Source organism: Anabrus simplex, chromosome 2 (genome assembly GCF_040414725.1).
Source record: "Anabrus simplex isolate iqAnaSimp1 chromosome 2, ASM4041472v1, whole genome shotgun sequence".
NCBI lineage: Eukaryota > Metazoa > Arthropoda > Insecta > Orthoptera > Tettigoniidae > Anabrus > Anabrus simplex.
The window spans coordinates 598,896,039-598,968,127 of record NC_090266.1 but is presented as its reverse complement, the minus strand read 5'-3'; the positions used below and the strand labels follow the sequence as shown (position 1 = coordinate 598,968,127).

The window sequence follows — 72,089 nt, the reverse complement described above, 5'->3', positions numbered from 1 at the left end:
CACTATCCTTACACATCTCCATTCTCTCCGTTTAACTTACCTTATACAAGGCATTTGTCATAATAATCCACTTATTACAGAAGCCCTCCCCTTATATCCTCTTGCTCATGTTATTCTCCATGCCACTCGAACCCCTCCCCATGCTCATCTTTTCCCCACCCCTTATTAATTTCCAACCACTCCCCTCCCCACAGCACTATATAGTTTTGTACTTTTTTCTGCTCATGTTGTAATTTCTGTATGTTCCTGGCTGGGGTGGTACATCACCTTCCACCGACATATATCTACGGCACCGCAAGTGCCATCTGTGAATCGTGTGCTCCAAGTGCAGTGTTTAGTGCTCAAGCTCTTTCTCGCAGTGCTGTTTCTCACCTCGTTCTTTCCCTTATTTCAATTCAGTTTCGGATAAGTGTCTTTAATGGTGCTGATTATGTTTCCCATACGTGTTTTCTCTTTTCATTTTACTACGTGTTTATTTTGTACATGTACTGACTTATTACTCTGTCTAGTTGAATTTTCTTGCATTATATATCTGTTCCTTCTTGGGCTGCAAACGTTTTTCTTATATTTTTTGTAAACGCAACAGTTGCATAGTTTCCAGCTACTGTATTATCCCTACGATTGTCTGTAATTATTATATGGCGTCATCACTGTTCTTTTATTTTCTGCGCCTCAAGAAACAGACTCTATAAACTATTTTTTTGCTATAGGCTCTATTGAATGTTCTTTTGCTGATCAGTGTTAATAGTTGTATATCTTGTTTATTCATTATGTGTGCTGTATTGCGTGCCAAAGTCTAGGCGCAAGAGACTTTCAGTGTGCACTTTCTGTGTTTGATTATGCAACTCCCACAAAGACTTTAACTATAGTCAGAGAAGAGACAATTATTTCATTTCCTATTGTTCTATGTATATACTGTACATGCTGTATTGTTTTTGCTTAATGAACGGGGTGTTTTCAGGGGGAAAATATGGCGGGTTGGATACGGGCGCGCTCTGGGGGTTCACTTGGGGTTCGCGGTGGGCTCTGCGCCGCATTACACTATTCCTCCCTCTCCTTTCAGGTATGCACAACGCATACTGCACCATATAACAATTCTCAATAATTTTTCCATTTATATGGCCTAAGAGCCGATCGTTCGGCTGATGGCCCGCCTAACCTTTCTGGGTTGGGAGTTGAAATGACTTTTTGATTCGATTTTTTTTAAATTTTGTGCACAGCAGTTGTCTGAAAAAACATGGAAAGTCTTTATAGATAGATCAAGCACATGATCAAAATAGAATGAAATCACTTCATTTGATCCTTTCTTTGCTGTGCATTCATCATGCATATAAAAATTGGCAGTTTCATGTTTCGCTGCATAAATACAAAAGTTATACATCCAGATCTGACGAGAATAAAAGGCATCGGTGGATGGCACTTTAGGCAATAACATATTTTGCTGAAAGTCAAAAAAGGGTGTGTCTGTATATTTATTTGTTTCACCTTCTTTTGTTTTTTCTTTTATGTCTGTATGAAACACATCTGCTTTCGTTTTATGTACCTTTTTACAGCTTTTAATAACTCCTTTTCCTCTTCCAATTTTGCCCCGGTAATCTGATTTTCTAACATGTCACACGTCTTACATGTGTCTGTTCGGGCACGACCAAATGAATAATTAAAGTTGTATCGGAAATATATGTGATAAAAATCGTAATTCACGACTGGCTGAGTTTCCTGTCCCTTTTCCTGCAGTTGGTACATTTCAGGTTCATGCATTTTAAATTACATCTTGTACATCTGTGATGCATTTAATAATGGAGAGAGATAATACCTGGTGCTTTTTTCCTGCTGCAATGTGAAGACTGCCTTGGGAAGCTCATGATGTGGCTGTCAATTTGCTGGAATAGCGTTGGCTTTGTTATTATGTTTTCTTCTGCCATCACTTGGAGGAGTTACATTGGTAGCAATATGGCTGGCAATCCTTTCGACTATCTTCTTGCCGACACCAAACAGCAAACAAAACCCCATCTTGGAAAGCTCAGTTTCACTTGAACCATCTATAACCTAAACATTGAAGACGAATGTTAATAGCTAATTATTATGTAAACTTACTTGAGTAAAGAGCACATTTGGTACAAAATTGTATTTAATTGCACCAAAACATTGAAGGCATAGGTACTTACTTTGTATTTGTAACACCACATTTCGCTCCGCGTCTTGCTACAGGTAGCACATTTACCAGCCCACTAAGGAAAGATTCTTGCTGCTTTTGATCTCACAGTTTATTAAAAGATTTTAAAAATGGCATTTTCTGATCATCACCAAGACTACTCAGACAGTTCTTCTTACATTTACAGTTGGTAGCTTGTTTTCTTCCTGGCATTAACGTTCCTTTGTATCCAATATACGCTTTGCCAAGAGCACGTCTCACCGGGCGAGTTGGCCGTGCGCGTAGAGGCGCGCGGCTGTGAACTTGCATCCGGGAGATAGTAGGTTCGAACCCCACTATCGGCAGCCCTGAAAATGGTTTTCCGTGGTTTCCCATTTTCACACCAGGCAAATGCTGGGGCTGTACCTTAATTAAGGCCAGGCCGCTTCCTTCCAACTCCTAAGCCTTTTCTATCCCATCGTCGCCATAAGACCTATCTGTGTCGGTGCGACGTAAAGCCCCTAGCAAAAAAAAGAGCACGTCTCAATTTAGCAATTTTTTTTCCGAGCACTTGGATTCCTCTTCCTTTTCCTACTCTTCTGGTTGCACACTTTCCTGAATTAATTACATCACTTTCCGTTTCTGATGGAACATATTCACTTCCAGAATCCTCTAAATCAGTAAAATTATCACTACTTCGCGCCATCTTTCTATCAACTGATGTAAACAGGCGCGTTCATCACATCACCAGACATGTGCTTCTATCTTGAAGAAGTTACTAAAGTTATGCTCGGTGCAAAGTAGGGATATCTCCAGTATTTATCCCTTTCTTCCACTGAAGTGATGTAAGGGATAAGAGTCTACAGCTCATAGAAGCCGGTATATGAGTATGAGATATCCCGTTCTTCCACTGAAAGAAGCGCAATTTATTCCTTTATGCAGCACTGAAAAGTGTTTAACGGAAAAAATGTGGAGTTATCCCCTTCTTGCACCGAGGTCTTCAATTGTCGTTACATTGACTGTTCTATACAACCTGTAGTATAAATTGTTTTCCCTGAAAGTGAAAATACTCGTATGAAATTTTGAAACCTTTTTCGAATGTTTAATGTTTAACAGTTCCCATTCATACATGTGCGCCAAGTATCTTGAAGCCGCACAATCAAGAAACTCAGCTTTTTTTCTCTGAACGCGGTATACGAGGTGGTCTTGTCTCACTCGTGGAAAGGCATGCAAAGGCTAATAACCCCTACATGAGTGCATTTGAACCGAATCGACCTACATCTTACTTGGCATACTTTGATTGTAATAATCTCCATGGTTATGTCATGGAAAAATCACTTACCTACAGAAACGTTCCCTGGTTAACAGAAGATGAAATTCCTAATTTTAATTTAGAACAAGCTGCAGCTGACATTCATCGTGCATACGTGTTAGAAGTTGATTTACATTATCCTCACGAGATGCATGATTATCATTCTGACCTTCCATTTTGTATAGAAAAATTAACCCCTCCACATTCACAGTCTGGGAATAAAAGTTTACTAGCAACATTGAGTCCGAAACAACGCCATGTGTTGCACACTGAAAACTTGGTGCAGTGTTTACGTCATGTCTTTCAACTACAATGCATTCATCGTGCAATTTCATTTGACCAAAAACCTCGGTTAAAACCATATATGGAATTGAATGTGCAACGCATACAGCTTGTCACAACTGAATTTGAAGTTTTTTCAAATTAATAAATAACTGTTGGCCTGTTGCTATGGTAAATCAATGGAAGATATTCGGAAACATAGAAGTATTCACCTAGTCAACAGTTGAGATGGTCGTTATGGCGCTCAAAAGTACGTTGCAATGCAAAATTCTAATTCTGTAAAAGTTATTGATGAAGATCTAGTCAGCACTGAGATTAATAAAACAGAAATTATGTATAACAAACCCATCTATTTAGGAATGATGATCCTAGATTTTTCGAAACTATTTATGTATCAGTTTTATTACGGGTTTCGTAAACTAAGTTTTAGTGGTGTTAAACTTTTGTATATGGATACTGTCCCCGCCGATTTTGTGCCTTCCATATAAATAATTATTTGCCTGTTAATAGCCAGTGTCTTTGTTACGAGAAGGGTTATTTTCAAGTTATTTGTTGCGGCAAACTCTTATCTCATTCAGCCAGGGGTACGACGAGCTGAATTGTTTTATTCTTCTTTATTTTCACCCTCTTCGGGAGAGTGTGTGTGTGATCACGTGATATGCTGGCCCAGCTCAAGGCCAAACTGTGTCTGCGGAGTTTACGCGACGTGAAACATTCTAGAAACAAGTAAACCAATTACAAAAAGCAATTACGTAGTACAAACGTATATAGTAATTTTTCCAACAGCTACACCTCCAACCGCAAGGATATTTAAACCCGTGATACTACCTAAACCTCCCCTTATTCTTCGAAAACTTTACCGAGAGCCAAGTTAAGTTTCGTGTGCACTTACAATATTCATTCTGATCTGGCACGAACACTTTATAATTTTAGTTGTCAGTTTCAGCTCATACTAACTTCGTGTGGAGAAGAGATCTTCAGACCCAGGATAGCTAAAACATCAGTTCTTCAATGTCATCTGCTAATTCAAGAGGACTAATCCATTCAACGTGGGAATCGACATCTACAATGAAGATGTGCAACTAAACATGTAAGCGTCGCCAGCGTCGACGGAAGAACATGAGGGACCTCCGAGGAGCCTAGCAGACCGCAACCGGGAATCGAGTTTCATCGGCAAGATTTAAGTACCATTTTGTAATATTTTCTGTCCATGTATGTAGAAAATTTAATGATCTTCCTCATTAAAGTAGTATTAGTTTTGAGTAAATTTGTGATATTTTCATACTTCATTCTTACCCAGGAGCAGGTAGCTTTGAGTGTGAACATGTGTGTATTGGATTCTATTAGCCTAGATGTACAGTAGTTTGTATTCTAAAAATGTTGCTACCTCAGTGCAATTCATAAAAATAAGGCTTTAATAATGATTGCCCTCTCGAATAAATGATAATGTAAAATAATCATTTCTAAATCTTGTGAAACACTGTGGGATAAATTTTAGGTTGTATTTCATTCATTGCATTGCAACGCTATATTGCAGATTGTGTCATCTTTTAGAGATATTTAATTCAGATGTCGAGGGTAAACATAAAAATTAATGTTAGTAATAATAATTTAAAATCGGGTTAAATGAAAATGTAATGGTCTTGAGTGATAAATAATGTTAGAATTATTCATGTAGAATACGTGAAGTTGTGCTCAACTATAGTTGTATTTACCTGGAAAATGGTAAGCCTGCGGGCAATTATATGAACTTTAGAAGCATTAGTGATGGGTTACAATGAATTGCGATAAAGGGGAGCACGTCTTGAGATGTGTTTCAACATTAGGAATAATAATAATAATGTATGGACACTCAATGACCACGTGTTAGAGTATAGTCAATATTAACCCAGGAGATGTGCATAGTTATTGTTTCTATCCAGTCTTCTGAATAATACAATTAATTTTGTGTATATCGCCGTTTTAATAATAGAGCAATGTTCAATTAAGTGATAATTCGTGTTCAATCACAAGTCACGCTAGATGTTGAATGTGTAGAACTTAACAGAAGGTCATTAGCGAACACAACTCAGTTTCTTTCCCATAATAACCATTGATAAAAATAAAGCCTAGGATTCGAAGATATTTTATCGATACTGTAAATTTCGAGTACCTTGTGTGCATGGAATGAATGTGATTGTAGTTAAAAGTGTTTTCAGTGCGAATTACTTTGAAATGCGGTTCTTAATCTGACCACGTGTTCATCGCGGTGGAGCAGATTATTCCGGCGTTGTTAGTGTTCTTGTTCATTCATTGTGGAGTGTTGTTTAATTCTCAAAGCTTATATTATTGACAGATTTAATCCAGTGTTAAACATGATTTTGAGTGATTTGAATAAAACAGATAAATTTTCTGAACAAGCAAGTAAAAGCAAAGAAAGCAAATTTAAAGTATGTAAATTACTTCAACGCTAAATATTTTTATAATGCAGTAAGCGACTCTACACATTCACAGAATAATTTTCTGAAGATATTTACGATTCATATTTGCTAATTAATAGTCAGAACTTGTATTAGTGAGGAACTATCCTCATTTATGGTAGAGTCGAGTGTTTAAATGTAAACTTTTTAACAGGTTAGGTTTAGGAGAACATGGTCATTAAACACGCACATTAAGTGGTCTTTTAAAAATGTTGTTCTTGTTTAAAATGATGCAGCTGCTATAATACTTTAAGATATAATACTCTAAGATATCACAGATTGCTTTTGGATATTTTCAGGATGGAGTTCATCCATTTACTTTCATTTTTGCGTAACCAAGGAAGAAGGCTAACTTTTTAATTTTTTTATTTTACAGAATTGTCCAGATATGACAACGTCAATCCAGCAAATGGAATTTATTTACGTATTTATCCAACAATCGTAAAAATTCGTGAGTTTATAACGCAACGTCCAGCAAGAGAAAATTTTAGTTACAATTTATTATACGTCCATATCTAAAAATAAATGTCAAGCCAGTTTCTTTAATTATTTCTTTTGTATTGTCGTCAGCTCTTGTCCTTTAAATGCCTCTAAAATTGAGGTACCAAGCAAACGAGCGGTCCACCTTGGGATCTCTCGTATGCTCGCTGAGCTGACCGGCTAAATAGGGATAGAGGTATGTATAGACCTACAGATACAGATAATTTGATCCATTTCATAAATCAGACAAATGTTTACTCTGTAATGCGAAATCATTCTAGTTATTTTAACACCTCTAATTATGATTCAAACAATATACAGTATTTCGAATACTCCAATGAACAAGAAGCTCAATGGATTGATGAAAGATGGGTGTAGCGGCGATGTAATGACAGAGTTTGTAGGTTTATCACATAAATTGTATGCTTTTGCTACTGAAAATTCAAATGGACACTGTAAAGCAAACAGTGTTCTGAAATGTGTTACAAAATTTTTGAATGTTGCTTCAAGATGCTCATAACTATCGCAGCACCTCTTGCTTACATCCACACGTACGCATCCGTGCGAGAAATCATAGTGTATTCACTGTTCAACAAAACAAAGCATTGTTAGTGATGGATAAAAGATTGTGGAATGGTATACACAGCTTACCTATTGGCAGTTGTATGAAGTTCTAGTAACCACTAGGAAGGCTGTATTCACAATCTTGTATTCATAATCCAGAGTTTATTCAAATGCTTTTTACGCCAGAGTTTATTCAAATATTTTGTTCACCAGAGTTTATTCAAATGTTTTGTAGAACGGATCCTTTATCCGGATAATTGTAGGCTTTTGTACAATAAATGTTTTGCCGACTCTTTCTCGAGCTTTATTTCATTTTTCACGTCCTGTAAATAGAATTTGAGTGCCCTGTAAGCTCATCTCAACACAATGAATATAATCTCTACCCCTTCCATCTCTTCCACCTCACTGTCGCACTTTGTGTTTCTAATGCTAATCGTTTTACTTCACATCTCCACACTCTCTCAGAGTTGTGTTCGCATCACTTCATGCGTGATACTCTCTGTCGTTTATGTTAAGAACCAATTACCCACCATCCGATTTCCTCCAGCTCCACACATCGTTCCCACCTATTTCACCGTGTTCCCTCCAACATGCTGGCCTTAAAAGAAGCAGTCATGTTTGGTTTCAACGCAGTCTGCTTCCGAGCAAACTGTCGACTGCACTGGTCTTAGGAAAGAAGTGGGTTGGTCTTGGCCCTCATCCAAGAGGTCGACACTCCTCTCCTATAGTAATAGCCACGTAACGAAATACCCCAGAAAGTAAATATCGCCGCCCGATGCTCTTCTTTTCTCTATTTTGTAATGGCTGATCACTGCTGCCAACCTGCCTGGTTACATATTAAAATCACCAGACATAACCAAACAAACTAACCTCAATGTAAACATCGATAATAAATGTTTCCCTACCCTAGTAAATGATAAAAGTTAAGATGAAATAAATCAAGATATTCATAATTAAGTCGGTTTCCACGCTCAATGAGAAATTTAGGAAATAAACACCCTTTCTCACTCAAATTAATGTTACATATATCTGTCTTTATTTTGATATGCAGTAGGCGTACTATAACCATATTCTTGAAAATAGGGGCGTGTTAAACGATGCAATTTGTTTAATAAGTCTTTGCAGTGTGATTTTCTAAAGTCCAATGACTTCCCTTTCTTTTGCGCGAACATTTCCTTCTCTCTTCAATACCGGTAACCCGTAGCCTAAGGAGAGAGATTGGGCATATTTTCAGCCTGCAGGCTGGTTATATCTTCACGGTTATCAGGAAACATATAGGAATACTAATGTGCCAAGCTACGTGAACGGAAATTAGGTCAGCTTCAAGCTCACTGCAGAATTGAATATTAGTTCTACTATCTACTTCTATCGTTTTCACATACACCGAGGTGCCAGTATTTCGTCCCGCAAGAGTTCTTTATGTACCAGTAGATCTAGACATGAGGCTGGAGTATTTGAGCACTTTCAAATACCGCCGAACTCGAATCCGCCAACATGAGCTAGTCATACATTCTCTCCTTCACTCGCTTAAAATAATGTTAAACATTTCCTGCCTTTATTCTGATTCTGATGTATGCATTACTATAACTGCATTCTTAAAGAAAGGGGGGAGGGAATATAGATTGAATAATTCATTGCGGTTTCTGCAAGTTCAAGGACTTACCACATAAGACATATGTCCTTCCTTTTAATAATAATGCTAACAGCTTTACATCCCACTAAGAACTTTTACGGTTTTCGGCATTTGGCATTTTAAACATATTTTCAGCTTACAAGTTGGTGTATCTCAAGCTTACAACATTACCAGATTTTTACATATATATTGGCTTAAATCACATGAAGACAGGTTGTGATGCAAGAATTGGATAGGAAAGAGGGCTAGGATTTAAGATGTAAATAAGCGTACAGACACAGCACTAGCCTGAAATGAAAATGACGGGCAAAAAAAAACTTCAGACCTGCCAACTGTGGGGTTCGAATACATCACCATCTCCTGAAACCAAGCTAACAGCAATGTGATCAAACTGCACAGCCAGTTCACTCAGTTTCCTATGACGCGTAATAGGCCTACCACATGGGCGACCCACTTACCTGTATATGGATCTTCAATTCTTCAATTATACATGTATGCAAAAACATTATGCACCTTAGTAAGAGGTACTTCCCTAGTTGGTTCTCTGATTGGTGCACGTATAACAAATATGTTTGGGAAGAAATACTTTTATTTTATATTTATTTATATCATAAAGAAGTCATGTTGTCATAGCAAAACGAATACGCAACGAAGAAATGAATCCGAAGAGATAAGCATTATTTACTGCATTAAATATTAGTTTATTTACATGTTAAGCGATATGTAGTAGTAATAACAATAACAACAACAAACGTGTGCAATAAGGAAAAAGGAAATAAATACAAGTAAATATAAATATAATTTACAACATTTAGAGCCATTCCATGGTCACTGAATTACAAAGCAGGGGTATGAATAAACAAACATAATAAACATGAATACTAATATTTAAAAAGCAAAAAGCAAAGTCATCTCCGTACAAACCATGAAAGCCATTGGAAAGGGGGAAGGTGAAGGCTTCCACTATCCATGACGTTGGCACTTGGTGGGGTGGGGTGGAGTGGTTAGCTCAACGCATGACCGCCTTTGCCCCCAATAGTTAACTGGTACTCATTTATCATACGCAAAACATTCCTTCCAAATTACGTTAAACCTCTGTCACTCATTATTATTATTATTATTATTAATAAATTGCAAATGGGAAATACCCCGGTGGCAACGGTCACTTACAGTAATGTGATAATAAAGTTAACATAATTACCCAACTACAACAAAGAAACAAACAAAGAAACAAACAACAAGAGTACAAGAAGCAGATATATGGAAGGAAAATATAACAAGAATTACTGCTAGTTTAATATTCTAAATCGAGCAACATCATATACAAATTCACACACAACTTAAGTATTTACAGTGCTTAACAATTTGGCTTACAATATTATAGGTTGACCTTACTACTAGCTTAACATTATAAGTGATAATAAAGTGAAGTTAAACCGTAATTACCCTACAACAACAACAACAACAACATTACAACAAGCAAGAAATACTACTAATTAAACTTTCTAAATCCAGTGTCATTATATACATATTCACACACAACTTAAGTATTTCCAGTACTTAACACTACAAATTACAATACTATAGATTGAACTTACTACTAGCTTAACACTACAAGTGATAATAAAGTTAAATCATACTACCCAACAACTACAACAACTCAAGTACAAAAAGGAATTCCATGGAAAAAAATATTACAAGAAATACTACTAGTCATTCTAAATCCAGCATCATGTACAGTTTCATACACAATTTAATTATTTCCAATACATCCGTATGCTGGTTTCTGGCCCTAATTTTATGCTTATGATAATTTCTCGATAAGTATGAGGGAGGTTAGATAGATAGATAGATAAAGAATGGGTGAACCCTGCCTTCGCAGGGCTCCACACGTAGGTCTGTGAAGACCCTTTGTGTCCCTTAAACGGGTTTGCCTAGTCCAGACCTAGTGCTCCTATAAAGGATACCAGTGCCCGGATGTTGGCATTCCTGATGTCTTCCAGGCTCACGAAATGTGAGCCAAGGTATCGATGTCTAGTGCTTGCAAGAGCCTCACACTGACATAACACATGCGCGGAGGTCTCCTCCTCCCTACCGCATCTTCTACACATCGGATCCTGACTGATTTTCATGATGTGTAGGTGTCTCTTTAAGGTATTGTGGCCTGTCAACAGTCCAACTACCATTCGCATTCTGGTCCTATTCAAATTTATCAGGACCTTTTTATAACTTTGGCTAGGCCCTTTGATAAGTTCACGTGCCTGCCTTGCTATAGTTAACCTCTTCCAAATGTCTTAAGTGAGACTGGTTTGTCCACTGGGATATTACCAGTTTCACGCTTCGGAGTGACACTCCCAGGAAGGGCTCTGGTCCTATAAAAGGACCTTTTGAGCCTTGTTTCGCTAGTTTGTCAGCTTCTTCATTTCCACTGATACCTGTGTGCCCAGGGACCCGTAATAGGGTAACTGAGCTAAATTCACACAGCTGATCTAACATCCTTTGGCATTCCCATACCATTTTTGATGTTGTTTTAACTGCACATAGTGCTTTTAACGCTTCCTGGCTATCGCTGCAAATAGTGATACAATGAGGGAGGTTATAACCTATTCCTAATACAACTCCAAGCAGCCCTTCCCGTATAGCTCTTATAAAGACCACACAGGCGAGCTCTAGTTCTTCTAGATTCAAGACTTTCCCAATTAATGGTATTCCTTCTATTCCCAGTTACGAAACGCATCGCTCTTCTTTGAACTTTCTCTAGGGAATTTATTAAACCAACATGCAGATCCATATTCGAGAATGGGTCTTACAACGTATTTATAAGGTTTATTTAAACCTACTAGGGTGGTGAGCACATAAATAAGAATTCAATGAAAGTATTTTCCTTCTGGACCTTCATGCCAGACAGATTTTTTTTTTAAACAAATTTTTTTTCACTATAATATGATTTATCTATAGAGCAAAACCGCTATGCAGTGTGCGTATCATAGCAATCGAGATGGAATTGGTAATGTACTATGTATCTGTAGAGCCTATATACGACTTTTTACAATTACTTCTAAAGTGAATTTCAGCTGTGTGACAACGCTGAAAAGACTATGGACTTAGAGATTGGCATTCCTGAAGAGGGTTTTCTACACTTTCCCATTTTCACACATTGATTCAAGAGTCTGTATTGACTTGTGACATAACCACTGTATTCTTCCGAAAACCACTGATAGGGACAGGTTTGGTTGTGATCCACCGAAAACAAATTATAATGACCGGTTAGGTAGTGATCCATCGAAAACCACTGATTGTCGCAGGGTTAGGTTAGGTTTGACAGGATTTGTAATTGAGCGACTGTTGTCATTGAAAAAACTGTCGTGACGACTGAAGGCAATAAACATAAAACTGAATCCATTGGTCTACAAAGTTTTCATTCAGTAGATACGCTAGGAACTGGCGAACCAAAACCGTACATACAAAGTTTACAGGAATCAACAAAACAGGATATTAATTCGTGGTACTCATTGTTCTTTAAAGAGAAGAAATATCCTGTCAACAATAGCTGCAGTGAACATGCTTTTTCACTATTATTGTCTGGCCCCATGGCTAAATGGTTAGCGTGCTGGCCTTTGGTCACAGGGTGTGGGTTTGATTCTCGACAGGGTGGGGAATTTGAACCACCGTTGGTTAATTTCTCTGGCACGGGGGCTGGGTGTATGTCGTCTTCATCAACATTTCACTATTATTGTGTAAAATAGAAACTTACTAGTTTTGACAAGTACAGTATGTTCAACAGCGACTCCTGAATGATGACGCGCAGGATGTCCAACCTCACTAATCTATGTTCCAGACTATTTCTACTTAAAAGATTGTATTTGTCCTTTAATGTGATTTTGCAATTTTTGCTGAATATTTATGTGGCTGAAATGAAGGTGGATAAGCTACATGGTCTCCTTTATATAGGAAGAATGTATCGTGGAAATTAACTCAATTTCGGTTTCATGTACATTACAGTTTCTCTAAGATATATTGATAGTAATTCAGTCATGTACGACGACGATGTATTTCATGGTAAAGACAGCTGCCTCTGTGGATCAGTGGTAGAGTGACGGCCTCCGAATCCCAATATAGCGGGTTCAAACCCGGCAGAGGTAGTCGGATTTTTGAAGGGCAGAAAAAAGTCCATTCGACACTTCATGTCGTACGATGTCGGCATGTAAAAGATCTCTGGTGACGCATTTGGTGTTTACCCGACAAAATTCATTAAATCTCAGCCACAGACGCCCAAGAGAGTTTCGGTTTACTCGGTCTGCCATCTAGTGGGCCTAGAGTATAACGGAACGTCAAAATTGACGAGCAGACAGCCAGATGGCGTCAACTTGAAATGTCTGCACATGGTAGCTGAGGCCATACGATTATTATTATTATTATTATTATTGTTATTATGGTAAAGACAAATTACTTTGCAATGCTATCTATCTTAATGGTAATGTACTATGTACCTCTACTATTGTAGGCTACTGAGTGCTTGATTCGAAGCAGTGTATCGATTCATTCAGTGTCCGAGTGAATCGATTCACAGGAACGGCAAGCTCATGGCACACAAATCATGCACAATCACGGCTCAGTGAGCCACACGACACACACGGCTCCTTATAGGCACACTGGACACTGGCGGGGAGTCGAGCTTTCGCTGCAGTGAGCCACAGTGAATCATGGCACACTGAAAGAATCGTACGCAGTCATGGATCAGTGAGACACAACACACACATGGTTCATTATCGGTACACTGGACATTGGCGGGGAGCCGAACTTCCTCTGAAGCAATACATACAGAGTCATGGTACACTGAAAAAATCGTATGCTATAATGGACTCTCGAGCTCAGCTCATTTGAAAATAATACCTATTCGCATCCACTGTCCTCTTCTTACAGGGAGTTTTAAACAATACATGGATTTATTTGCAGTGTTAAAAAGATAGAACACAATTCCAAAGTACCTAGGTTGTAAGTAGGTAGTCAATTAGGTTATTCTAATTACTGTATTAGTTTAATCAATCAGTATCTTTATAACTAGTTGATGTTCGACAATTACTTAAACTCAGCTCTCTAGCCTCCACACCTGGCTGAGTGGCTCAAACGGTCGAGGCGCTGGCCTTCTGAACCCAACTTGGCAGGGCCGAGCTCAGTGCGGTGGTATTTGAAGGTGCTCAGCCTCATGTCAGTAGATTTACTGACACATAAAAGAGCTCCTGCAGGACTAAATTCCAGCACCTCGACGTCTCAAAAAAAAACCTAAAAGTTGATAGTGGGACATAAAGCCAATAACATTATTATTTAGCCTACCCTATGACTATGAGTCATGCTCATGACCACTCGAAATTGTCTGTTTTATATTTGGAAGAACCACTCGGTATTCTCTTAGTTTGTATGTCGCATCATTGCACAATACTTCAATAATCGAATCACGAGGTTACCGATGTACGTGGACAGTGAGTATGTAAGTAGACTGATGCAATAGATTAAATAAATGATGTTTAATCAGAAAACCAGTGGGCTACTGTACATCTCCTGTAGCCTATACAAAATATGACGATTTTAAAAAAGCCTCTGCTGATAGAAAAAGACATTTTCAAAGATGACCGAGTTAGCTGGCCGTGCGTTTAGGGTCGCGTAGCTATGAGCTTGCATTCGGGGAATGGTGGGTTCAAATTCTACCGTCGGCAGCCGTTAAAATGGTTTTCGGTGGTTTCCCATTTTCACACCAGACACATGCTTGTGCTGTACCTTAATTAAGACCACGGCCGCTTCCTTCCCACTTCTAGCCCTTTCCTATCTCTTCTATCCTCTTTGTCGCCATAAGACCTATCTGTGTTGGTGCGACGTAAAGCAAATTGATTTATATTTAATATGTGGGCTACTTATTGTGTACACAGGTATTTTTATATGTAATTCTCTCTATATATATACAGTATACGTGAGTTGTGACTTTCAGAGAACTGTGGAAAACCATTAGATAGTGTATAAAATTTAAGTTATGTCAGTATTTTAACAGGCGTACAATGTTTACATCGTGTATTGGTGACAGAGTGCTGTCTCCCTCTCTCTCTCCCCCCCCCTTGCCCGCTCCTCATCACATTGCGCCACAGCAGTTCTAGATAATTCCACTCCGATTGGACACTGATCCCCACCTGCACATCTATACCGCCCTGTAACTTGTAGATACACAATTCCCACAATTTTGAAATGTAACTTCGTTATATCAGAAAGGACGGGGCAATCAGAAATGTATTATTTCCCAGCAAAGTTATAACATTCTTAATCTCATGGAATGGCTCTTACAATGGTACAGCTAACTCCTCGGCTTCTCTTCTTTCTTCTTCTTCTTCTTCTTCTTCATCTTCATCTTCCTCCTCCGATTCACTGCTTCCATGATGAATGACTAGTTCCTCCACTTCAGGAAGACCTCTCACCTCATTATTGTAGAACTCGACAATCTTCTTCTCAGTGTGTTTTACTTCATTTCTCCACATCTCTGCTGTCACCTATAAGATATATTGAAGTATCACAACCTGACAAATATATTATAAACTCCACTTGCATATATCCAATAAATAACATTTCCACTTGGCCTACCTGATCAAGAGATTCTTTCCACACAGCTGTAGCTCTGTCCAATCCGTGACCAGGTCTTGAAGCCACTGTTTTGTTATAATACTGTTTTGCCACAGACCATACAAATTCGATGGCATTGAAAAATGAGTGGTATGGAGGAAGTCGTAAGACAGTATGGCCTTCACTGTGCAGCATCTCGTCAACAATGTACCTGGTTTTAAAGAAACAGAGAAATATTGTTATGCATACATGAAAGTCAAATACATGAGTGTAAACAACATTATCTAAACTTATGTTTACGTGCTTCTGTACCTCTTTAAGTGACTTCGATTCATATTACACAACCTTTGCAGCTCATCTTTTGTGGCATTTTCTGGTGGAGAAACTCCATTCTGCCTTAACCATGACTGTAAATTAAAGGAAAAATAAAAATTAATTTCTGTAACATCATTAAACATCATTCAGTAGAAGGAAATATTCAATTAAGTATAATTACCACTAATTGATCCTTCCTCCATTTCGTTGTTGGTTGATGCTCAACAAGCTTACAGTGATATGGTGCATTATCCATTACAATAACACAGGGTCCTATATTTCTTAATCCTACGATTAATTGCGTCTTCACCCACATCTGAAATTTCTCGCTGTTCATAGCACCATGGTAATCCTGATTTCTCTTCAAGTTTGTAGCAAATATCAAATCAGCACCTGTAAGAATTTTAAGTTTTAGTATGAAGTTATTTGTTCTAAAAAAAGTATAGGCCTATTAATAAAAAATGTGATTTCTGTTGAATGATACAAAAAGCTGTCTGATTTTAAGTAAAACCAACTACTGTGTAGCAAAGTCACCTGATGATGAAGTCAATTAATTACTACTTACACTACTTTATCGTAACATCTCTCATGAATGTATCTCCATTAGTAGGCCTATATCTGGATTAGAAGTCCACGATCACTTGCATAAAAGATATAAGTATAAACACCCATTTCAATACCTTAGAACAAATGTAATTGCTGCGAACACTGAACCTATATCAGGCAGTAAGAAATAAGAAGCTTGGAAGGTGTTCAACAGTCAGGTATCAAGCACTGATTCAGGTGGAGATTGTCGAATGCAGAATAAACATAATAAATAGGCCTACAATACAAGTAATTTACTGATACAAATATCCAGTAATATTATATGAAAATACACTGAGTAAGTTTTGATTGAAATACCTCTCTAAGGTTAATCATTGGCCTAAAGTGAATACCTGCAAGTCTTTTTAATAACAGTGGAGAAGTCAAAATCAAAAACCACGTACAGAGCTCAATGAGCGGTAAGTTATAATGCCACTTCCGACCTAGTGCCAGTCAATTTCAATCAATCAGTCACCACTGATCTGCACTTAGGACAGAAGATGTAGTTTCAGGGATAGGCCTAGTATTTTCTTCAATAATTGCAAAGAATTTGGAAATTTATTGAACATCTCCCTTGGTAAATTATTCCAATCCCTAACTCCCTTCTTAAAAAAAACAAATATTTGCCCCACTTTTCATCAACTTTAGCACTGTACTGTGATCTTACCTACTTTTAAAATACCACTGAAACGTATTCGTCTACCAATGTCATTCCACACCACCTATCCACCGACAGCTTGGAATATACCACTTAGTCCAGCAACTTGTCTCCTTTCACCCAAGTCTTCCCAGCCCAAACCCGACAAAATTTTTGTAACGCTACTCTTTTGTCAGAAATCACCCACAACAAATCGTGCTTCTGTCTTTTGAACTTTTCCAATTCTCAAACCAAGTAATCCCAGTGAGGGTCTCATACACAGGAACTGTACTTAAGTTGGGGTCTTATCAGAGACTTATGTGCCCCCCCTGCATCCGTACTACAAACCCTAAATACCCTCATAACTATGTAAAGAGAGATCACCTCACTACAATAAAATGAAGTAAAATAAATTAAGAACATACCAGGTACAAAGCCATCCTTCGTTCCAGCATGAACAATAACCAGTCTTCCTCCCTCAGACACAGGTCGACGAATTACTCCTTGAACATCATGTCCAGATTTGTGTGGTTTATTCCAGGAGTATGTGGGTGACCCTGAAAGACAAATGCACAATTGAAACCAAAGACACCTGATGAAGATAAATTATTCCAAGATTTTTTAAATATAAAATGTAATATATAACATATATATTCACCATTCATAAAAATCCAAGTCTCATCCAAGAAAACAACAGGTTTTGGTTTCTCACTGTCCTTATTACGCATGTATTCCCTCAGAAAACAAGATCTCTTAAAACAAATGTCTTCATTTTCTCTAACATACGCATAGGGATCACCTTTACTCCACACAAACCCAATGGCCTTCAAAATTCTTCTTAATGATGTTTCGGAGCCCTTGTACAAATAAGTGTCATAATTTGCTTTCATGTGGTCGAAAACCTTTCTTACAGTTACGACTTCTCCTGTGGGAAGAAAAAAGAGAGTTACAAGGGACTCAAAAGAGCTGTATGACAATACATGCACAAAACATTTCTGGGAGCTTATCTCACCTGCGTGCCAATTTCTATAAATAATGTTGCAATAGATTCCTTATGAAGTCACCTTACCTTTATGTAATTTATCATAAATAAACCTTGCTATCGCTTCCTTAGAAAAACTGTCTATGCCGGTCACTGGATGTTCACGCTTTCGGCGTTTACCTGGTGTAGAAAATTCAACTCCCTTCTTGAAATTTCCTATTACTTTTCGGACTAAACCGAAACTACACTGTAAGAATACACACACAGAAATATATTACATACACATATACCATAAGTCAACATGAATACACAAAGGTTAAGTCTACGAACCGTATCGAAGTCGACACAAGACATGGTACCGGTATAGGCCTAGGCCTACATGATCAGGTTAGGTTAGGTTAGGTTCAGAATGAAATACTGCTCCTTTTCAACTGATTGTCATTATGCCAGAAACTTATCATAGAAACAAGATAAAAACGAACACTTACCCCAGTTAATAATGAAACTCTTGCCATTAGCTTCGTATCACTACGACTGATACCTTCTTCGTCGTCTTCCTGTTTCAATTGCTCGTAGCAATGTACAAGCATTTCTTGACCTGAAGCTTGTAAAGGACGTAACCTTGGTTTCCTTTTCGGAGGAGTTTTTGCAGATTTTTCTTCCTTCTTAGACATCCCAATCGAATTCTGTTCGTATAAGTATGGGACGAAATAGGAACGTAATTAATAAAATGATGTGCTCATCATTTCACACAAACTATGTTATTAAATGCATTATCCGAACATGCCACAATTCTACTTACCTGGTATTAGCCAAATAGATTTACAATCCCACAGAAAAAGAAAATATGCTTTAAATATTCTCGCAAATGTATCGCTAGTGACTTTAGAGGCAATGCGGTGGCAACACACAATTCACGCTAGAACAGTGACTGAACGTTGCCAACGTGCCAGATTAACGGTAACAGTAAGACGTCGTATCGGCAAGTAGGGTCCCTAAACTGTATGGTTACCGACACTGAAAAAGACCCAACAGCAAGAAAAGTCACTATAAACCAATACCTTAATATTACAGGGGAGAAAGGGTAAGGTTGCACCCTTAGTGTACGTCCTTACACGGAGAGGACTAGTAATAGCCACGTAACGAAATACCCCAGAAAGTAAATATCGCCGCCCGATGCTCTTCTTTTCTCTATTTTGTAATGGCTGATCACTGCTGCCAACCTGCCTGGTTACATATTAAAATCACCAGACATAACCAAACAAACTAACCTCAATGTAAACATCGATAATAAATGTTTCCCTACCCTAGTAAATGATAAAAGTTAAGATGAAATAAATCAAGATATTCATAATTAAGTCGGTTTCCACGCTCAATGAGAAATTTAGGAAATAAACACCCTTTCTCACTCAAATTAATGTTACATATATCTGTCTTTATTTTGATATGCAGTAGGCGTACTATAACCATATTCTTGAAAATAGGGGCGTGTTAAACGATGCAATTTGTTTAATAAGTCTTTGCAGTGTGATTTTCTAAAGTCCAATGACTTCCCTTTCTTTTGCGCGAACATTTCCTTCTCTCTTCAATACCGGTAACCCGTAGCCTAAGGAGAGAGATTGGGCATATTTTCAGCCTGCAGGCTGGTTATATCTTCACGGTTATCAGGAAACATATAGGAATACTAATGTGCCAAGCTACGTGAACGGAAATTAGGTCAGCTTCAAGCTCACTGCAGAATTGAATATTAGTTCTACTATCTACTTCTATCGTTTTCACATACACCGAGGTGCCAGTATTTCGTCCCGCAAGAGTTCTTTATGTACCAGTAGATCTAGACATGAGGCTGGAGTATTTGAGCACTTTCAAATACCGCCGAACTCGAATCCGCCAACATGAGCTAGTCATACATTCTCTCCTTCACTCGCTTAAAATAATGTTAAACATTTCCTGCCTTTATTCTGATTCTGATGTATGCATTACTATAACTGCATTCTTAAAGAAAGGGGGGAGGGAATATAGATTGAATAATTCATTGCGGTTTCTGCAAGTTCAAGGACTTACCACATAAGACATATGTCCTTCCTTTTAATAATAATGCTAACAGCTTTACATCCCACTAAGAACTTTTACGGTTTTCGGCATTTGGCATTTTAAACATATTTTCAGCTTACAAGTTGGTGTATCTCAAGCTTACAACATTACCAGATTTTTACATATATATTGGCTTAAATCACATGAAGACAGGTTGTGATGCAAGAATTGGATAGGAAAGAGGGCTAGGATTTAAGATGTAAATAAGCGTACAGACACAGCACTAGCCTGAAATGAAAATGACGGGCAAAAAAAAACTTCAGACCTGCCAACTGTGGGGTTCGAATACATCACCATCTCCTGAAACCAAGCTAACAGCAATGTGATCAAACTGCACAGCCAGTTCACTCAGTTTCCTATGACGCGTAATAGGCCTACCACATGGGCGACCCACTTACCTGTATATGGATCTTCAATTCTTCAATTATACATGTATGCAAAAACATTATGCACCTTAGTAAGAGGTACTTCCCTAGTTGGTTCTCTGATTGGTGCACGTATAACAAATATGTTTGGGAAGAAATACTTTTATTTTATATTTATTTATATCATAAAGAAGTCATGTTGTCATAGCAAAACGAATACGCAACGAAGAAATGAATCCGAAGAGATAAGCATTATTTACTGCATTAAATATTAGTTTATTTACATGTTAAGCGATATGTAGTAGTAATAACAATAACAACAACAAACGTGTGCAATAAGGAAAAAGGAAATAAATACAAGTAAATATAAATATAATTTACAACATTTAGAGCCATTCCATGGTCACTGAATTACAAAGCAGGGGTATGAATAAACAAACATAATAAACATGAATACTAATATTTAAAAAGCAAAAAGCAAAGTCATCTCCGTACAAACCATGAAAGCCATTGGAAAGGGGGAAGGTGAAGGCTTCCACTATCCATGACGTTGGCACTTGGTGGGGTGGGGTGGAGTGGTTAGCTCAACGCATGACCGCCTTTGCCCCCAATAGTTAACTGGTACTCATTTATCATACGCAAAACATTCCTTCCAAATTACGTTAAACCTCTGTCACTCATTATTATTATTATTATTATTAATAAATTGCAAATGGGAAATACCCCGGTGGCAACGGTCACTTACAGTAATGTGATAATAAAGTTAACATAATTACCCAACTACAACAAAGAAACAAACAAAGAAACAAACAACAAGAGTACAAGAAGCAGATATATGGAAGGAAAATATAACAAGAATTACTGCTAGTTTAATATTCTAAATCGAGCAACATCATATACAAATTCACACACAACTTAAGTATTTACAGTGCTTAACAATTTGGCTTACAATATTATAGGTTGACCTTACTACTAGCTTAACATTATAAGTGATAATAAAGTGAAGTTAAACCGTAATTACCCTACAACAACAACAACAACAACATTACAACAAGCAAGAAATACTACTAATTAAACTTTCTAAATCCAGTGTCATTATATACATATTCACACACAACTTAAGTATTTCCAGTACTTAACACTACAAATTACAATACTATAGATTGAACTTACTACTAGCTTAACACTACAAGTGATAATAAAGTTAAATCATACTACCCAACAACTACAACAACTCAAGTACAAAAAGGAATTCCATGGAAAAAAATATTACAAGAAATACTACTAGTCATTCTAAATCCAGCATCATGTACAGTTTCATACACAATTTAATTATTTCCAATACATCCGTATGCTGGTTTCTGGCCCTAATTTTATGCTTATGATAATTTCTCGATAAGTATGAGGGAGGTTAGATAGATAGATAGATAAAGAATGGGTGAACCCTGCCTTCGCAGGGCTCCACACGTAGGTCTGTGAAGACCCTTTGTGTCCCTTAAACGGGTTTGCCTAGTCCAGACCTAGTGCTCCTATAAAGGATACCAGTGCCCGGATGTTGGCATTCCTGATGTCTTCCAGGCTCACGAAATGTGAGCCAAGGTATCGATGTCTAGTGCTTGCAAGAGCCTCACACTGACATAACACATGCGCGGAGGTCTCCTCCTCCCTACCGCATCTTCTACACATCGGATCCTGACTGATTTTCATGATGTGTAGGTGTCTCTTTAAGGTATTGTGGCCTGTCAACAGTCCAACTACCATTCGCATTCTGGTCCTATTCAAATTTATCAGGACCTTTTTATAACTTTGGCTAGGCCCTTTGATAAGTTCACGTGCCTGCCTTGCTATAGTTAACCTCTTCCAAATGTCTTAAGTGAGACTGGTTTGTCCACTGGGATATTACCAGTTTCACGCTTCGGAGTGACACTCCCAGGAAGGGCTCTGGTCCTATAAAAGGACCTTTTGAGCCTTGTTTCGCTAGTTTGTCAGCTTCTTCATTTCCACTGATACCTGTGTGCCCAGGGACCCGTAATAGGGTAACTGAGCTAAATTCACACAGCTGATCTAACATCCTTTGGCATTCCCATACCATTTTTGATGTTGTTTTAACTGCACATAGTGCTTTTAACGCTTCCTGGCTATCGCTGCAAATAGTGATACAATGAGGGAGGTTATAACCTATTCCTAATACAACTCCAAGCAGCCCTTCCCGTATAGCTCTTATAAAGACCACACAGGCGAGCTCTAGTTCTTCTAGATTCAAGACTTTCCCAATTAATGGTATTCCTTCTATTCCCAGTTACGAAACGCATCGCTCTTCTTTGAACTTTCTCTAGGGAATTTATTAAACCAACATGCAGCTCCATATTCGAGAATGGGTCTTACAACGTATTTATAAGGTTTATTTAAACCTACTAGGGTGGTGAGCACATAAATAAGAATTCAATGAAAGTATTTTCCTTCTGGACCTTCATGCCAGACAGATTTTTTTTTTAAACAAATTTTTTTTCACTATAATATGATTTATCTATAGAGCAAAACCGCTATGCAGTGTGCGTATCATAGCAATCGAGATGGAATTGGTAATGTACTATGTATCTGTAGAGCCTATATACGACTTTTTACAATTACTTCTAAAGTGAATTTCAGCTGTGTGACAACGCTGAAAAGACTATGGACTTAGAGATTGGCATTCCTGAAGAGGGTTTTCTACACTTTCCCATTTTCACACATTGATTCAAGAGTCTGTATTGACTTGTGACAAAACCACTGTATTCTTCCGAAAACCACTGATAGGGACAGGTTTGGTTGTGATCCACCGAAAACAAATTATAATGACCGGTTAGGTAGTGATCCATCGAAAACCACTGATTGTCGCAGGGTTAGGTTAGGTTTGACAGGATTTGTAATTGAGCGACTGTTGTCATTGAAAAAACTGTCGTGACGACTGAAGGCAATAAACATAAAACTGAATCCATTGGTCTACAAAGTTTTCATTCAGTAGATACGCTAGGAACTGGCGAACCAAAACCGTACATACAAAGTTTACAGGAATCAACAAAACAGGATATTAATTAGTGGTACTCATTGTTCTTTAAAGAGAAGAAATATCCTGTCAACAATAGCTGCAGTGAACATGCTTTTTCACTATTATTGTCTGGCCCCATGGCTAAATGGTTAGCGTGCTGGCCTTTGGTCACAGGGTGTGGGTTTGATTCTCGACAGGGTGGGGAATTTGAACCACCGTTGGTTAATTTCTCTGGCACGGGGGCTGGGTGTATGTCGTCTTCATCAACATTTCACTATTATTGTGTAAAATAGAAACTTACTAGTTTTGACAAGTACAGTATGTTCAACAGCGACTCCTGAATGATGACGCGCAGGATGTCCAACCTCACTAATCTATGTTCCAGACTATTTCTACTTAAAAAATTGTATTTGTCCTTTAATGTGATTTTGCAATTTTTGCTGAATATTTATGTGGCTGAAATGAAGGTGGATAAGCTACATGGTCTCCTTTATATAGGAAGAATGTATCGTGGAAATTAACTCAATTTCGGTTTCATGTACATTACAGTTTCTCTAAGATATATTGATAGTAATTCAGTCATGTACGACGACGATGTATTTCATGGTAAAGACAGCTGCCTCTGTGGATCAGTGGTAGAGTGACGGCCTCCGAATCCCAATATAGCGGGTTCAAACCCGGCAGAGGTAGTCGGATTTTTGAAGGGCAGAAAAAAGTCCATTCGACACTTCATGTCGTACGATGTCGGCATGTAAAAGATCTCTGGTGACGCATTTGGTGTTTACCCGACAAAATTCATTAAATCTCAGCCACAGACGCCCAAGAGAGTTTCGGTTTACTCGGTCTGCCATCTAGTGGGCCTAGAGTATAACGGAACGTCAAAATTGACGAGCAGACAGCCAGATGGCGTCAACTTGAAATGTCTGCACATGGTAGCTGAGGCCATACGATTATTATTATTATTATTATTATTGTTATTATGGTAAAGACAAATTACTTTGCAATGCTATCTATCTTAATGGTAATGTACTATGTACCTCTACTATTGTAGGCTACTGAGTGCTTGATTCGAAGCAGTGTATCGATTCATTCAGTGTCCGAGTGAATCGATTCACAGGAACGGCAAGCTCATGGCACACAAATCATGCACAATCACGGCTCAGTGAGCCACACGACACACACGGCTCCTTATAGGCACACTGGACACTGGCGGGGAGTCGAGCTTTCGCTGCAGTGAGCCACAGTGAATCATGGCACACTGAAAGAATCGTACGCAGTCATGGATCAGTGAGACACAACACACACATGGTTCATTATCGGTACACTGGACATTGGCGGGGAGCCGAACTTCCTCTGAAGCAATACATACAGAGTCATGGTACACTGAAAAAATCGTATGCTATAATGGACTCTCGAGCTCAGCTCATTTGAAAATAATACCTATTCGCATCCACTGTCCTCTTCTTACAGGGAGTTTTAAACAATACATGGATTTATTTGCAGTGTTAAAAAGATAGAACACAATTCCAAAGTACCTAGGTTGTAAGTAGGTAGTCAATTAGGTTATTCTAATTACTGTATTAGTTTAATCAATCAGTATCTTTATAACTAGTTGATGTTCGACAATTACTTAAACTCAGCTCTCTAGCCTCCACACCTGGCTGAGTGGCTCAAACGGTCGAGGCGCTGGCCTTCTGAACCCAACTTGGCAGGGCCGAGCTCAGTGCGGTGGTATTTGAAGGTGCTCAGCCTCATGTCAGTAGATTTACTGACACATAAAAGAGCTCCTGCAGGACTAAATTCCAGCACCTCGACGTCTCAAAAAAAAACCTAAAAGTTGATAGTGGGACATAAAGCCAATAACATTATTATTTAGCCTACCCTATGACTATGAGTCATGCTCATGACCACTCGAAATTGTCTGTTTTATATTTGGAAGAACCACTCGGTATTCTCTTAGTTTGTATGTCGCATCATTGCACAATACTTCAATAATCGAATCACGAGGTTACCGATGTACGTGGACAGTGAGTATGTAAGTAGACTGATGCAATAGATTAAATAAATGATGTTTAATCAGAAAACCAGTGGGCTACTGTACATCTCCTGTAGCCTATACAAAATATGACGATTTTAAAAAAGCCTCTGCTGATAGAAAAAGACATTTTCAAAGATGACCGAGTTAGCTGGCCGTGCGTTTAGGGTCGCGTAGCTATGAGCTTGCATTCGGGGAATGGTGGGTTCAAATCCTACCGTCGGCAGCCGTTAAAATGGTTTTCGGTGGTTTCCCATTTTCACACCAGACACATGCTTGTGCTGTACCTTAATTAAGACCACGGCCGCTTCCTTCCCACTTCTAGCCCTTTCCTATCTCTTCTATCCTCTTTGTCGCCATAAGACCTATCTGTGTTGGTGCGACGTAAAGCAAATTGATTTATATTTAATATGTGGGCTACTTATTGTGTACACAGGTATTTTTATATGTAATTCTCTCTATATATATACAGTATACGTGAGTTGTGACTTTCAGAGAACTGTGGAAAACCATTAGATAGTGTATAAAATTTAAGTTATGTCAGTATTTTAACAGGCGTACAATGTTTACATCGTGTATTGGTGACAGAGTGCTGTCTCCCTCTCTCTCTCCCCCCCCTTGCCCGCTCCTCATCACATTGCGCCACAGCAGTTCTAGATAATTCCACTCCGATTGGACACTGATCCCCACCTGCACATCTATACCGCCCTGTAACTTGTAGATACACAATTCCCACAATTTTGAAATGTAACTTCGTTATATCAGAAAGGACGGGGCAATCAGAAATGTATTATTTCCCAGCAAAGTTATAACATTCTTAATCTCATGGAATGGCTCTTACAATGGTACAGCTAACTCCTCGGCTTCTCTTCTTTCTTCTTCTTCTTCTTCTTCTTCATCTTCATCTTCCTCCTCCGATTCACTGCTTCCATGATGAATGACTAGTTCCTCCACTTCAGGAAGACCTCTCACCTCATTATTGTAGAACTCGACAATCTTCTTCTCAGTGTGTTTTACTTCATTTCTCCACATCTCTGCTGTCACCTATAAGATATATTGAAGTATCACAACCTGACAAATATATTATAAACTCCACTTGCATATATCCAATAAATAACATTTCCACTTGGCCTACCTGATCAAGAGATTCTTTCCACACAGCTGTAGCTCTGTCCAATCCGTGACCAGGTCTTGAAGCCACTGTTTTGTTATAATACTGTTTTGCCACAGACCATACAAATTCGATGGCATTGAAAAATGAGTGGTATGGAGGAAGTCGTAAGACAGTATGGCCTTCACTGTGCAGCATCTCGTCAACAATGTACCTGGTTTTAAAGAAACAGAGAAATATTGTTATGCATACATGAAAGTCAAATACACGAGTGTAAACAACATTATCTAAACTTATGTTTACGTGCTTCTGTACCTCTTTAAGTGACTTCGATTCATATTACACAACCTTTGCAGCTCATCTTTTGTGGCATTTTCTGGTGGAGAAACTCCATTCTGCCTTAACCATGACTGTAAATTAAAGGAAAAATAAAAATTAATTTCTGTAACATCATTAAACATCATTCAGTAGAAGGAAATATTCAATTAAGTATAATTACCACTAATTGATCCTTCCTCCATTTCGTTGTTGGTTGATGCTCAACAAGCTTACAGTGATATGGTGCATTATCCATTACAATAACACAGGGTCCTATATTTCTTAATCCTACGATTAATTGCGTCTTCACCCACATCTGAAATTTCTCGCTGTTCATAGCACCATGGTAATCCTGATTTCTCTTCAAGTTTGTAGCAAATATCAAATCAGCACCTGTAAGAATTTTAAGTTTTAGTATGAAGTTATTTGTTCTAAAAAAAGTATAGGCCTATTAATAAAAAATGTGATTTCTGTTGAATGATACAAAAAGCTGTCTGATTTTAAGTAAAACCAACTACTGTGTAGCAAAGTCACCTGATGATGAAGTCAATTAATTACTACTTACACTACTTTATCGTAACATCTCTCATGAATGTATCTCCATTAGTAGGCCTATATCTGGATTAGAAGTCCACGATCACTTGCATAAAAGATATAAGTATAAACACCCATTTCAATACCTTAGAACAAATGTAATTGCTGCGAACACTGAACCTATATCAGGCAGTAAGAAATAAGAAGCTTGGAAGGTGTTCAACAGTCAGGTATCAAGCACTGATTCAGGTGGAGATTGTCGAATGCAGAATAAACATAATAAATAGGCCTACAATACAAGTAATTTACTGATACAAATATCCAGTAATATTATATGAAAATACACTGAGTAAGTTTTGATTGAAATACCTCTCTAAGGTTAATCATTGGCCTAAAGTGAATACCTGCAAGTCTTTTTAATAACAGTGGAGAAGTCAAAATCAAAAACCACGTACAGAGCTCAATGAGCGGTAAGTTATAATGCCACTTCCGACCTAGTGCCAGTCAATTTCAATCAATCAGTCACCACTGATCTGCACTTAGGACAGAAGATGTAGTTTCAGGGATAGGCCTAGTATTTTCTTCAATAATTGCAAAGAATTTGGAAATTTATTGAACATCTCCCTTGGTAAATTATTCCAATCCCTAACTCCCTTCTTAAAAAAAACAAATATTTGCCCCACTTTTCATCAACTTTAGCACTGTACTGTGATCTTACCTACTTTTAAAATACCACTGAAACGTATTCGTCTACCAATGTCATTCCACACCACCTATCCACCGACAGCTTGGAATATACCACTTAGTCCAGCAACTTGTCTCCTTTCACCCAAGTCTTCCCAGCCCAAACCCGACAAAATTTTTGTAACGCTACTCTTTTGTCAGAAATCACCCACAACAAATCGTGCTTCTGTCTTTTGAACTTTTCCAATTCTCAAACCAAGTAATCCCAGTGAGGGTCTCATACACAGGAACTGTACTTAAGTTGGGGTCTTATCAGAGACTTATGTGCCCCCCCTGCATCCGTACTACAAACCCTAAATACCCTCATAACTATGTAAAGAGAGATCACCTCACTACAATAAAATGAAGTAAAATAAATTAAGAACATACCAGGTACAAAGCCATCCTTCGTTCCAGCATGAACAATAACCAGTCTTCCTCCCTCAGACACAGGTCGACGAATTACTCCTTGAACATCATGTCCAGATTTGTGTGGTTTATTCCAGGAGTATGTGGGTGACCCTGAAAGACAAATGCACAATTGAAACCAAAGACACCTGATGAAGATAAATTATTCCAAGATTTTTTAAATATAAAATGTAATATATAACATATATATTCACCATTCATAAAAATCCAAGTCTCATCCAAGAAAACAACAGGTTTTGGTTTCTCACTGTCCTTATTACGCATGTATTCCCTCAGAAAACAAGATCTCTTAAAACAAATGTCTTCATTTTCTCTAACATACGCATAGGGATCACCTTTACTCCACACAAACCCAATGGCCTTCAAAATTCTTCTTAATGATGTTTCGGAGCCCTTGTACAAATAAGTGTCATAATTTGCTTTCATGTGGTCGAAAACCTTTCTTACAGTTACGACTTCTCCTGTGGGAAGAAAAAAGAGAGTTACAAGGGACTCAAAAGAGCTGTATGACAATACATGCACAAAACATTTCTGGGAGCTTATCTCACCTGCGTGCCAATTTCTATAAATAATGTTGCAATAGATTCCTTATGAAGTCACCTTACCTTTATGTAATTTATCATAAATAAACCTTGCTATCGCTTCCTTAGAAAAACTGTCTATGCCGGTCACTGGATGTTCACGCTTTCGGCGTTTACCTGGTGTAGAAAATTCAACTCCCTTCTTGAAATTTCCTATTACTTTTCGGACTAAACCGAAACTACACTGTAAGAATACACACACAGAAATATATTACATACACATATACCATAAGTCAACATGAATACACAAAGGTTAAGTCTACGAACCGTATCGAAGTCGACACAAGACATGGTACCGGTATAGGCCTAGGCCTACATGATCAGGTTAGGTTAGGTTAGGTTCAGAATGAAATACTGCTCCTTTTCAACTGATTGTCATTATGCCAGAAACTTATCATAGAAACAAGATAAAAACGAACACTTACCCCAGTTAATAATGAAACTCTTGCCATTAGCTTCGTATCACTACGACTGATACCTTCTTCGTCGTCTTCCTGTTTCAATTGCTCGTAGCAATGTACAAGCATTTCTTGACCTGAAGCTTGTAAAGGACGTAACCTTGGTTTCCTTTTCGGAGGAGTTTTTGCAGATTTTTCTTCCTTCTTAGACATCCCAATCGAATTCTGTTCGTATAAGTATGGGACGAAATAGGAACGTAATTAATAAAATGATGTGCTCATCATTTCACACAAACTATGTTATTAAATGCATTATCCGAACATGCCACAATTCTACTTACCTGGTATTAGCCAAATAGATTTACAATCCCACAGAAAAAGAAAATATGCTTTAAATATTCTCGCAAATGTATCGCTAGTGACTTTAGAGGCAATGCGGTGGCAACACACAATTCACGCTAGAACAGTGACTGAACGTTGCCAACGTGCCAGATTAACGGTAACAGTAAGACGTCGTATCGGCAAGTAGGGTCCCTAAACTGTATGGTTACCGACACTGAAAAAGACCCAACAGCAAGAAAAGTCACTATAAACCAATACCTTAATATTACAGGGGAGAAAGGGTAAGGTTGCACCCTTAGTGTACGTCCTTACACGGAGAGGACTAGTAATAGCCACGTAACGAAATACCCCAGAAAGTAAATATCGCCGCCCGATGCTCTTCTTTTCTCTATTTTGTAATGGCTGATCACTGCTGCCAACCTGCCTGGTTACATATTAAAATCACCAGACATAACCAAACAAACTAACCTCAATGTAAACATCGATAATAAATGTTTCCCTACCCTAGTAAATGATAAAAGTTAAGATGAAATAAATCAAGATATTCATAATTAAGTCGGTTTCCACGCTCAATGAGAAATTTAGGAAATAAACACCCTTTCTCACTCAAATTAATGTTACATATATCTGTCTTTATTTTGATATGCAGTAGGCGTACTATAACCATATTCTTGAAAATAGGGGCGTGTTAAACGATGCAATTTGTTTAATAAGTCTTTGCAGTGTGATTTTCTAAAGTCCAATGACTTCCCTTTCTTTTGCGCGAACATTTCCTTCTCTCTTCAATACCGGTAACCCGTAGCCTAAGGAGAGAGATTGGGCATATTTTCAGCCTGCAGGCTGGTTATATCTTCACGGTTATCAGGAAACATATAGGAATACTAATGTGCCAAGCTACGTGAACGGAAATTAGGTCAGCTTCAAGCTCACTGCAGAATTGAATATTAGTTCTACTATCTACTTCTATCGTTTTCACATACACCGAGGTGCCAGTATTTCGTCCCGCAAGAGTTCTTTATGTACCAGTAGATCTAGACATGAGGCTGGAGTATTTGAGCACTTTCAAATACCGCCGAACTCGAATCCGCCAACATGAGCTAGTCATACATTCTCTCCTTCACTCGCTTAAAATAATGTTAAACATTTCCTGCCTTTATTCTGATTCTGATGTATGCATTACTATAACTGCATTCTTAAAGAAAGGGGGGAGGGAATATAGATTGAATAATTCATTGCGGTTTCTGCAAGTTCAAGGACTTACCACATAAGACATATGTCCTTCCTTTTAATAATAATGCTAACAGCTTTACATCCCACTAAGAACTTTTACGGTTTTCGGCATTTGGCATTTTAAACATATTTTCAGCTTACAAGTTGGTGTATCTCAAGCTTACAACATTACCAGATTTTTACATATATATTGGCTTAAATCACATGAAGACAGGTTGTGATGCAAGAATTGGATAGGAAAGAGGGCTAGGATTTAAGATGTAAATAAGCGTACAGACACAGCACTAGCCTGAAATGAAAATGACGGGCAAAAAAAAACTTCAGACCTGCCAACTGTGGGGTTCGAATACATCACCATCTCCTGAAACCAAGCTAACAGCAATGTGATCAAACTGCACAGCCAGTTCACTCAGTTTCCTATGACGCGTAATAGGCCTACCACATGGGCGACCCACTTACCTGTATATGGATCTTCAATTCTTCAATTATACATGTATGCAAAAACATTATGCACCTTAGTAAGAGGTACTTCCCTAGTTGGTTCTCTGATTGGTGCACGTATAACAAATATGTTTGGGAAGAAATACTTTTATTTTATATTTATTTATATCATAAAGAAGTCATGTTGTCATAGCAAAACGAATACGCAACGAAGAAATGAATCCGAAGAGATAAGCATTATTTACTGCATTAAATATTAGTTTATTTACATGTTAAGCGATATGTAGTAGTAATAACAATAACAACAACAAACGTGTGCAATAAGGAAAAAGGAAATAAATACAAGTAAATATAAATATAATTTACAACATTTAGAGCCATTCCATGGTCACTGAATTACAAAGCAGGGGTATGAATAAACAAACATAATAAACATGAATACTAATATTTAAAAAGCAAAAAGCAAAGTCATCTCCGTACAAACCATGAAAGCCATTGGAAAGGGGGAAGGTGAAGGCTTCCACTATCCATGACGTTGGCACTTGGTGGGGTGGGGTGGAGTGGTTAGCTCAACGCATGACCGCCTTTGCCCCCAATAGTTAACTGGTACTCATTTATCATACGCAAAACATTCCTTCCAAATTACGTTAAACCTCTGTCACTCATTATTATTATTATTATTATTAATAAATTGCAAATGGGAAATACCCCGGTGGCAACGGTCACTTACAGTAATGTGATAATAAAGTTAACATAATTACCCAACTACAACAAAGAAACAAACAAAGAAACAAACAACAAGAGTACAAGAAGCAGATATATGGAAGGAAAATATAACAAGAATTACTGCTAGTTTAATATTCTAAATCGAGCAACATCATATACAAATTCACACACAACTTAAGTATTTACAGTGCTTAACAATTTGGCTTACAATATTATAGGTTGACCTTACTACTAGCTTAACATTATAAGTGATAATAAAGTGAAGTTAAACCGTAATTACCCTACAACAACAACAACAACAACATTACAACAAGCAAGAAATACTACTAATTAAACTTTCTAAATCCAGTGTCATTATATACATATTCACACACAACTTAAGTATTTCCAGTACTTAACACTACAAATTACAATACTATAGATTGAACTTACTACTAGCTTAACACTACAAGTGATAATAAAGTTAAATCATACTACCCAACAACTACAACAACTCAAGTACAAAAAGGAATTCCATGGAAAAAAATATTACAAGAAATACTACTAGTCATTCTAAATCCAGCATCATGTACAGTTTCATACACAATTTAATTATTTCCAATACATCCGTATGCTGGTTTCTGGCCCTAATTTTATGCTTATGATAATTTCTCGATAAGTATGAGGGAGGTTAGATAGATAGATAGATAAAGAATGGGTGAACCCTGCCTTCGCAGGGCTCCACACGTAGGTCTGTGAAGACCCTTTGTGTCCCTTAAACGGGTTTGCCTAGTCCAGACCTAGTGCTCCTATAAAGGATACCAGTGCCCGGATGTTGGCATTCCTGATGTCTTCCAGGCTCACGAAATGTGAGCCAAGGTATCGATGTCTAGTGCTTGCAAGAGCCTCACACTGACATAACACATGCGCGGAGGTCTCCTCCTCCCTACCGCATCTTCTACACATCGGATCCTGACTGATTTTCATGATGTGTAGGTGTCTCTTTAAGGTATTGTGGCCTGTCAACAGTCCAACTACCATTCGCATTCTGGTCCTATTCAAATTTATCAGGACCTTTTTATAACTTTGGCTAGGCCCTTTGATAAGTTCACGTGCCTGCCTTGCTATAGTTAACCTCTTCCAAATGTCTTAAGTGAGACTGGTTTGTCCACTGGGATATTACCAGTTTCACGCTTCGGAGTGACACTCCCAGGAAGGGCTCTGGTCCTATAAAAGGACCTTTTGAGCCTTGTTTCGCTAGTTTGTCAGCTTCTTCATTTCCACTGATACCTGTGTGCCCAGGGACCCGTAATAGGGTAACTGAGCTAAATTCACACAGCTGATCTAACATCCTTTGGCATTCCCATACCATTTTTGATGTTGTTTTAACTGCACATAGTGCTTTTAACGCTTCCTGGCTATCGCTGCAAATAGTGATACAATGAGGGAGGTTATAACCTATTCCTAATACAACTCCAAGCAGCCCTTCCCGTATAGCTCTTATAAAGACCACACAGGCGAGCTCTAGTTCTTCTAGATTCAAGACTTTCCCAATTAATGGTATTCCTTCTATTCCCAGTTACGAAACGCATCGCTCTTCTTTGAACTTTCTCTAGGGAATTTATTAAACCAACATGCAGCTCCATATTCGAGAATGGGTCTTACAACGTATTTATAAGGTTTATTTAAACCTACTAGGGTGGTGAGCACATAAATAAGAATTCAATGAAAGTATTTTCCTTCTGGACCTTCATGCCAGACAGATTTTTTTTTTAAACAAATTTTTTTTCACTATAATATGATTTATCTATAGAGCAAAACCGCTATGCAGTGTGCGTATCATAGCAATCGAGATGGAATTGGTAATGTACTATGTATCTGTAGAGCCTATATACGACTTTTTACAATTACTTCTAAAGTGAATTTCAGCTGTGTGACAACGCTGAAAAGACTATGGACTTAGAGATTGGCATTCCTGAAGAGGGTTTTCTACACTTTCCCATTTTCACACATTGATTCAAGAGTCTGTATTGACTTGTGACAAAACCACTGTATTCTTCCGAAAACCACTGATAGGGACAGGTTTGGTTGTGATCCACCGAAAACAAATTATAATGACCGGTTAGGTAGTGATCCATCGAAAACCACTGATTGTCGCAGGGTTAGGTTAGGTTTGACAGGATTTGTAATTGAGCGACTGTTGTCATTGAAAAAACTGTCGTGACGACTGAAGGCAATAAACATAAAACTGAATCCATTGGTCTACAAAGTTTTCATTCAGTAGATACGCTAGGAACTGGCGAACCAAAACCGTACATACAAAGTTTACAGGAATCAACAAAACAGGATATTAATTCGTGGTACTCATTGTTCTTTAAAGAGAAGAAATATCCTGTCAACAATAGCTGCAGTGAACATGCTTTTTCACTATTATTGTCTGGCCCCATGGCTAAATGGTTAGCGTGCTGGCCTTTGGTCACAGGGTGTGGGTTTGATTCTCGACAGGGTGGGGAATTTGAACCACCGTTGGTTAATTTCTCTGGCACGGGGGCTGGGTGTATGTCGTCTTCATCAACATTTCACTATTATTGTGTAAAATAGAAACTTACTAGTTTTGACAAGTACAGTATGTTCAACAGCGACTCCTGAATGATGACGCGCAGGATGTCCAACCTCACTAATCTATGTTCCAGACTATTTCTACTTAAAAAATTGTATTTGTCCTTTAATGTGATTTTGCAATTTTTGCTGAATATTTATGTGGCTGAAATGAAGGTGGATAAGCTACATGGTCTCCTTTATATAGGAAGAATGTATCGTGGAAATTAACTCAATTTCGGTTTCATGTACATTACAGTTTCTCTAAGATATATTGATAGTAATTCAGTCATGTACGACGACGATGTATTTCATGGTAAAGACAGCTGCCTCTGTGGATCAGTGGTAGAGTGACGGCCTCCGAATCCCAATATAGCGGGTTCAAACCCGGCAGAGGTAGTCGGATTTTTGAAGGGCAGAAAAAAGTCCATTCGACACTTCATGTCGTACGATGTCGGCATGTAAAAGATCTCTGGTGACGCATTTGGTGTTTACCCGACAAAATTCATTAAATCTCAGCCACAGACGCCCAAGAGAGTTTCGGTTTACTCGGTCTGCCATCTAGTGGGCCTAGAGTATAACGGAACGTCAAAATTGACGAGCAGACAGCCAGATGGCGTCAACTTGAAATGTCTGCACATGGTAGCTGAGGCCATACGATTATTATTATTATTATTATTATTGTTATTATGGTAAAGACAAATTACTTTGCAATGCTATCTATCTTAATGGTAATGTACTATGTACCTCTACTATTGTAGGCTACTGAGTGCTTGATTCGAAGCAGTGTATCGATTCATTCAGTGTCCGAGTGAATCGATTCACAGGAACGGCAAGCTCATGGCACACAAATCATGCACAATCACGGCTCAGTGAGCCACACGACACACACGGCTCCTTATAGGCACACTGGACACTGGCGGGGAGTCGAGCTTTCGCTGCAGTGAGCCACAGTGAATCATGGCACACTGAAAGAATCGTACGCAGTCATGGATCAGTGAGACACAACACACACATGGTTCATTATCGGTACACTGGACATTGGCGGGGAGCCGAACTTCCTCTGAAGCAATACATACAGAGTCATGGTACACTGAAAAAATCGTATGCTATAATGGACTCTCGAGCTCAGCTCATTTGAAAATAATACCTATTCGCATCCACTGTCCTCTTCTTACAGGGAGTTTTAAACAATACATGGATTTATTTGCAGTGTTAAAAAGATAGAACACAATTCCAAAGTACCTAGGTTGTAAGTAGGTAGTCAATTAGGTTATTCTAATTACTGTATTAGTTTAATCAATCAGTATCTTTATAACTAGTTGATGTTCGACAATTACTTAAACTCAGCTCTCTAGCCTCCACACCTGGCTGAGTGGCTCAAACGGTCGAGGCGCTGGCCTTCTGAACCCAACTTGGCAGGGCCGAGCTCAGTGCGGTGGTATTTGAAGGTGCTCAGCCTCATGTCAGTAGATTTACTGACACATAAAAGAGCTCCTGCAGGACTAAATTCCAGCACCTCGACGTCTCAAAAAAAACCTAAAAGTTGATAGTGGGACATAAAGCCAATAACATTATTATTTAGCCTACCCTATGACTATGAGTCATGCTCATGACCACTCGAAATTGTCTGTTTTATATTTGGAAGAACCACTCGGTATTCTCTTAGTTTGTATGTCGCATCATTGCACAATACTTCAATAATCGAATCACGAGGTTACCGATGTACGTGGACAGTGAGTATGTAAGTAGACTGATGCAATAGATTAAATAAATGATGTTTAATCAGAAAACCAGTGGGCTACTGTACATCTCCTGTAGCCTATACAAAATATGACGATTTTAAAAAAGCCTCTGCTGATAGAAAAAGACATTTTCAAAGATGACCGAGTTAGCTGGCCGTGCGTTTAGGGTCGCGTAGCTATGAGCTTGCATTCGGGGAATGGTGGGTTCAAATCCTACCGTCGGCAGCCGTTAAAATGGTTTTCGGTGGTTTCCCATTTTCACACCAGACACATGCTTGTGCTGTACCTTAATTAAGACCACGGCCGCTTCCTTCCCACTTCTAGCCCTTTCCTATCTCTTCTATCCTCTTTGTCGCCATAAGACCTATCTGTGTTGGTGCGACGTAAAGCAAATTGATTTATATTTAATATGTGGGCTACTTATTGTGTACACAGGTATTTTTATATGTAATTCTCTCTATATATATACAGTATACGTGAGTTGTGACTTTCAGAGAACTGTGGAAAACCATTAGATAGTGTATAAAATTTAAGTTATGTCAGTATTTTAACAGGCGTACAATGTTTACATCGTGTATTGGTGACAGAGTGCTGTCTCCCTCTCTCTCTCCCCCCCTTGCCCGCTCCTCATCACATTGCGCCACAGCAGTTCTAGATAATTCCACTCCGATTGGACACTGATCCCCACCTGCACATCTATACCGCCCTGTAACTTGTAGATACACAATTCCCACAATTTTGAAATGTAACTTCGTTATATCAGAAAGGACGGGGCAATCAGAAATGTATTATTTCCCAGCAAAGTTATAACATTCTTAATCTCATGGAATGGCTCTTACAATGGTACAGCTAACTCCTCGGCTTCTCTTCTTTCTTCTTCTTCTTCTTCTTCTTCATCTTCATCTTCCTCCTCCGATTCACTGCTTCCATGATGAATGACTAGTTCCTCCACTTCAGGAAGACCTCTCACCTCATTATTGTAGAACTCGACAATCTTCTTCTCAGTGTGTTTTACTTCATTTCTCCACATCTCTGCTGTCACCTATAAGATATATTGAAGTATCACAACCTGACAAATATATTATAAACTCCACTTGCATATATCCAATAAATAACATTTCCACTTGGCCTACCTGATCAAGAGATTCTTTCCACACAGCTGTAGCTCTGTCCAATCCGTGACCAGGTCTTGAAGCCACTGTTTTGTTATAATACTGTTTTGCCACAGACCATACAAATTCGATGGCATTGAAAAATGAGTGGTATGGAGGAAGTCGTAAGACAGTATGGCCTTCACTGTGCAGCATCTCGTCAACAATGTACCTGGTTTTAAAGAAACAGAGAAATATTGTTATGCATACATGAAAGTCAAATACACGAGTGTAAACAACATTATCTAAACTTATGTTTACGTGCTTCTGTACCTCTTTAAGTGACTTCGATTCATATTACACAACCTTTGCAGCTCATCTTTTGTGGCATTTTCTGGTGGAGAAACTCCATTCTGCCTTAACCATGACTGTAAATTAAAGGAAAAATAAAAATTAATTTCTGTAACATCATTAAACATCATTCAGTAGAAGGAAATATTCAATTAAGTATAATTACCACTAATTGATCCTTCCTCCATTTCGTTGTTGGTTGATGCTCAACAAGCTTACAGTGATATGGTGCATTATCCATTACAATAACACAGGGTCCTATATTTCTTAATCCTACGATTAATTGCGTCTTCACCCACATCTGAAATTTCTCGCTGTTCATAGCACCATGGTAATCCTGATTTCTCTTCAAGTTTGTAGCAAATATCAAATCAGCACCTGTAAGAATTTTAAGTTTTAGTATGAAGTTATTTGTTCTAAAAAAAGTATAGGCCTATTAATAAAAAATGTGATTTCTGTTGAATGATACAAAAAGCTGTCTGATTTTAAGTAAAACCAACTACTGTGTAGCAAAGTCACCTGATGATGAAGTCAATTAATTACTACTTACACTACTTTATCGTAACATCTCTCATGAATGTATCTCCATTAGTAGGCCTATATCTGGATTAGAAGTCCACGATCACTTGCATAAAAGATATAAGTATAAACACCCATTTCAATACCTTAGAACAAATGTAATTGCTGCGAACACTGAACCTATATCAGGCAGTAAGAAATAAGAAGCTTGGAAGGTGTTCAACAGTCAGGTATCAAGCACTGATTCAGGTGGAGATTGTCGAATGCAGAATAAACATAATAAATAGGCCTACAATACAAGTAATTTACTGATACAAATATCCAGTAATATTATATGAAAATACACTGAGTAAGTTTTGATTGAAATACCTCTCTAAGGTTAATCATTGGCCTAAAGTGAATACCTGCAAGTCTTTTTAATAACAGTGGAGAAGTCAAAATCAAAAACCACGTACAGAGCTCAATGAGCGGTAAGTTATAATGCCACTTCCGACCTAGTGCCAGTCAATTTCAATCAATCAGTCACCACTGATCTGCACTTAGGACAGAAGATGTAGTTTCAGGGATAGGCCTAGTATTTTCTTCAATAATTGCAAAGAATTTGGAAATTTATTGAACATCTCCCTTGGTAAATTATTCCAATCCCTAACTCCCTTCTTAAAAAAAAAACAAATATTTGCCCCACTTTTCATCAACTTTAGCACTGTACTGTGATCTTACCTACTTTTAAAATACCACTGAAACGTATTCGTCTACCAATGTCATTCCACACCACCTATCCACCGACAGCTTGGAATATACCACTTAGTCCAGCAACTTGTCTCCTTTCACCCAAGTCTTCCCAGCCCAAACCCGACAAAATTTTTGTAACGCTACTCTTTTGTCAGAAATCACCCACAACAAATCGTGCTTCTGTCTTTTGAACTTTTCCAATTCTCAAACCAAGTAATCCCAGTGAGGGTCTCATACACAGGAACTGTACTTAAGTTGGGGTCTTATCAGAGACTTATGTGCCCCCCCCTGCATCCGTACTACAAACCCTAAATACCCTCATAACTATGTAAAGAGAGATCACCTCACTACAATAAAATGAAGTAAAATAAATTAAGAACATACCAGGTACAAAGCCATCCTTCGTTCCAGCATGAACAATAACCAGTCTTCCTCCCTCAGACACAGGTCGACGAATTACTCCTTGAACATCATGTCCAGATTTGTGTGGTTTATTCCAGGAGTATGTGGGTGACCCTGAAAGACAAATGCACAATTGAAACCAAAGACACCTGATGAAGATAAATTATTCCAAGATTTTTTAAATATAAAATGTAATATATAACATATATATTCACCATTCATAAAAATCCAAGTCTCATCCAAGAAAACAACAGGTTTTGGTTTCTCACTGTCCTTATTACGCATGTATTCCCTCAGAAAACAAGATCTCTTAAAACAAATGTCTTCATTTTCTCTAACATACGCATAGGGATCACCTTTACTCCACACAAACCCAATGGCCTTCAAAATTCTTCTTAATGATGTTTCGGAGCCCTTGTACAAATAAGTGTCATAATTTGCTTTCATGTGGTCGAAAACCTTTCTTACAGTTACGACTTCTCCTGTGGGAAGAAAAAAGAGAGTTACAAGGGACTCAAAAGAGCTGTATGACAATACATGCACAAAACATTTCTGGGAGCTTATCTCACCTGCGTGCCAATTTCTATAAATAATGTTGCAATAGATTCCTTATGAAGTCACCTTACCTTTATGTAATTTATCATAAATAAACCTTGCTATCGCTTCCTTAGAAAAACTGTCTATGCCGGTCACTGGATGTTCACGCTTTCGGCGTTTACCTGGTGTAGAAAATTCAACTCCCTTCTTGAAATTTCCTATTACTTTTCGGACTAAACCGAAACTACACTGTAAGAATACACACACAGAAATATATTACATACACATATACCATAAGTCAACATGAATACACAAAGGTTAAGTCTACGAACCGTATCGAAGTCGACACAAGACATGGTACCGGTATAGGCCTAGGCCTACATGATCAGGTTAGGTTAGGTTAGGTTCAGAATGAAATACTGCTCCTTTTCAACTGATTGTCATTATGCCAGAAACTTATCATAGAAACAAGATAAAAACGAACACTTACCCCAGTTAATAATGAAACTCTTGCCATTAGCTTCGTATCACTACGACTGATACCTTCTTCGTCGTCTTCCTGTTTCAATTGCTCGTAGCAATGTACAAGCATTTCTTGACCTGAAGCTTGTAAAGGACGTAACCTTGGTTTCCTTTTCGGAGGAGTTTTTGCAGATTTTTCTTCCTTCTTAGACATCCCAATCGAATTCTGTTCGTATAAGTATGGGACGAAATAGGAACGTAATTAATAAAATGATGTGCTCATCATTTCACACAAACTATGTTATTAAATGCATTATCCGAACATGCCACAATTCTACTTACCTGGTATTAGCCAAATAGATTTACAATCCCACAGAAAAAGAAAATATGCTTTAAATATTCTCGCAAATGTATCGCTAGTGACTTTAGAGGCAATGCGGTGGCAACACACAATTCACGCTAGAACAGTGACTGAACGTTGCCAACGTGCCAGATTAACGGTAACAGTAAGACGTCGTATCGGCAAGTAGGGTCCCTAAACTGTATGGTTACCGACACTGAAAAAGACCCAACAGCAAGAAAAGTCACTATAAACCAATACCTTAATATTACAGGGGAGAAAGGGTAAGGTTGCACCCTTAGTGTACGTCCTTACACGGAGAGGACTATAAAGCCAGTGATCCCCATCCCAGGTGTCAACACACCTCCCGTAAAGTGAGCCCACTGTAGCAGAACGGGTGGAGTCAAGGTACAAAGTCGATGACCAATGGGGTAAAGATGTAAAGGAGAGGCCGTACAATCCCTGGCAATACCCCAGTTAGAGTATGGTTCCAGTGTACGGGACAAACGCCAGGACTACTTCACACGGGAACTGGAAAATGTCCAAAGGAAAGCAGCCCGAATTCTTCTCGGTGATTGCCGGCAAAGGAGTAATGTTAGGAAAATGTTGCAAACGTTGGGGTGGGAAGACATGGGAGTAGGGAGACGAAATGCTCGACTATGTCGTATGTTCCGAAGTGTCAGTGGAGAGATGGCATGGAATGACTAGAGTATATGGATAAGTTTGAGTGGAGCGTTTAAAAGTAGGAAAGATCATAATCTATATATATATATAAAAGAACATGTCCTGACTGACTGACTGACTGACTGACTGACTGACTGACTGACTGACTGACTGACTGACTGACTGACTGACTGACTGACTGACTGACTGACTGACTGACTGACTGACTGACTGACTGACTGATTCATCATCGCCGAGCAAAAACTACTGGACATAATGAAAATGAAATTTTGAGGATTCATTCATAGTACAAGAGAGGATTTTAGGATATTCCGTCGCTGAAGGGGTGGAAAGGGGGGTGAAAGTTTAAAATGAGTGTATCTATATCTCAAAACTTTAAAAGTTTACACATGTAAAAATTGGTATTTGGAATCTCCTTTAAAAATAAGGAAACACGTATTTTTTTGTTTTCGAAAAATCCAAATAGGAGGGGTGAAAAAGAGTGAAAAAGGCGTTGAATGTCATTAATGAGGATACTTATATCTCAGAAACTGAAGATAATACAGACCTGAAAATTGGTGTTCGGGATCTCCTTTAAAAATAAAGAAATACGATATTTTTGTTTTTGGAAAATCCAATTAATGGAAGTGCGAAAAGTGGGGTGAATTTTTAAAATGAGTGTATCCATATGTCAAAACTTAAAAGTTAACAGATGTAAAAATTGGCATTTGAAATCTTCTTTAAAATAAGGAAACACGTATATTTTGTTTTCGGAAAATCACAATAGGAGAGGTGAAAAAGGGTGAAAAACGGGTTGAATGCCTTTATGAGGATACTACCGGGCTGAGTGGCTCAGGCGGTTAAGGCGCTGGCCTTCTGACCCCAACTTGGCAGGTTCGATCCTGGCTCAGCCCGGTGGTATTTGAAGGTGCTCAAATATGTCAGCCTCGTGTCGGTAGATTAACTGGCACGTAAAAGAACTCCTGCGGGACTAAATTCCGGCACCTCGGCGTCTCCGAAAACCGTAAAAGAGTAGTTAGTGGAACGTAAAACAAATAACATTTAAAAATTTAAAAACATTATTATTATTAATGAGGATACTTAAATTTCTGAAATTGAAGATATTACAGACCTAAAAATTCGTATTTGCAATCTCCTTTAAAAATAATGAAACACGATTTTTTTTGAAAATCCAATTAATGGAAGGGTGAAAAGGGGGGTCAAATTTTAAAATAAGTGTATCTATATCTCAAAACTTTAAAAGTTTGCACATGTAAAAATTGGTATTTAGAATCTCCTTTAAAAATAAAGAAACACGTATTTCTTTGTTTTCGAAAAATCCCAATAGGAGTGAAAAGGGGTGAATAACGGGTTGAATGCCTTCAATGAGGGTACTTATATCTCAGAAACTGAATATATTGCTGACCTGAAAATTGGTATTTGGGATCTCCTTTAACAATAAAGAAACGCGTATTTTTTGTTTTTGGAAAATCCAATTAATGGGGGGATGAAAAGGGGTGAATGTATAAAATGAGTATATCTACACCTCAAAACGTTTAAAGTTTACAGATGTAAAAAGTGGCATTTAGAATCCTCTTTAAAAGTAAAGAAACAGGTATTTTTTGTTTTCGGAAAATCCCAATAGGAGTAGTGAAAAAGGGATTGAATGCCTTAAATGAGGATACTTATATTTTAGAAACAGAAGATATTACAGTCCTGAGAAATGGTATTTGGGATCACTTTTGAAAATAAAGAAATATGTATTTTTTGTTTTCGGAAATCCACCTAAAGTGGAGGGACGGGGAATTGATAAATTAGTTGAATTTTTTGTATGAGGATACTGTTATCTCAAAAAACAAAGGTTTTGCAGACGTGAAAACTGGTATTTGGAATATGCTTTAAAACTATAGAAACGCGTATTCTCAGAAAGTCTAATAAAGGGGGGAGGTGAAACAATTGAAAAATTAATTGAATTAATTGTATGAGGATATTTACATCTAAAAATTAAAGTTGTTACAGACATGAAAATTTGTATTTCGTTCTCCTTTAAAAACAAAGAAAAAAGCGTTTTTTTGTTGAAATCATCTTGGGTGCGGGGGTGAAAAGGAGCTGAATTCCTTTTATGAGGACACATATCTCGAAAACTAAAGATGTTAGAGTCGTGATAATTGGTATTTGGAAGATCCTTTACTATTAAAGAAACAGGTATTTTTGCCGGAAAATTCACTCAAGGGAGGAGGGAGTGTGAAAGGACGTAAACAAAAGTGATTTCTTTTTATGGGGATACTTGTATCTCAGAACTGAAGGTAACAGACGTGAACATTGGTATTTGGAGTCTCCTTAAAACATAAAGAAACACGCCTTCTTTTTCGGGGGGGTGGGGGTAAATTAAATTAACGGCGGTGGGGTGAAAAATGCGTTGAGAGCAATTGATTTTACTGATCATAATGTACTTATTCTGATCATAAACTGATCATTTTTAATCTTTCCTGAGTTCGTTTTCAAGAGCCTTCTTTTCCTTTGGAGAACATAAAGTTAGATTACAATAGATTCTCCTGGCATATACATAAAAATTTAAACACATTTGAAATAAACGATAGGAATGATATTGACCGTGCAACCGTTCACCTCTATAATAAGGTCAATAATGCAGGGAAGTATATCATTCGTGTCGCCAGAAATCTCGCGCAATTGCCTACGCGCGACGATGGTGCTGGTCATATTCTCAGCAATGACAATGGCAGCAGATGTAATTTACCGCCAAGTAGCGGACTTGCATCTTGCTCTGAGGTCCAGAACATCAATAATAATAATAATAATAATAATAATAATAATAATAATAATAATAATAATAATAATAATAATAATAATAATAATAATAATAATGTTCTGTACCGTCGTCCAAATGTGCGGACCGCGCTAGAAACGGGTCCTGGCCGGGTAGTGACTACGAATGCAGTCCGGCCGCGGGTTCAGTACCGCCAAGGCACCCAAGACGACACCACGCCGTATCTCCTCAAGGATTTGAACCATATTAAAAATGCTTATAGGAAAAGATGGCAAAGATTTAGGGATCCAGCTGGCCGAGTGGGATACCTGGAATTAGCCCGCCAAGAACGAAATCGATTGCTGGAAAGAGAGATTGAAAAATGGGTGGAACTTTGCCGTAATCTCTCAGAAAACTAATCAGATCACGAATTTTGGCGGATTCTCTCAGAAAACGAGTCACATCGCGAATTTCGGCGGATTATATATAACACGTTAAGCATTAAATTATAAATTTCATTCCAATACCGTAGCGAAGCACGGGAATCTTGCTAGTCTGTATATATAAAATAACATGTCCTGACTGACTGACAGACTGATTGACGGATTCATCATCACCGAGCCAAAAATACTGGACGAAAAATGAAATTTTGAGGATACATTTATATTAGAGTGTAGGTGCTCACTAAGGAACGATTTTGGGTATTCCTTCGCGAAAGGGTGAAAATGAGGGAGAAATTTTAAATGAGGATATCTATATCTCAAAAACTTAAAAGTTTACATCTATATCTCAAAAACTTAAAAGTTTACAGACGTAAAAATTGGTGTTTGGAATCTAATAGAAAAATAAAGAAAAACGTGTTTTTGTTTTCGCAAAATTCCATTAAGGGGGTGAAGAAAGGGGAAAAACTGTATATGTTACGGACATGAAAATTGGTATTTGGAATCTCCTTTAATAATGAAGAAACATGTACTTTTTGTTTTTTAAAAATCCAATGAATAGGGGGTGAACGGTAGTGACAAACTGGGTGGAATTTTAAAATATATATCTAGGCTTACAATATATTTCAGACACTTAACATGTTACAGAGTTGAAAACTGGTACTTGGAATCTCCTGTAAAAGTATAGAAACATAGATAATTTGTTTTCTGAACATCCACTTAAGGGAAACTGAAAAAAGGGGGTGAATTTTTAAAATGGGCATATCTACAGAACGTCTCAAAAACTTAACATGTTAAAGATGTGAAAATTGGCATTTTTAATATTTTAAAAATAATGAAACATGTATTTTTTTCGGAAGAAACCACGTAAGGGGGGATAAAAAGGACTGAAAAGGGGGTTGATTTATTTATTAGGATAATGATATCTCAAAAACTGCAGATGTTACACACGTGAACGTTGGTATTTGGAGTCTTTTTTAAAAAATAAAGAAATACGCAGTTCTTTTTCTCGGAACATCCGCTTAAAGGGGGCGAAGGAATTGAAAAATGAGTTGAATTCTTTGTATGAGGGAACATATATCTAAAAATCTAAAGATATTACTGACGTTAAAACAGGTAGGTTTAATAATCATTTAAAAATAAAGAATCACGCATTTTGGGGGAAACCAATATGGGAGGTGGGGAGTTAAATTATTTTTGTGAAGATAAATATATCTCAAAACTTAAGATGTTAGAGTCGTAATAAATAGTATTTGGAAGATCCGTTATAAATAAAGAAACAGGTATTTTTGTTTTCGGAAAAATCACTGAAAAGGGAATGAGAAAGGAAGTGAAAACCATTGAATTCTTTTATGAAGAAACTTATTTCTCAAGGCGGGAGAATTTTTAAAATTATTTATTGGTATATCTACAGTATATCTCAAGAACTTAACATTTTAGAGACAAGAAACTTGGTAGTTGAAAAGTCCTTTAAAAATACAGGAACAGACGGGAAAATTGATATTTGGAATTTCCTTTAAAAATAAAGGAACACTTCATTTTTTTTGGAAAATCGACGGTAAGAGTGTGGGGTTGAAAATAAGTAGATAAGGAATTGAAATATGTTTATAAGGATAATTTATCTTTAAAACTGAAGCTGCTACAGACGTGAAAGTTGGTATTTTCAATTACCTTTCAAAAGAAACACCTATTTTTGGTTTTTGGAAAGTCCACTTAAGGTGGGAGAGGCGGGGAAAGAAGTCAAGAAGGAGAATCTGAATTATGAGTATACATTTATCTCAAAAACGGAAGGGGTTACAGACGTACGGACATGAAAACTGGTATTTGGAATATCCTTTAGAAATAATGAAACACGTATTTTTTTGTTCTCGGAAAATCCAATTACGGGCTGAAAAGTATTGGAAAAGCGGGAGAATTTTTAAAATAAGTACCGTTGAATCTACATTATATGTCAAAAACTTAACATTTTAGAGACAAGAAACTTGGTATTTGGAAAGTCCTTTAAAAATACAGGAACATGTACCTTTTTGTTTTCGGAGAACGCGCTTAACGGGGAGTGAAAAGAAGTGAAAAATAGTTGAATTATTTTTATGAGGATATTTATATCTTAAGAACTGAAGAAGTTATACGCGTGAAAATTGGTATTGGGAATCTCCTTTAAAAATAAGGAAACACGTATTTTTGTGAGGGATGAAGGTAACGGGCGGGGTTGGGGTGAAAATGAATTGTATTCTTTTTATGAGGATACTTGGATCTCAAAAACTAAAGATGTTACATACGCGAAAATTGGTATTTGGAATCTCCTTTAAAAATAAAGAAAACGCACATTTTTTAGTGTGGAGGGGATGGTGATCAAATTAACGGGCGAGGGTGGGGGCGGCTGAAGAAGGAGTTGAATTCCTTTTAAGAGGATACCGGTACTTACATCTCAAAAACGGAAGATGTTAGAGACATGAAAATTTGTATTTGGAATCTTCTTTCATAGTTAAGAAATACCTGCTGGGCTGAGTGGCTCAGGCGGTTGAGGCGCTGGCTTTCTGACCCCAACGTTGCAGGTTCGATCCTGGCTAAGTCCGGTGGTATTTGAAGGTGCTCAAATACGTCAGCCTCGTGTCGGTAGATTTATTGGCACGTAAAAGAACTCCCGCCGGACTAAATTCCGGCACCTCGGCGTCTCCGAAAACCGAAAAGTAGTTAGTGGAACATAAAGTAAATTATTAAAGAAATACCTATTCTTTTGTCTTTGGAAAAAACACTTACTTGGGGGAGGGCGTGAATGAATTGAAACATTAGTTGATTTCTTTGTATGAGGATACTTATATATCAAAACTAACGAAGTTACAGACGTGAAAATTTGTATTTGGAATCACCTCTAAAAACGAACAAACACGTTTTATTTTGGAAAATCTACTTAAGGGGATTTAAAAAATGTAAAGGAGTTGAACTCCGTGCATGAGGATACTTATATCTCAAAAACTGAAGGTGTAACAGACGTACAGACATGAAAACTGGTATTTGGAATCTCCTTTAAAAATAATGAACCACGTTTGTTTTTGCTTTCAGTAAATCCATTTAAGGGGCTTAAATGAATTGAAAAATCGGGTGAATTTTTAAAATTATTATCGGTATATCTACAGAATATGTCAAGAACTTAACATGTTAGAGTCATGAAACTTGGTAGTTGGATAGTCCTTTAAAATACAGAAACGGGTAAGTTTTTGTTTTCGGAAAAGGCGCTTAACGGGGGTGAAAGGAAGTTGAAAAGTGAGTGGAATTACTTTTTATAAGGATGCATATATCTCAAAAAATGAAAATGTTACAGACATTGAAACTGGTATTTGGAATCTCCTTTAAAAATAAAGAAACGTGTATTTTTTCGACTTGAGACAAGACTGTTTCTCACATGAACATTTTTATGCCGCATGGTGCTCTTAGCCCCAAAAGGCAATACCTCAAACGTGATTAATGGACTAATGAATCAGTGTGACTTGAGCAAACGTGGAGGATGCCTCGCAGACGTATGCGAGAATTGTACCGTCAAATGAGTGAGTTTGTAAGATAGCACATTATTGGCATGTGAGAACGTGATGCACCCATCTGGAAAATTGCTACTCGTGTAGGACGAAGTGAAACGAGTGTGTACAGAATGGTTCGCAGAAGGCCGTAGAATACGACGAGATGGGTCTAATAATAATAATAATAATAATAATAATAATAATAATAATAATAATAATAATAATAATAATAATAATAATAATAATGTTATTTGCTTTACGTCCCACTAACTACTCTTTTACGGTTTTCGGAGACGCCGAGGTGCCGGAATTTAGTCCCGCAGGAGTTCTTTTACGTGCCAGTAAATCTACCGACACGAGGCTGACGTATTTGAGCACCTTCAAATACTACCGGACTGAGCCAGGATCGAACCTGCCAAGTAGGGGTCAGAAGGCCAGCGCTTCAACCGTCTGAGCCACTCAGCCCGGCAGATGGGTCTGGTCGCACCACCCAGACCACCCGCGAGAAGATCAACACCTCATCCGAATGGAATTGCAGGACAGATCTGCGTCTTCCTCGTCTTCGGGGCAACAGTGAAACAGCGTAACGCATCGTACACAATCAGCAGTGACATTCCGTCACCCTTTATTACGGTTTGTGTTATCGTCGCGTCGTCCACTCCTCCATCTACCTTTAACTAATGTTCATAAACATGCTAGATTGCAATGCTGTATGGAACGACGTCACCAGGGACAGGAATGGTAACAGATAGTGTTTACGGACGAATCCAGGTTCTGTTTGTTTGAAAATGTTTTCAGACGAATCCAGGCTCTGTTTGTTTGAAAATGTTGGCCGGATTTTGGTTCGCCGCAGATAAGGGAATAGGCATCACATTGACTGCATTCGCACAAGACATACGGCGGCAACTCAGGGCCTTATGATGTGGGGTGCTATTGCGTACAACCACAAATCACAGTTGGTGCATGTTCAGGGCACTGTGACCCGTTTGACCTACGTAAATGACATCCTGTGACCCCTTTCTGCTCGACACCCAAGACGCCATATTTCAGCAGGACCATGTTCGACCAAGAACAGGTGCCTTCTTGTTGTCACAGAATGTCACACTGTTGCCCTGGCCCGCCCGATCCCTGGAATTGTCGCCAACCGAAAATGTGTTGGATACGGTGAAATGACGGGTGCGGTGCTGTGACACAATGCCAACCACCAAAGACGAACTGTGGAACCAGGTGAATGCAGCATGGATGGCTATACCCCAGGACGCCATTCGCGGCTTATAAGCGTCGATGCCATCACGCACGGAACAAGTTAACAGTGCCCATGGAGGACACCGTGCCTACTGGGCAACAGGACACCATTCCGAACATAGATGACCGAAATGGCAGTCGTTTCTGCAGAACATACTAATGAACATGTCCTGTGAATATGAACTTCCTATATGTAGTCTTTCAAGGTGTTCTGCTTTTTATGAACATGAGTGTATTTAAGAAAAGACTAGGTAAGCAATTGATTGGGAATGTGTCACCATGGCGAGAGACCTACACGCAGATTGATTGATTGATTGATTGATTGATTGATTTATTGATTTACTTCGTGTGTATATGTGTGTGTGTGTGTGCACTTATTGGCTCATCCTGAAATAAATTAGAGCGATAAAACAGACTGTGTTTTTTTCTGCTAGGGGCTTTACGTCGCACCGAGACAGATAGGTCTTATGGCGACGATGGGATAGGAAAGGCCTAGGAGTTGGAAGGAAGCGGCCGTGGCCTTAATTAAGGTACAAGCCCAGCATTTGCCTGGTGTGAAAATTGGAAACCACGGAAAACCATTTTCAGGGCTGCCGATAGTGGGATTCGAACCTACTATCTCCCGGGTGCAAGCTCACAGCCGCGCGCCTCTACGCGCACGGCCAACTCGCGCGGTAGACTGTGTTTTACTCGTAACAATAGTTTCTTCTTACTTTTCACAAGCAACCGTATATGGCAACTGGATGGATTGATAAATGTGTTGACCGACTGGAAAGAAATATTTTTTTCAGAATACAAGGAGTATTTCTTGATGGCTTGCTGGGATTTTCCTTAAGAATTGTTCGTTAGAGCTAACACGTTAGTTTAAAGATATTTGTTTAACCCTGGTGTATTTGCTGTCTCTTATCTCTCACTCCCAAAATAGGGCTGTTTTACTGATTAGGGCGATGGAAATCGTTCAATAAACAGCTAGCCTGCCAACCTAATAGGAAATATAATAAGGATGCAAATTAAGTAATGGTAACCTTCTCTTTTCAGTGCTGCTTCTCGCCTTGAAAGGTATAAAATAGGCCTACAATCTGACGTGAGCAACACTAGTTAACGGCGTATCCAAGTTCAAACAGTGGATTCCATGAGATCTTCGTAGTTAAACAACATTGGACGTGCTTAGCGGTTGGATGCGTAGCCCACCTGATGTCGGATAGAGAAGGGGCGATGTGGAACTATTCACCCCATCGAAAGTAAACTCTGTCTCAGAATATGTGATCATGGACCCCTGGCCTAGCTGGGTACTTGGTATTTAATCGTTTACGAAGTGTCATCCCGGACTCCGGCCGGATCCTCTCTCTTCTTGTCCATGATCTGTTTCTTATCCTGTTGCACCATTAGCAGTTTTGTAAAGTCGATAGTTTATTTTCGTCTCTCTAGATCTTTCTTCATGTGGTTTGGCGTCTTTCCTTTTTTCCAGTAACCCGTTGTCTTACCTCGAAGCAAGCAAATCAACCCATTTGCATTCTTGAAGCGTTATCTATTATTTTTTACAGAAAATAATGACCTACTATTAAGGCGAAGACCAGTTTCCGTAATGTCAAGGGCAGATTATTCTGTGTGACCTATACGGAGAAACGAAACCTCAATAATGTTTACAAAAATATAAAAATTCTGTTTATATACTTACTAAGACAACCGGTTAGACAATCTGATGTTGAACAGTCGTATGCAGCAATATATCAAACAAATTTTCATCTTCCTTGGTGAATTAGTTATCTATTAACATTTTGAACATAGTATTTCTTAGCCATGTTCATTATTCAAACCCCAATAATTACCTCACAGAATGAATAAACATTTTCTAAATTACCTCTAATTTCCATTACCATCTCGAAAAAAGTGAAATTTTGTTTTGATTACATTATTTACCATCCTGCCACAATAATTTTAGTTGAGTTGTTTATTTGCTTAATAATCAATACTAGACGAAAGAATATCACAGATTATTTGATTCATCATTTAATACGTATACGATTCATACCTTTTACAATTCATCAACCTAGCTTCAATGCCTGGTATTCCAAGAAGAGGGGTCAATGTTGACTGGAGATGACAGAGGGAAGAAGAAAATATATAATAAATGTCAGAGGGAGTGGTGACAAGGAAATGGGACATTCTAACATAATGAACTCTTCATATCCATTCAGATTAGTTGGATTTATGTAACTAGCTGAAACACATCTGATCATTCGTGCGAAAGAATGCCATAAAACTGAGGGATGTTTCGGTCAGTGCATGATCTCTTGTAGTGGTAAATTACATATGGGACACTTTCTTCTTCCAGCTAAAGGTAGAAGTTTTCTTTTCTTTTCTCTTGATATTTTTACGTTAATCAGACAATTATGTTTACAAATAAAAATAGCCATTCTTGTGAAAGTATTTTATAAAAAAAGTGCTTTAATAAATTAATGGTTAGCGGTGTTTGGTTATAAATAAGTAATATTTGTACAACTGGAAATTAATTTTCCGTAGTTCCTGGGAGAACTCCAGGATCGATTGCATCATTTGTGCATTGCAGAATACGATCGGACGTACGGCGCCGACAGATATAATATCACAGTAGGGAGTAAACAGCAAGGAGCGTCGGAGGAACTATCGCATCAGGGGAGGCGTCGTATGGATTTGATGGGGCCGACACGCAGAATCAACCTGTAAGCAAAAGAAATGGAACTTTTGTTATTAAACATTCAAAGTACAATGATATCTGAAGGAACCATTTAAACACGCCCATGTATACAAATAATAGTCCAATGTGAGCAATATTAACATGTTTTAAATTGTAGGAAAAAATACTTTTGTCCATCAACAATCCATCAATTGACCTTCTTCTAAAAATAAGAAATTGACCTTATCTCGACGTATCGTTAAAGAGGATAGATTGTAATTGCATATAGATGATGATGCTTGTTGTTTAAAGGGGCCTAACATCGAAGGTCATCGGCCCATTGTAATTACATATTATAGATGTTATCATTAAATAACCTTTTCATAGTGTACATTTTTTAAAAACAGAGTATATAAAAATGAAAATCCACAGCCTGTTTCCAGTCATTCGGCCGGGTTAGGAATGGAATGAATGATTGATCCGACTAGCTTGTGTCGGAAGTCGTCGGGCAAGCAGATCCCACGCATACTGGTATTCTTTCGTGTTATAATTGTGTAGTGCGGGAAATATTTCAGAAATTTATAATAATAATAATAATAATAATAATAATAATAATAATAGAAATAAAAATGATTAGCTCAGACGCTTGAGGCGCTGGCCTTCTGACCTCAATTTGGCAGGTTCAATCCTGGCTCAGTCCGGTTGTATTTGAATGTGCTCATGTACGCAAGCCTCGTGTCGGTATATTTACTGGCACGTTAAAGAACACCTGCGGGACTAAATTCCGGCACCTCGGCGTCTCCGTAAACCGTAAAAGCAGTTAGTTGGACTTAAAGCCAAAAACATTAATAATAATAATAATAATAATAATAATAATAATAATAATAACATATATCTGCTGTCACTTTAGCTACAGATTAACTTACGGGACATCAGACAAAAAGAATTCTCTCAAGGGGATTCCTTGACATAATGGCGGTACCTCGTATTAAAGCGCTATTGAATATCAAATGACTGAGCCAGAATATGGTCTCGCATCTTTGAACTCAGAAGGCAAGAACATAAGCGCGTTACACATTACTTATAACCAGGACAAGGTTACATCATTTTACTATCACAGTTCAATAAACACTTATTCACTCCCATATTAATGTTGCAATAAAGGTCATATTCTCACGAATTTCATGTGAACCTGTTAGAATGATACAACAACCACCTTATTAACCTTACCTAATAGTAATATTAGTCAAATATATCCATATATGATAGCTTTCTTAATTTAATTACCCGTATACTCTTCCAGTTATTTTAATTCAATAGGAAGTAAGAAAGGACCTTTTTTAAAGCTAAGATACCCATGTTAAAATTCCAAAGTTTACACAGGCATTTGTTTTACAATGATTTTTGACGTAAAATAGTGAGAATTTCTAAATGTTCGAGTACAGCCACCGTACTCCTTGATTTAAAATTTTTACACCAGGCCAGTAACTCAACAGCACCTTATAGTGCAACTATGGTGGTGACCTCCCACTTTAATGTTCAAATATACCCTAGTGATAGTTGCAGGAATTAATGTAGACCCATTATAAAAATGGTCATAAATTTCTTTAGCTACAAGTTCACTGGACTTATGCCCAGCTCCTTAGCTTGATGGTCAACTTAGTGACCTTCGTTTGAGAAGGCACTGGATTCAGTTCCCAGCTGGGTCGGAGATTATAAACTTAGATGCTTAATTCCCTCGTCACGCGGATAGGGTGTTCGTATATTTCCCAAAATCCCTTCATTTCACACACCACACAACACTATCCTCCACCGCACTACATATGGTAACATACTAGTTTCACCGGGCGAGTTGGCCGTGCGCGTAGAGGCGTGCGGCTGTGAGCTTGCATCCGGGAGATAGTAGGTTCGAATCCCACTATCGGCAGCCCTGAAGATGGTTTTCCGTGGTTTCCCATTTTCACACCAGGCAAATGCTGGGGCTGTACCTTAATTAAGGCCACAGCCGCTTCCTTCCAACTCCTAAGCCTTTCCCATCCCATCGTCGCCATAAGACCTATCTGTGTCGGTGCGACGTAAAGCCCCTAGCAAAAAAAAAAAAAGACATACTAGTTTCTATAAATTTGAACTAATCGAGATGACTGTGAATAGACATGATGCTGTTGACTTGCAGTCGAACATGCAGACGAAGGCACAACTGAAAAATTTACACAGTTGGAGGACATCCTCTAAAAATGTATCCTATGTACAGTTACTCAAGGAAAGAACGAACGCATTGTATTGTAAGTTCCTCGCATTTAATATTTTATCAGACTTTTTTTTGCCTGACTGACTGATCCAGACGGTTGAGGCGCTGGCCTTCTGACCCCAACTTGGCAGGTTCGATCCTGGCTCAGTCCAGTGGTATTTGAATGTGCTCAAATACGTCAGCCTCGTGTCGGTAGATTTACTGGCACGAAAAAGAAATCCCACGGAAATAAACTCCGGCACCTCAGCGTCTCCGAAAACCGCAAAAGTAGTTAGTGGGACGTAAAGCCAACAATAATATTATTATAGATTTAATTCCAATCGTTATCAAAGTATAATTTGCCTCCCATATAGATGCAAAACACTGAGAAATGTGAACCTGTAAGGAAATTATGCAATATTCGCTCATTTCCTTTCTGAGCGACTGTACAGACTGTATATGTTCCAAGTGCGTTCGTTACCAGGCAGTGAGAAAGCGATTTAACGACATTACGATACGTAATATACGAAAGCGACTGGTTGAGTAATATTGTCTCATGTCTTGACCTAGAGCTAAGAAATCGAATCCCATCCTATCCCAGCTGGTCGACATACTGCAAGTCAGAAATATTTTTGGTCTAAAATTATGGAACACTAAGTTCTATCAAGACCATAATTACCGGAATAATTTACATTTTATTATCATTCTCTCTTTCTTAATCCGTTTACCCACCAGGGTTGGTTTTTCCCTCGGATTCAGCGCGGGATCCCACCTCTACCGCCTCAAGAGCAGTGTCTAGAAGCATGGGACTTTGGTTCGGGCCTTAAGTTAGGTACCATCCCAGAATTTGCCTAGAGGAAATGTCGGAAACCGCAGAAAACCACTTCGAAAATGGCTGAGGTGGGAATCGAAACCCCATCTGCTCAGTTGACCTCCTGCGGCTGAGTGGACCACGCTCCAGCCCTCGTACCACTTTTCAAACTTTGTGGCAGAGCCAGGAATCAAACCCGGGTCTCGGGGGGTGGCAGCTAATCACGCTAAACACTACACCACAGAGGCGAACATTATTATTATTATTATTATTATTATTATTATTATTATTATTATTACTATTGAATGCAAGAGAAAAGCTATTGACAAAATATTAATATTTTGGCCCAAGTGGAATATTTTGTTAACAAACGATAGGAAAATTTAACAAAAATTAACACCACACAATATATTTAGGTACGTAATCCCTCATTGAATAGGAAGAGTGAAATTCAGAAATTCATTTTTGCCGATGTTTCAAAAGAACCCTTCTACCTGTAACATAACTCAGTGTTTACCACACTCTAATAAAGAAAGAAAATTATCTGCATATCGACAGATTTAAAAATACCTTCATTTGCGGTGTGGCTTGCAGGGAGCGCTGTTTCGCCATGTTACAAAGGTGGCGAGTGGTGTTCCTACACGCCGTCAAGGTGTGAGTAGCTGCTTGTCCCACGAACATCTTCCTCTGTGGTCGTTGTTGGTGATAATGCGTCTCTCGGTTGACTTCTGGCCTTTATACAACCGGCTCACTCGAGAACTGGTAATGGTCTCAGTGACAACAGGCGACCTTCGGTCATCCATCTCGTCATACCGTGCGCTCACTGATCACGTGGTAGGAACAGCTGGGAATACTGTATTTGAAATTGTAAACATTACATGGCGCAAATAAATAAATGGCACAAGTCTGCCCAATTTACACCGTACATGATGAAGCATTCTTCCACTCTGTTATGTTCTAACGGATACTATAGGGAACATGATAACACAACTCGCAATATCTGATATGACAATAGTGTAGTATTAGGTGTTTCAATGACACTGCAGTTTCAGTTATGTGGAAGAAAACAGATCTGATATTAGGTAAAGTGAGTGGCAGTCTGTATCTTAGCTGATTAGTACTGCAAACAAGGAACTACTTACTGCACGTCAATAGAGACCTATCAAACACCACGGAAACCTCCCAGGAGAGTAATAGTTTGGATACCACAGAAGTGTCAACCATGGTGGCTGAACGGATCATTCGTTAGCGAACTTCAGTGGGGCAGTCGGTTAGTGGTTGTTTTATTCCAACACAGCAGATTCGATTTATTTTATAATAGTAATGAAATGAAATAGCGTATGGCTTTTACTGCCTGGAGTGTCCGAGGACATCTTCGGCTCGCCAGGTGCATGTCATTCGATTTGGCGACCTGCGCGTCGTGATGAGTGTGAAATGATGATGAAGACGGCACATACACCAAACCCCCGTGCCAGAGAAATTAACCAATGATGGTTAAAATTCCCGACCCTGTCGGGAATCGAACTGAGGTCCCCAGTGACGGTAACCATTTAGCCATGGAGCCGTGCTATAATAGTAATAATTACAGATATGATAGTTCACCTCTGTGGTGTAGTAGTTCGTGTGATTTGCTACACGTCTGTGAGGGTGGGGCTCCATCTACGACGAATAGCTCCCTTCGTGGATCAGTGGTAGAATGTCGGCTTTTACATCTCAATACAATGGGCTCAAACCCAGCAGAAGTAGTCGAATATTTGAAGGGCAGAAATAAGTCCATTCGAGTCTCCATGTCGTACGATGTCGGCATGTAAAAGATCTCTGGTGACACATTTGGCGTTTACCCGACAAAATTCATTAAATCTCAGCCGTAGACGCCCAAGAGAGATTCCGTTTACTCGGTCTGCCATCTAGTGGGCCTAGAGTAAATCGGAATGTCGAAATTGACGAGCATGGCATGAAATTAAAATGCTTGCATACGGTAGCTGAGCAGATACGATTATTATTTTCATTATTATTAATGCTAAAGGTATCATCAGTCCCCGAGCCATCGGAATTAACCAGTGAAGATTAAAAATCCGGGACCCAGCCGGAATCGTAACCAGTACTCCTCGGACCAAAGACAGGCACGTTATTCATTTAGCCATGGAGCCGGACACCAGTCTAGAATGATAAGTATTTTCATACGATGACTGTTTTTGGAATGTTTGCTCTTCAGGAGTCCGTACGCTGTAGGCGTTTATTTTGAATAGAGCTTGGATTTAACACTTCATTACAGTGCGGAACAGAGTGCATGATAGATTTCAACATTTGAATATTTTGGTAAAACATTTCGATGCTCGAGAATGCTGGTATTCCTAGTACAGTATTTAAAATATCAATGAATTACAGCACCAAGAGCTAAATAAAATCTATTGATGAATGGAAATAACAGAAAATGTTAGAAACTGTGTGTGTACATGGAATTATTTTCAAACTGTTCAGTAATTTAATTACTTCATTAAAGTCACCTTGCAAGACATCTGATGTCTGTACTTTTAACTGCATTTCCCACTGACGTTACTGAAACAACAGAGTGATTACACCTAAGAGACTGTACTGGTAGGAGGTCGGCGGTTGAAGAGTGGCTGGATCTCGGCCGACAAATGCCACGGCTATTCCATGGTTCGACAGCTGTGTTCCCCGATCGGCAGAGCAGAGGAGGGGTGACCATGGCTCTACCGTGGCTCTAAGCGTCTGTATTCGGGAAAAGGAGAGAAGTTGGTCCCCACTGTCGCACAGTGGGGTATTTGGCCGATTTAGGCAGCCCAAAGTCGATTTAATGAATTTGCTGTATGTGGAAGAAATATATAACGTAGTAAAGCTAGTAGGTCAGGGAACTACATGGCTATTCTTTTGTCATGATTCATTAGGATACATCAACAGGTCATGCAGTCAGAGGTAGTAGATCTGTTGAAGTACACGTAGCTCATCGCAGTGCTCTGCTGGAGGCCGCATTTTATAGTGAATATTTCCACTTCTGGCTCTAGTGTGAACGAAATAACTATGGAAGGTAACGGAGGGGGTAAATGTGAATGTATTTTGTTACAAATTAATTTACAATATTTTAATTAAGTACCGTATTTTGAAATGCGCGGTTTCCACGTTAATATTTAAACAGACGTTATAAAACTTTAGGTTGATAGTTATACTTCCCGATGTTTCCCGACATTTACTTTTGGTTTCACAGAAAGTAGGGTTTCTCTACTCTACTACTCCGTAACAATAAGCCGTGCTATCGCGTACTTATAATTGATGTAGCCTCATGAAATAATTTGGGAAAATACGTATTTCCACACGACCGTATCAGAGTATAGGAAAAGCGGTGGGAGAGGAAGAAAAAGGAAAAGAAAAAGGAAAAGAGGAAGAAGTGACTAGTTAATCGTGCCATTGCAGCATTACACCCCTCCGCCGGCCCCACTCTCACCTACAATCGTTCTTCATACTATACCTCTACATTAAATTCATGCACTTACTACATCTTTTAGCTACACATTAAATTACACCATTTGACGACGAACACTATGTACTGGGGTCAGTGTGCGAGAGGACCCGGTTTCACTTCCAGGACAGTGTAGGGATTTAAATTCTGCCCTGAGGTATGGAACGGGGTTCACTCAGTCTCATGAGTCCAACAGAGGAGCTATCCGCTTAGTCAAAAAACCAACCAATATGGCTGAGTATTGCGTCACGCTGGCCACATGGCACTCCAGTATCTGCGAGCTATCCAGATGGGCAGCAATCAACTTGGTAGGCCAAGTCCTCAATGGGGTATTGTGCTGTGGGTTTGTTTTTTACTGAGCACAAGATTGAAACTCAAATTGTGAGAGAAACCTTCCCCCGTCCCACTTCATTCATCGCTCATCACTCACGTCATTTGAATCAGCTGAGATTTAAACCCAGGACGAAGCGATAAAAATCGTGCACTTCAACAGGTTAGTGCCATGGGAGGCAGCTATTGTTCAAATGCTCATACATTAGTTCCTTTATAGTCGTAATCCTGCTCAGTTCTACTGCTTATTAATGAAAATAAGTTACATTTGAAATTTCAGTCTTAATGGAAATGGTTTCAGGGGGTAACTTCCCATGAAGCGGTCTTCATTCTAAGACGAAAAAACTGAAGTAGTTTTCTATCTCGGAACCCGAATTCGAATCTCCCATTCTCTCCAAGAATTAATTCACCGATCTCAATAGGAGGTATTCAGCCCTATGATGTTGAGTTGACTACCAGGCGAGTTGGCCGTGCGGTTAGGGGCGCGCAGTTGTGAGCTTATATCTGGGAGATAGTGGGCTTGAATCCCACAGTCGGCAACCCTGGATATGGTTTTCTGTGGTTTCCAATTTTGATACCAGGCAAATGCTGAGGCTCTACCTTAATTAAGGCCACGGCCGTTTCCTCCCCACTCCCAGGCCTTTCCTATCCCTATACTCACCATAAGACCTATCTGTGTCGGTGCGAAGTAAGACAAATTGTAAAAAATTATTGAATTGACTGTCTTTAGTGACATCTTATGGCCAAAAATTGGATTATGTAACATCATCCAGAATGCTCTACGTCAGCCATGTCAGAAAAGTGCTCTTAATCCATTTTTAATTTCAACTGTTTTTAAAATGTTTAAACCTTACTACACCCGTTAAATCTGAGCGAAGATTATGAAGTGTCAAAAATAATATGCAAAACGAGTTCATATAATTGCCCTACCTTCACATACAGAGGGCACAGAAGTCACGGCATGGGTTCAAACTTAGTCTTTACACTGCGGCAGTCTTCTTAGTGACGCTCGGGAAAGTAACCACGGAGAAGTTGAACACCGAACGGCGGATTAAGCTTAATTAATTTTCCTTTAGAAATTAGCAGTCCATTATTATAACATCCCAGATTTGATAGTCTCAGATATTTTGTTCAGTAGTATCTCAAAATCTTGTATTTGCTATAAACTAGCAGACAGTGGGGAGCTCGAGATCCTCTGGAAACAGGGGCTCTTTGTGAGGAAATGAATGTTGGACTTTTAAAATACATCATTTTTTTTTTTTTTTTACAATTTGCTTTACGTCGCATCGACGCAGATAAAACGCATGGTGATATAAGCAAAGCAAAGCAAAGTCACCTCCGTATAGGACATGAAGGCCCTTGGGGGAGTGGAAGGTAAGGGCTTCCACCATTGTTAACCTCGGCACTTGATGGGGTAGAGTGGTTAGCTCTACCCCCCAGGAATTATCCTGATACTCATTGTTGGTGTAGGCTGAGTGAACCTCAGGGCCATATGCACCTCCGGATGTGGAAATCTCGTTTCTTAAATTTTACGACTTCCTGACGGGGATTCGAACCCACGTCCTTCCAGGCGAACCGAGCACGCCTTTACGGCCTCGGCCAGGCAGCCCCTCTTATGGTGATTATAAGTCTTATAATTGTCATGCGAATGGAATGGAATGGAATGGGGGAATAGGAGGGAAGCAAACATGGCCTCTGCTAAGGTATAGTCCCAGTATTTGGCTAGTGATAAAATGGGAAACTACGGAAAACCCCACTGTCTCCTTAATACAAGCTGATAGCTACGTGACGCAGACCACGCAGCCAATTGCTCTGTGAAATACATCATTCTTCTTGTACTGTGCATTTTCAAATCATGTACCGTATGTAATATTCGTGGCAGAAACATCGGCTTTTATTTCAAAACAAGAATGTTGTAAACGATTCAAACCAGTGCTTGAAATCTGGTCAGACAGTCAATGGTTTGCATCTAGAATATATTCACTTGGAAGTATTAAGATTCAAGTTCCTGCTGAATTCCGACAAAAAACGAAGTATACTTGTTAGTGTGATATCCCTTAACGTAAAACTTCAGCTGTCGGCATTGTACATTCATTTTTTAAATAACGATTCAAAATCTGTACGAGAGGTCTTTCCTGACAATGCTCGATAATACTGGATTGCTTTTGGTTACGCAGTTCTAACAGCATTCTCGTTAATCTCGTCACTGTATGGACTGTAATTCAAGATAACATTTCACCTATATGATCTCAGCGTAAGAGTAAACAATCCCTGTACAAATTTCTATGATATAGATACAGAGTGCGTCATAACTCTACAGATAAAAAAAATCAGGATGCTCTTCGTGTTATGTTAAGAAACATGGTGCAATCGGATTTGTGGAGAAATGATTTATTTTCGAAAAAATGAGGTTAGTTTGTCACATCGGGGCAAGCGATTCAAATTGACGAACTCGCCCTATTTGCTATGCCAGAGCACAAGCTGCTGCCGTGCTTCAGGAAAGGGATAGGGAGTGAGGGGAACCATCCTCTGGGCTGACGACAGTGGGGTTCGAACCGACTGTCTCCCAAATACAAGCTGATAGCTACGTGCCGCAAACCACGTAAACACTTGCTATGTGAAAGAAAATTTTTCGTGTAGGCTAGGAGTGAGAAAGAAGCGGACGTGACCTTGATTAAGATATAGCCCCAGGATTTGCCTGGTGTGAAATGGTAAACCACGGAAAACCGTTTTCAAGATTGCCAAAGGTGGGGTTCGAACCCACTATCTCCCGAATGCAAGCCAACAGCTACATGACCGAAACCGCACAGCCACTCGTTCGGTTAACCAAGCTCCAATGTAACGCTCCTGTAAGACATTTCATGAATTAAGCTCTAAGACACCATTGGGAAAATGTCCATTTTCGCTAAAAATATAGAACCAATGTCAGTGAATGTTGTTGGGTTTTTTCTACAGAAAACGAACTCTGCAATATTTAATTTTTCTCACATATATCCACTCATCGGAGTAGTCATCCTCTCCTGAGTGGATCACACACCTCTCCTGTGTATTGTTCGTTTGAAGCTTCACGCATGCATCTTCATTTTTAAATTATGTTTTAAGTACATAATGCCCAAGCTTCGTGATTTACTGTTCCAGCTCGATAACGCAAAAAGTTGGTGTACAGAAGCATTTAATGTTGAGGTAATATTATTTCTCCTAACGTATGATTTAATCTGGAACAGTATCAGTTCAGTCGGGTTCAGTACGCAGTGGTAAGGAGGGAGATGTAACACTCCAAATCCTCTACCGCATCTTCTTACCGATACTGGCATTTGTTTCAGCACAACTTCCTTAATGTGTATGGGTTAGGCACGCAATATTATTGAACTCCACGAAGTGCATGATGTATTTAACAGCACTGTCCATTGTGGGGAATCGAACAATTTGCTGCGAATTTTCGGAGTCGGCCACTATCAGCCGCCTTTTTTTCTTTTTTTCCTACCTACCGAGTTTATGCAAACTGCGTCACTGACATATGTGAATTGCGCCATGGGGATGGTGTAATCTGTGTCACCGACACGCTTACATCATCCTTCCCACTTCACCAGTCATAGGACTGGCTACAAAATTGCGTAGATGTGGCTAAAAATGTTGGATTCAGTAACTTTGACTCATTTTAAAACGCACATTTAACTAAACTTTATGACCCTTTCTTCAGTACTTTATTACGAAGACGTCTTATTAAAATCAAAACGGGATATTTTCTTATTTATGTATTGGTTTCTACAAGTAGATAAACGATACTTGTCTTTATGTTTGTTGTTTTTCTGACTCCTTGCTGAATGCTTCTTATTTTTATGCAAGCATTTACTTGACATTGGAATAGCGCGTCTATGAAAGAGGAAAATGTTGGGACAAAGACAAAAACGACTCCGTACAGGTCATGAAGGCCCTTGGAGGAGTGGAAGGTAAAAGCTTCCACCATTGTTAATCGCGGCACGCTATGGGATAGAGTGGTTAGCTCTACCCCCGGCCGCCTTTGCCCCCAGGAATTAACCTGGTACTCATTATTGGTGTAGGCTGAGTGAACCTCAGGGCCATATGCACCTACGGAAGTGGAAATCTCGTTTCTTAAATTTTACGACATCCTGGCGGGGATTCGAACCCACGTCATTCCGGGTGAACCGAGCACGCCTTTACAGCCTCGACCAAGCAGCCCCTAAAATGTTAGGACAGGAGTGGTAAAACATGGAATTTAATTTTGCATTAAATTACTCTACTGAATTAATTATTTCTTTGTATTCAGTGATATCTTCGTTCGCCCACATGGTGGGTGGAAATGGGCCGTCTGGAGAGATGTAGTATTCAAAAACAAAAATGTAGTGATCTCGGGGATTTTCAGCTTTGAGGTCTTCATTAAACCATCATCCACTTTGTCACTCAGAAAAATGGAGGTCCAAAAAATATATTGTGCAGGGATATTTTGTACTGTAAATACTAGAGCGCCCAGTATGAGAAAGTATATAACATTTTCGGTACGCTAGCGGGGTGAAATCAGCGGTTTTTTGGAGGTTATGTACTTGCAACCTTGAAACTGTCCGCAAGCAGAAAAGTCCAAACTACATGCACGCTGGAGACTGAAGAGTTTTCTATTGGTGTAGGGCAATCACATGTGTGTGCGGTCATGACGTGGCAGATCAGCATAAGATTAAAAATAATCCTTGTAAAAATCCTATAATATAGATACAGAGTGCATCATAACTATACCGATAAAAAAATCAGGGATGCTCTTCGTGTTATGTTAAGAACGATGGTGAAATCGAAATGCGGACAGTGGGGTTCGTTATGACGGGAACATTTTCCAAGAGACAAATCCCTTTTTTCTGTGTAACCCATTATACTTTGTCAGAGTTGAGTTATCAGGCTACTAGTCAAAGGATAAAATATAAAGATTGGTGTTGAAAGGAGTTCTCTGAAGACAATACGCCGAGCAAAATGCAGCAAGATTCTCTCTCTCTCTCTCTCTGCTGTAGGCGTGGACCTAGAAAACTCGCAAAGTGATATAAATCATACGGGATTCTCATTTTCGAGGTTTTCCCATTTTGTCTTTTTCTCTTTATGAGATCCTGTTAGAACATCTACTGGATGTTATGATTTCGCCGTGGGACTTATTCCGAAAAGGTTACCGGATAAATAAATCCGTGTGAGCGTGCAACGAGCGTGTTGACGGAACTTTATGACGGGAACATTTTCCAAAACACAAATCCCTTTTGTCTGTGTAACGCATTATACTTTGTCAGAGATGAGTTATCAAGCTACTAGGCAAAGGATAAAATATAAGAGTTAAGTAATTTTGATCAATAAGTATCTGACTTAAACTGTTGATGAGCCGCCGGTTATGTGTGATTTTAGTTTTCAGCTGAAGAAGAATTTTATTTCAACGAGGGATTTCCGTCGTAAGGATCTGAGAAGCCAAATGATGACTTACCCTAGATGACACGGTGCCACCAACATGAAACCAATATCATCGTTAGTGATGCCGCACAGATTCTAAGGGGGACGCACCCAGGGATGTATCAGCGGAGACTCTGAACCAACGCCCATCAGCATAGGATAAGTACCTTTTGTAATATACCTTCATTTCAGTAGGATGTATCACGATCTTCTTTCTAGCTATTTGTATTCCTATTAGATTTTAGTAGTTAAACATCATTTCACTTCGATCTATATTCCGGTATTGGATGATTTTGTTTTTAGTAGATCTATTTTTGGATTATGTGTGGTGTTGATTGATGTGTCTTGCATTTGAGATTTTTTTTCTAACGTTGTGTGTTTAATCACTAGTTAGAATCAGGGATCTCATTCGCGAAATGATAGTTCTAATGGAGGTCGGACAAGGGCGAGATATCACTTTCATGATGACATTTCCTGCATTTGTTAAGCAGAATCTGCCTTTACCTTGAGCTGCTGGGCCTCTCAAAGATGGACGAAATGGCCCTTTCCACCACCCTCCGCTATCAGCACACTCTAGACTGCAGCGATCACAAAGACAACATGACTCGAAATGTGCCCGCTTTTATAGCGGAGAGGAAGGTTTCCCGATTTCTCTGGGTCGGAACCCTGACACACCCACCATTCCTATTGGTTAATTTAATAAATCTCAACATTTTATGATTGGTTACTTGAATAAATGTACAAATTATGTTGGCGCGAATAGATAGAAGTATTGATAACTTTTGAGCACCAAAAACAAACTGTAAACAATTCAGTTCAGGAAACCTTGACATACAAAATTACTTTGAAAATTAATAATTCATCTTCACCCCAGAGGCGGCAACATAAGTCGATAGTAGCAACATCTGTCGAGAAATGTTCAAACTATTTCCAAAATGAGTTTCAGATTTCCTGATCTAGATGGCCTTCTACAAGGCGCTAGTTTTAAATGCACGGGGCGGGTGTACGTCCGGTACAGTAACTAATAATTTAAGCACTGCACCGTAGTATTATAGTTGACAGCGAGTCTTTGATTTCCTTTGTTTGATGTAAATTTCTCGTATTTTTCCAGGTGTTCATTGCCTTTATAGCGCTCTTTTCTTATGTTTGTCGGAAGATTATCGGTCAACTTTGGATTGTTAGGTTTGATCATAAAAGGATTTCTATGTTGGAATTGGAAAAATGTATCTCATATTTTTAGGGGTGTACTTTACGAGCTAGTAGATGATCGTGATGCGTCTCCTGAAATATAAAGGTTAAATCAACAATCAATGGTCCAATTGAATAGATTGGGATGTTTAATAATTGTAAGACTAAGATTTTGTGTTGTGTACATTTTACTCGGAGAAATGAATATAATTTTCCCAATTTCACTTCGTAGGGATGTAAGATAAGGAATTTAATGTGGTTAAGCCTAGAAATGGAGTTAATGCGTAATCAAGAGCAACATGGTGATGAATGCGACGTAAACAGAAAAAATAACAAATGGTAAACTTTAAGTTTGTTTGTAGATAGGATTTATTTTTGAAGTTCAAAGTTAGTGAATTGTAATTTTTATTATGTCACGCAGCATGAATCTCTAAATTTTTGTTACTTTCCTTTGTTGTTCACATCTTGTGTTTATTTAAATAAATGTATTGTGTTTTCTTTTTTTGCTTGTGACATTTGCCTGCTTTCCTTCCAAAGCCACCAAATAAAAATGCCTCTAGTGTTAATTGTTGCACTACCATCCCTGGATATACCTCGTGACCATCGACTGGGTAGCGGGTTGTTTGGCTACAGTATATATACCAAGATATTTCCATTATCGCAAAATCCCACTGAATACACTTTCGCAAGGCCTATTTCGACCATTTTGCGATACTAGCTTTGTAATAAATGGAAGTTTCATCCACGTATTTTCCTATTACGGAAAACTTTACGTATACACATATGTATGGATTAATCCCAGCCCTTTCCCATCCTATCGTCACCATAAGACCATTCTGTGTCCGTGAGACGTAAAAAAATAACGAGAAGCATAAAGGCCACTTTTGTAACAATGAATCGTGGATCGTGAAAAGCTGGCAAAAGAATGCATTGAAACACTGAAAAATATACCGTAATCTACGTACAGTACATCACACTCATAATGAAATACCAAATGTGTGTTACTTGAAAAATAAATATATTATTATGGGGCAACATTTCTTTCATCCTGTTGATTTTAGAAGATATACAACTGCTTCATGCACAGCAGCTCTGACGTGCGGCAGTGGCGGCATAAACACTTACCTTCACATTGTACACCTTCCGACGAATGCGTAACATGTCGATATCCATAAAATTAGTTTTAAATTTCTCTATCACTTTCACTAGTTTTCCATGAAGTAATGCATCATATTCTCGTAATTTTTTGGCACTATTTGTCAGTTTACCTTCCCATCCTGCTCGATATTTTGTTTTCCAAACTTCATTTCTGTAAATAATTTCTGTCCACACCCGATTTCCTCCCACGTGCAACACCTCTAGATGTTGGTGCCTTCACTATTATGAACAAACGCATATTCCATCTTCCCAAAATTTCTTAACGACATTATGAGTGTCGAACTAGGTGGTTTTCTACTCAATAAACAATTCTACGCCCCTCGGAACGCAACTTACGTATACCATCTACAAGTTTGTATCACCAAGACTCTATTCTCGTACATTCCGTTACAGTTTACTGTTCCTCTAAAGTTCGGAAACAAATTCAAGTTTTAGTGAAAGCTGCCCGAATGTGCTCTCTTCATACGGAAAATCGGGAACTCATTTCAAATGGCTTAACAGCTCCCCAATATTTTACGATCGACCTTACACGAAAAACCGGTACCGTCGAATTTAACCTCAACCGAACTCACCCAGTTTGTTAAATTTCGATGTCTTATTACCCGGCGTTTTCAGTATTACAGGACCGCTTTTTACACATTTTTAATAGTTTCTTGATGAACTTTCAATAGTTTTGCTACGTATAAAATTCGACTCCTTCTTAAATTATTACTGTTTACATATTCGTACACATTTCACATTATACAGTAATTTATTTCGCCTTTGCGTATTCAAAGATTCAGTGAACTCCGCTTCATTCGCTTCATGCCATTGCTCACCAAAAAATCCAGGTGGGTGACATGAATTGTATTCTCTAAAGTGCATTCTGCATCGTTATGTTCTGTGTAAATAAGGGCCAAAGTTTCAGGCCAATAGCTTGTTGTTTTCTCTACTTTTGTGAAAATATTAAGTGCTATGTGGCAACAGAGATATTTTGTGTGTGGTCAGTAATGGGAAGTGTACGTAGATTTCCTGCTGAAATCCCAGAATTCAAGACGATTATTTTAAATCGAATTAAAGGAAGTATCGGGTAAAGATAAGTTCTATGCCAGTTTGTCGATAAAGAATTCGTGTGTCAAGGTTTCGTGTCAAATTATAATGTATAAATATAGTTGAGTGTTGGTAAATTTTGTTTCGTAGGTAGTGGATAGAGATAACGTAATGTCTAAATTAAGTCAAGATCGGCGTGATATTCCTGTCATTTTAAGTTTGATACTTGTTATAAGTTCGCTCTAGTAGTTTACGTAATTTCAGTACGACAACGAATTCATAAAATGAGGCACGATATAAAGGTGAAATATAAAATAAAATGAGATCAGGATGGGCCACATAAAATTGTGTAAGATTTTACTCTGAAATCCCATAGTCATGATGAGGAAAAGACGAACCAGTAGAGTCAGTGTTAAACAAGTGAGTGGAGTTGAATTCCGGGATGATAAGGTAGTGAATGGATTCCGGGACGATGTAGTACCCCGAGGAAATAATGTGTTAGTGCCCCGAGGAAATAATAGTGAATGAGCTACAATGATGCCCGAGAAAATAATGTGTTAGAATGTCATGAAGGGCATTTGCAATGTCCGGGTTCGAGGACAGTTTGGATCGAAGAATTATGTGAGTAATTTGAAACGAGTATATTGTAATCCGGCTTGCTTCAAAGTGATTCTTTCCACGTAGAATTACCGCAGGTATAAACATGACAGGTTTAATGCTGCTAGAAGGACTGGCAAGCCGTTAGCCCGAAGGGATGATATACACTGACTGACAGAGCAAATGCAACACCAAAAAGGAGTGGTCAGAACTTTATGCCAATTGCAGGGTAGACTGACGTCACTGAGGTATGCTCATGATGTGAAATGCACCGCTGTGCTGCGCACGTAGCGAACGATAAATGGGACACGGCGTTGACAAATGGCCCACTTCGTACCGTGATTTCTCAGCCGACAGTCATTGTAGAACGTGTTGTCGTGTGCCACAGGACACGTGTATAGCTAAGAATGCCAGGCCGCCGTCAACGGAGGCATTTCCAGCAGACAGACGACTTTACGAGGGGTATGGTGATCGGGCTGAGAAGGGCAGGTTGGTCGCTTCGTCAAATCGCAGCCGATACCCATAGGGATGTGTCCACGGTGCAGCGCCTGTGGCGAAGATGGTTGGCGCAGGGACATGTGGCACGTGCGAGGGGTCCAGGCGCAGCCCGAGTGACGTCAGCACGCGAGGATCGGCGCATCCGCCGCCAAGCGGTGGCAGCCCCGCACGCCACGTCAACCGCCATTCTTCAGGCATGTGCAAGACACCCTGGCTGTTCCAATATCGACCAGAACAATTTCCCGTCGATTGGTTGAAGGAGGCCTGCACTCCCGGCGTCCGCTCAGAAGACTACCATTGACTCCACAGCATAGACGTGCACGCCTGGCATGGTGCCGGGCTAGAGCGACTTGGATGAGGGAATGGCGGAACGTCGTGTTCTCCGATGAGTCACGCTTCTGTTCTGTCAGTGATAGTCACCGCAGACGAGTGTGGCGTCGGCGTGGAGAAAGGTCAAATCCGGCAGTAACTGTGGAGCGCCCTACAGCTAGACAACACGGCATCATGGTTTGGGGCGCTATTGCGTATGATTCCACGTCACCTCTAGTGCGTATTCAAGGCACGTTAAATGCCCACCGCTACGTGCAGCATGTGCTGCGGCCGGTGGCACTCCCGTACCTTCAGGGGCTGCCCAATGCTCTGTTTCAGCAGGATAATGCCCGCCCACACACTGCTCGCATCTCCCAACAGGCTCTACGAGGTGTACAGATACTTCCGTGGCCAGCGTACTCTCCGGATCTCTCACCAATCGAACACGTGTGGGATCTCATTGGACGCCGTTTGCAAACTCTGCCCCAGCCTCGTACGGACGACCAACTGTGGCAAATGGTTGACAGAGAATGGAGAACCATCCCTCAGGACACCATCCGCACTCATATTGACTCTGTACCTCGACGTGTTTCTGCGTGCATCGCCGCTCGCGGTGGTCCTACATCCTACTGAGTCGATGCCGTGCGCATTGTGTAACCTGCATATCGGTTTGAAATAAACATCAATTATTCGTCCGTGCCGTTTCTGTTTTTTCCCCAACTTTCATCCCTTTCGAACCACTCCTTCTTGGTGTTGCATTTGCTCTGTCAGTCAGTGTATTTTGAGAACACTGCTAGCTCGTTATCAGACGACTGGAAATATTTAAGAAGGTCAAAGTGAGAATAACATTACGTAAACCTCGCAAATGATCGATACAATGTGTTGTATACCCGATTAATGGTTTTTAAGAGGTGGAAGAGATTGTTACGGTGAAATCTTGACACAGTTAGTTTGTTGTGGCAGCAGATTGTATTAGTGTGTGTTGTGGCGAAATTATCGAATGGTACAGGTAGATGACGGCACTCATCTGTCAGGCACAAACAGTTGGGATTTGTTGTTTAGTTATTAGGTGGTATCAGTTCTTGTTGTCTGATGAACCGTCATGTTATTTGAGCTGTACAGCAGTGGATTATTAAAACGTAGTGATTTTGGCTAGACTCACACGTATTTTTATTAGTTGGTTAGGGGACCACAAGGATAGTTGTAAGTAATGTTAATATTTGTAGGGTTAAAAGGACGTAATGGTGCAGAAATGATTTTGTCATGCCATTATTTCCATACCTTGTAATAGCAAAGAATTAACATCCACCACGGGAGAGGTCACTAGTTTACAAAGTTAGTTTAGGTTTGATGATAGCAGTTTTAGTGACATTCATGAGTTTAATTAGATGGTTAGCTCAGTCTGTAGGACTACTGGTTACTTTATTCCAGTGAGAGTTAACATTTTGTGGATAATCATTACACGATCAGTTTAGTCTGCGATGATAGTGCGTTAGCTAAATTTTTTTGGTGTTGATCACTGAAGTTAAATGAGATAAAAATTAATTCTGTTTATGATAGTACTGATCATAGTTTCGAGTAGCGCATTTCTCCAATGGTCATTGCGATGGTTGTGATTACTGAAATAAATAACAAATCGTTCTTTTATATCAGTGTGACGTTTCCCCTTGTTTCTTAACACAATAGTGGTCATGATTATTGTTATGAACTGTGTTTCCCACATTTTGATGAAGACCACTTGTTTAATAAGTTTGCGTTGATTGTTATTGATAACATAGTGATACTTATTATGACACCGTCCATTGACGTTACTCTTTTCAGTTCAGTTTGTTGGTGCCGTTCATAAACAACAGTCGGATTAAATTAATTTAATTATGTTCGACTCGTTGGCTGAACCGTTAGCGTACTGGCCTTCGGTTCAGAGGGTCCCGGGTTCGATTCCCGGCTGGGTCGGGGATTTTAACCTTAATTGGTTAATTCCAATGGCACGGGGGCTGGGTGTATGTGTTGTCTTCATCATCATTCCATGCTCATCACGACGTGCAGGTCGCCTACGGGCGTAAAATATAAAGACCTGCATCTGGCGAGCCGAACCCGTCCTGAGATATCCCGGCACTAAAAGCCATACGGCATTTCATTTCAATTTAATTATTATTCAGTTAAGCGATAAGATTATTTTTCAGAAATCCGTTCTTATTGGTTTATTCAATTGAAATTAGTTTATAATAAACTAACATTACCTGAAAATTATTCGTGTGATAACTTAAATATAATCTCAAGTGTTTATTATTATTACATTTTATAAATATTGCAATTCGGTGGAACAACATTCCATATATAATTTCAGATAATTAATTAGTAATGTAACATTATTTATGGGTGTCTGGTTGTGACACAGCATGGCGCAATGTTATAGAGATATTAGGGACTGATAACATTGAATTTTGGAGCACCATGCCTTGCCAAGGAGCAAGTTAACCTGTGAAGTAAATGCCTTTTTTTGTGTATAATTAATCGGTTCAAATATAACCGGAGGTGGTTTCGGTTCGATTAGGGGTCCATTCGGTGCCTGATGATATCCCACGTGATGTTTTGTGATCGGTGGATAACCTTAGTTATAGAAACATTTGGAGTCCGGTTACGGAAAC

General features: G+C 38.9%; 3 protein-coding genes and 1 long non-coding RNA gene across 4 annotated transcripts; all 4 read right to left on the bottom strand.

The window, feature by feature from the left end:
* Positions 1-15,183: 15,183 nt before the first annotated feature.
* Positions 15,184-15,862, bottom strand: LOC137498370 (uncharacterized). Its single transcript, XM_068225822.1, has 3 exons — positions 15,777-15,862; positions 15,486-15,675; positions 15,184-15,394 (listed from the first exon to the last, which is right to left on the bottom strand). The coding sequence occupies exons 1-3, from the start codon at positions 15,797-15,799 to the stop codon at positions 15,188-15,190; spliced, it is 420 nt and encodes a 139-aa protein (XP_068081923.1). The 5' UTR covers positions 15,800-15,862; the 3' UTR covers positions 15,184-15,187.
* Positions 15,863-25,926: 10,064 nt separating this feature from the next.
* On the bottom strand, positions 25,927-27,017 carry LOC137498369 (uncharacterized). The gene is made up of 3 exons (XM_068225821.1): positions 26,932-27,017; positions 26,641-26,830; positions 25,927-26,549 (listed from the first exon to the last, which is right to left on the bottom strand). Exons 1-3 carry the CDS (start codon positions 26,952-26,954, stop codon positions 26,343-26,345), a joined length of 420 nt encoding a protein of 139 aa, XP_068081922.1. The 5' UTR covers positions 26,955-27,017; the 3' UTR covers positions 25,927-26,342.
* Positions 27,018-37,491: 10,474 nt separating this feature from the next.
* Positions 37,492-38,170, bottom strand: LOC137498368 (uncharacterized). Its single transcript, XM_068225820.1, has 3 exons — positions 38,085-38,170; positions 37,794-37,983; positions 37,492-37,702 (listed from the first exon to the last, which is right to left on the bottom strand). Exons 1-3 carry the CDS (start codon positions 38,105-38,107, stop codon positions 37,496-37,498), a joined length of 420 nt encoding a protein of 139 aa, XP_068081921.1. The 5' UTR covers positions 38,108-38,170; the 3' UTR covers positions 37,492-37,495.
* Positions 38,171-52,152: 13,982 nt separating this feature from the next.
* LOC136864243 (uncharacterized) lies at positions 52,153-56,237 on the bottom strand. Its single transcript, XR_010859288.2, has 2 exons — positions 55,989-56,237; positions 52,153-52,424 (listed from the first exon to the last, which is right to left on the bottom strand). It is a non-coding gene; the product is annotated as an uncharacterized lncRNA (long non-coding RNA).
* Between the last annotated feature and the right edge of the window lie 15,852 nt (positions 56,238-72,089).

Excerpts from the sequence above, each read along its gene's own strand:
- LOC137498370 (XM_068225822.1), bottom strand. The coding sequence starts at position 15,799 with ATGAATCGAAGTCACTTAAAGAG. Across the intron at positions 15,676-15,776 it reads AATCGAAGTCACTTAAAGAG|GTACATTGTTGACGAGATGC; the intron begins GTACAGAAGCAC and ends CTTTAAAACCAG. Across the intron at positions 15,395-15,485 it reads GGAAAGAATCTCTTGATCAG|GTGACAGCAGAGATGTGGAG; the intron begins GTAGGCCAAGTG and ends TATATCTTATAG.
- LOC137498369 (XM_068225821.1), bottom strand. The coding sequence starts at position 26,954 with ATGAATCGAAGTCACTTAAAGAG. Across the intron at positions 26,831-26,931 it reads AATCGAAGTCACTTAAAGAG|GTACATTGTTGACGAGATGC; the intron begins GTACAGAAGCAC and ends CTTTAAAACCAG. Across the intron at positions 26,550-26,640 it reads GGAAAGAATCTCTTGATCAG|GTGACAGCAGAGATGTGGAG; the intron begins GTAGGCCAAGTG and ends TATATCTTATAG.
- LOC137498368 (XM_068225820.1), bottom strand. The coding sequence starts at position 38,107 with ATGAATCGAAGTCACTTAAAGAG. Across the intron at positions 37,984-38,084 it reads AATCGAAGTCACTTAAAGAG|GTACATTGTTGACGAGATGC; the intron begins GTACAGAAGCAC and ends CTTTAAAACCAG. Across the intron at positions 37,703-37,793 it reads GGAAAGAATCTCTTGATCAG|GTGACAGCAGAGATGTGGAG; the intron begins GTAGGCCAAGTG and ends TATATCTTATAG.